Source organism: Micromys minutus, assembly GCF_963924665.1.
Source record: "Micromys minutus genome assembly, contig: SCAFFOLD_576, whole genome shotgun sequence".
Lineage (NCBI taxonomy): Eukaryota > Metazoa > Chordata > Mammalia > Rodentia > Muridae > Micromys > Micromys minutus.
The window spans coordinates 35,001-94,849 of NW_027667793.1; the positions used below are offsets into that span (position 1 = coordinate 35,001).

The following is a 59,849-nucleotide window of genomic DNA, read 5'->3' on the forward strand; positions in this document are numbered from 1 at the left end:
ATCCAGTCACAGCTACTGTCCCCAGTTCATTTCTGAATCTTTTTGGGTTTTGTTTTGTATTTTGAGTTAGGGTTTCTCTAGGTACGCTTGGCTGCTCTGGAACTGAGATTCTCCTGCCTCTGCCTCCGGAGTTCTGGGATTAAAGGTGCACGAGACCACTACCCCTCTTCTTTATAGTCTTTTTATTTATGTAAACATTGACCTAGGTATTTTTGCTTTCGTTTATTTTCAAATTGCAATTAATTAAGCAATTACGTTTGAGACAGGTCTTGCTTTGTAGCTCTGATTGGCCTAGAACTCAGTGGATAGACCAGACTAGCCTCAACTTTTGGCAATCCTCCTGCCTCTTAACTACTAAAATTATAGGGGTGTACCCTTATCCCCAGATCGTATGAGCTATTTTGTGTCATAGGTTTTAGTTGTTTAAATTTTCTTTGTTTTCAGATGCCATCTCATAAAACCCAGACCGGCCTTGACCTGGAGTGGCCAAGGGTCATCTTGAACTTCGGATCCTCTTGCCTCCATCTCCTGGTGGCTTAATCAGTGCGAAAGAATGAGCCCAGGATGTCATGCCAACTGAGCTACAAACCTAGCCCCACGTGTTCTATGTTGTCAGTTAATGCTTCATGAACATCCCCCATGTCCCCCCATGTCCCCCCATGTCCCCCATGTCCCCCCATGTCTCCCTAGGTCCTGAATGTTCGTTACTGTATCTGTTTATCGCCACATAACAATGAAAAGACAGTATCTGTGGCTCCATGAAGCTGATGGCCTACCCAGTGGTATAGACATGAAGCAAATCCTTTCACACAGTAGCTTTTCACTTGTCAAAGTTCTGGGAGAGTTTTAGATTGTAAAATGAAGAGACTCTGCTAGGTGGTGGCAGTACACACCTGCTATTTATTATGTGTGTGTGTGATTTGCCTCCATGGGTGTCTCTATCAAATGTATGTCTGGTGGCCATAGAAGAGGGCATTGGATCCCCTGGGACTAGAGTTACAGACCATTGTGAGCCACCATGGAGGTACTCTGCCAAAGCAGCAGGTGTTTTTAAACACTAAACAGCTCTATCTCTCCCTAAGACTTTTTTTTTAAACTGGCTAGCCTGAAACTCTCAGATGTCCCCCTGCCTCAGCCTCCTGACTACTAGAATTAAAGACATGTGCCATTATATCCAGCTGCCTTAAGACTTTTAAAGAGTGCTTTTCTAAGGCTGGGAGATAGCCCAATGAGTAAAGCACTTGCCACACAAGCCTGACAACCTGAGTTTGATACCTGTAACTTGCATGGTGGGGGGAAAGGACCAACTCCTGAAAGTTGAGCCCCCACCCCAGTGATAAGTGGGATAGAAAGGTAAGAATCTTTTTTTAAATACTAGCCAGGTGTAGTCTTAGCACACTGAAGAGATAGAGTTAGAAAGATCATGGGTTCTTGTATGCCTGGGCCATATAAGATGGTCCTGTCTCAAGCAAAGCAACAGAGAATTTGCATTTGTGTGATATTTTCTCACATGAAAATGCATGTTGTGCCTTTGTGCGAAGGGTGCCACAGATGTGACCTGCTCTTCTTGGTATATTGTATCCAGCACTCATGATGTCACTATGTCCAATCACTGGTGATGTTTATCTTGGTCACATGGCTTCAAGTTTCTCCACTCTAAAGTTACAATATCATTTCTTTGTAATAATATATATATATATATATATATATATAATATTTATGTGTATGTATACACACACACACACACACACACACACATATACACACACATGGACTGGGCTTGGTGGCAAACTCATTTAATCCCAGAACTCAGGCAACAGAGGCAGGCGGATCTTCATGAGTTCTACCTGGACAACATAGTAAGTTCTAAGCCAGCCTGAGAAACATTGTGAGATGCTGTCTTTAAAAATACATATTTGGGGGTAGGGAGAAGTATGCAATGAGGCACAGGCACATGCATCTTTGTGGAAGTGAGAACAAAGGAACTCAGAGTATTCTGCTCTAACTTGTTCGCCACCTTGTTCACTTGGGGAGGGTCTCTCACTGAACCTAGAAATCGTGGTTCTCAATCTGTGGGACACAGAGGCTGCATACCAGATACCTTGCATATCAGATACTTACATTATAATTCATAACTGTGGCAAAATTACAGATAGGAAGTAGCAATGAAATAATTTTATGGCTGGGGTCACCACAGCATGAGGAACTGTATTAAAAGGTCTCAGCATTAAGAAGGTTAAGAACCTTTGAGCCTCAGCTAGGCTGGTGGCTAGTGAACCCCAGAGACCCCTCTAACTTCACATGCCTACAGCTTCTCCACAATTCCAAGGTCATAGCGTACCTTTTCCTGGGTTCTGGGATCGAACTTAGGTCTTTATGCTTGTTCAGCAAACCCTTTTACCCACCAAGTCATCTCTCTAGCCAGGGAAGATTATTTCTAGACTACGTGAATACTACTGTTCAGCAAGCTTTTCGTTGATCGGATTTGATGTCCAGGGGTGACACTGGTCCTAGAGATCTGCTTCTGACAGTGACTTTGGATTTTCCACATTCCACTGCCTTCATTAAGTGGAATACCTCAGCTAGGGAGAGTTGTCACAAATGCTCTCCTAAATGGCACTAATGGAGTTTTACAGGGATACAATGAAAACATAAAACAGGGTGACCTAACTCAGTGTGGGGCAGTCAAAAATCCTTCCCTACAGGGATAACAGTAATGCTAAATCCTAAGGGGTCAGAAGAACTTAGCAGTGCAGAGGGCTAGGAGAGGGGTGGGGAGAATTTTTCAGATACAGGGAATAGCATCTATAGAAGGTCTACACCCAGTGATGATACTGAACATGGTAAGTGACCATGGGGAGGCAGAGAACTTGGCCTGGACCAGCTTCCTCACGTGGAGGCAGTGGCTTCTTCCTGTTGGTGTTCTCTCTGTATCTCTCTCTGCCTCTCTCTCTCTCTCTCTCTCTCTCTGTCACTCTCTGTGTCTCTCTCTCTCTATGTACACACACACACACATATGCAAGAAACTAAATGTACCTTTAAAAGACAGACAACAGACCTGTGAGCCACCACCAGCTTTGCCTGTGCATGGTTTTACCATAATTTCTTCATCTGTCCCCTGTGCTTAGACTGTGGTGTTATTTTCAGTTGTTCACTGTCACAATCAATGCTGGAATAAACATTCTGAAATGGGCAGCCTCTACACTTTCTCTAGCTACGAAAGTTTGCCAGGGCTTGAGAGATGGCACCATGCTTACAAACCACTGTTCTTACAGAGGACCTGAGTTCTGTTTTTAGCACCTACATCATGCTGTTCATAAAAATCTATCACTCCAGTTCTGAGACATCTGACATCTTCTTCTGGCCTTCCAGGGTACTCACACATACATAAGTAATAAGAAAAATCTTTTAAGAGGAAGAAAGAAGGTTTGCTCAGAACAGCCTGTTGTGGTCTCTCTACTCTTCAGTCCTGTGTCTTTTACTGTCCCTAGGCTTTCAAAGTCCCCTAAGTTTCTCATTTTCTATTTGTTCAATTCCCTCAAGGTCATAGCTACCTTTTGCTGGGACTATGATGAAATCATCATTAATAAAGGCTCTGTGAGGTGATGGGAATTTGGTTCTCCAAAAAGCACTCAGGTCTCACCCAAGAGGAGGCACAGCTGGTCCTGGCTTGAGGGGACATTACCAGTCAACGTCTGGCCTTGTTGGCTCTGCTCATCCTCGGAGGGGAAGGCAGAGGCCAATCCTTTAAGCAGAGCAGTTAACATTCCTGGTGGACTCATTGCCAAACTTGTAGAAGACACAGTGCCTAGAGCACTAAAACCAGAACCCAAAGAATTCACGTTGCACAGGGACAGAACCTGGAGTCCACTGTAGAGTTGGCAGGCAGGGCTTTGGCCCCAGCTGTCTCTGGCACTCTTCTGTGCCTTTGTGTTGTAACTGCAATATTACTATGAGAGTCAAAGGGCAGCTTGAAATGATGGGGACAAAGGGTGGAGAGGCAGAGTGGCTTCCCCTGTCCCTAAGGGAGACGATGGAAAACTTTTTTACCCACTTGTCCAAAATATACAGTTTCGTATGTCCAGTGGAAGATAAAGGGGAGCCCTTCTGGCTGCTCCCTGGCATGCCAGCTGCTTTGTGGGAGGTCTCACATAACCCAGGCTGGCAACAAACTTGCTACATAGCTGAAAATGACTGTGAACTTGCCTTCCTACCTTTACTTACCTTCCAGTGCTAACATCATAGACTCCAGCCACCACACCAAGTTTAGATGGGAAAGTTATCAATAAAATGTAGCTGCAAGAGAGTCTACTAGGCTTTCTTCTAGAATAATGGTAGGGGAGAAAAAGTCAAATAGTAATAATGACAACATCTCCATGGACATTTACTCTATCCCAGATGTCATGATAAGGAATCTTCATATATTCCCCCACTGGCCCCTCCAGTAAGGTCCCAGAATTCATCCAACTTATTAGAGGGGCTCAGGGAGCCTGTCTCCCTATCATAAACTTTTTAAAATTGCACTTATTTTTTTGTGTGTGTGTGTATGTGTGTGAAAAGTTTAAGGAGCCCTGGCCTAGAGGGATTTACTGCTTCCCTGTAGCTTCAGTTCCCACATCTATCATCTGTAAGCAAGAAAAGTCAAAAGAAAAGCCTGGCTGTGTACCAGCAGAACGCCCAGCACAACATATAGCAGACAGTACCCAGCTAGGTCAGATCCTCTTGTTCCTTCATACTGCAGCCCCTCCTAAGCTGCCTTCTGGACCCAGTGTCAACACCCAGTGGTGTTGTGAAACACATTTCCCAGCCCCAATGCACCAGACACCAACTAACCAAACTCTGGCTTGTCTGCAACACCTGGGTTTTTCCCAAATCTTTTCCAGTAGACTTTAGGTCCCAGCATGTGGGCTGGCTATGGTGACCTACTTGTCAAGAATGTGTATGGCTGTCTGCTCCTGGTGTTGAGTCAGGACCCAGGAGTTCTGAGGTTATTGCTGTCTAACCTGCCCCTGCCTTGCTTTGTGCTCCCTGCAGCTGGTAGAGAGGGGATGAGGTTGCTTGCTGCCTGCTCCTTCAGAGCTATGCTGGGGGTATGACCTGACTGATATATGGACTTCATCTCACCCACAAGCTTGCCACTCACCAAAAATGCTGCTGGCATTTGCTCAGTGTACAAATGAGTCTGTAGTTTCGGGGCTCGTGTGCATGTCTCTTTTGATGCAGATGCAAGTTCATAAGAACATGCATATGAGGGCTAGAGAGATGTCTGTCATACGGAGCATGGCTTCTCTTGCAGAGGATCCTGGTTTGGTTGTAGGTAACCACATGGAAACTTGCAGCTGTCTCCATTTATGAGAGCTGACCTTTCCCCTTTCTTCTGCCCTCTGAGGGTAATGCACAATTGTGGTACACACACACACACACACACACACACACACACACACAAGACCACAAGACACACCCATAAGATTTGCTTTAAAAAGAATATGAATGTACGAGTGTCAACAAAGGGGCATGAGGACTGGGGTTCGACCCTGAATGCCACCAAAGGAGCACCATAGAATACTTCTATAGTTCCAGCACTTCAGAGGTGGCAGTGAGAAGGTCAAAAGCTAAAGGTCACTCCCTTGACAACAGCTAGTTTGAAGCTGGCCCAGAAGCAACCCATTCCCCTCCATGACCCTTGATTTCAGGGGTTCTGTTTTCAGAGAGGCAGGGCAAAAGGAGCTTGACGCCTGGGGATTACAGGATGATCTCAAAAGCCAGTTTACCTGACAACTTGATACCTTTATCTTAATCTGAGTTTGGGACCTTAGTACCAGGAGATAAACCTGAGAAAGAGCATTTGTACCCACTCCACTTCTGGCTTGCATCTGGAGGGATCCCAGGGCTGGCAGAGCCAGCGAGAAATGGCTCCAGGCAAGAGGAGCTTTCTTAGGGGTGGAGAACCTGCTGTTCCCACGGCTGTACTGGCTTAGGCTCGCACGGCTGTCAGTGCCTGGGCTTGACTCAAGGGCCAGCCATCCTGTGTGGCCAGTTCTGGGCTCACACACCCACAGTTGTCTGTCTGTTCATGCACTCTTTATGGCTCAGCCCAGGCCCTGGGGCTCACTCAGCTTTTCCTCCTTCGACCTGGAGGACTCCACCCATAAAGTCCCTGTCATCCTCTCACCTCCAGGGAATGATGGGGGTCTGGTCAATGGGGAGGGACTTGGGACTTCTGGCCAAAATATCCCCAGGGACTACTGTATCTGGATCTCGCTCAGGGCCACACCTGACTGCCGTGCAGACTGGGAGCATACCTCTGCCCTGTTGTGCCATCTCACCTGAGGCTCCTTCTCAACCAAGCAGAGCCCTAAAGAAATGTCCCCCTGACAAGAGGCCCCTCAGCCTGAGAATGTGGCTCTTTTCTGTCTTCTGCTCATGTGGGACCACAAAAGAAGAGAGGAAGGAGACAGTAGATATTGCCAGCAGGAGATGATATTCCTGGGGAGAGCATCCTAGGCACGGAATGACTTTCGAGATGCTTGGAGCTGAACCCACCAAGTATTATTTAGATGTTAGAGGTGTGTAGGGCTTTGATGTCTGATCAAATCTGGAGCCAGAGAAACAGATGTGGAACAGAGCCTGTCTAGACCACTCATTCACACACTTCTGAACAACCCTGAGCTTGGCTTCCGGAGAGCATACACCGATCGAACAGACAGTTGGGACATAAAAGTGTTTGGAAACAGAATTCTGTTTACATTGATTGTTCTGCCTCAGTAAACATGTTATTGAATGACTGATTGACTGACTGACTGACTGAATGAATAAATCAGTGAAGGAAGAAAGGAAGAGACACTAGAGCCACTTTAGAGACACAGGATGGAGAAAAGAGAAGTCAGTCACACAAAAGCAGAGAGCTCACACGAATGTGAGAATCTGAGTTTGGATTCCTAGACCTCCATGGGAAGAGATGGGCACGGCCATGGTGAGCCTGTAACCTCAGTTTTATGGGAGCAGAGACAGGGGGATTGGTGGATCATGCTGGCAGGCAGCCTAGCTCCAGGTTCTGTGAGATACCCTGTCTCAAGAGAATGAGACATTGATAAAGCAAGAGACACAACATCCTCCTCTGGCCTCTTCACATGGGCACATGCACCTGTACACACACACACACACACACACACACATGCGCATAAAAACAAAGGTTTCCACAGTTCTCAGGGCAAGCTTTGGTAGAGGCTTGTACAGCTGCTGCTATGCCTCAGAGAGGCTTGCATGCTTGCTGCTGATGCAATCTGTTGTGAGGATTGCCACAGTACACTGTGTTGAGCAAGCAGAAGCTGCAGAGGAGGGTCTGGACAGGAGCATCCTGCAGTTAGAAATGTCATTGTCATGGGCCAGACAGATTCAAGAAGGTTCAGTCCTGTCAGGGAAATGACCATGAGGTTGCCTAATATACCTGGAATGTGTTCTTAGGAGTGTTTGGACTTGCAAAAGACACCTATCTGAGGACAAATTATGACATTGGCCTTACTCTAAATCCAAAACTGGTAGACCATTGGAGTAGAGGCGTATCATGTCCCCTCAACAATATAGTAGCTACTGTCAGATGGGCCCTACCTGTTGTTGCTGTTGTTGCTGCTGCTGCTAGGGACTGAAGGTTTGCTTTTTGGCACAAAGGAAGCCCAAGACATAGATCAGACATAGATTCAGGTCTTGCTAGGCTGGCCAATCTTTCTGGGCTTTCCAGACCACTAGTGCCATAGATCTTAATTTTCTCCATCCAAGTCCCGCCTAGAAGAGACAAAGGTAAGCCTTAACCATAGGCTACCTAAAACATTTCCTAAAACATCATCACTTTGGGCAGGCATGATGCCCAATGTCCCTAAGTAGAGTTAATGTTAAGTTAGTAATGAAGCCTTAACATGTCCCTTAAAAAAACAAAAACAAACAAACAAACAAACAAAACCAGACTCAACCTTTGGCACCATTTTTCTTAGAAATCCAATTAAATACGATTCGGGCTTTTAAAAAACGGCAACTCTCTGTAGAGCCAATACTCACTGGCCCATTTGGGAATAACTCATGCCACATAGTGGGCTTGGGATTCATGATGGAAGGCTCTAGGGGTAGCGGACTCCAACTTAGAGCAGACTTCTGCAGCCTGGTGGAAGAGGGTTCCAAAGCTGCTAGGTCTAGGATGTAGGGAGGAATCCTGTCAGCTAGAGAAAGTTCAAGAAGTCATCCTGGGAATGAACAGACCATGTGGGAAGTGGATCAGCTAACCCATGCTTGACTAGTGGCTTAAAGTAATCTCTGTGGCATACGATGCAAAGGAAGTGTGCATTCCATGAAGTCTACCCATTTCCAAGGATGCTGAACATCCTTGTTGCTCTGGTACTCTGCATGGGTTAGACCCAGATATATCATTCCAAAAAGGCATTGCTGCCCTGAGGTTTCTGGACTTCCTCCAGCAGGCTTGGTCTCCCAACAAGGTCTATGAAGACACTAAGTGTCTGCGAGATCCTCACTAGGGCTAAGAGATAAGGTGGCAACTTGAGAAACAAGTTTCCTGTCTAGCTGGGGTTTCTGGGGGACCCATGGGGAGGCTTTGGTTATCTGTTGGTTTGTATCTGTTCACTGTCACTATTTTGGCTCGTTAGCAAGCTCTTTGATCCTGGCACATGTTTATGCCAAGGAAGAGTTAATAATTAACCAGAAGGTGAGGCGGGTGAGGAGGAGAGAAGTCAGGCCAGTAGCTCACATACAGCTCCTGGATCAGTATGCCCCCCCACCCCCCCACCCCCTGGGCTACATAGCCAACCCTATTTAGTCATCCTAGATGGGGGCAAGACAGGAAGGTTGGGGCTCAGATTAATTTGTCCTCTCTTACCAACTTGGTTTCCAAAGGGCCTAGCAGAGCCACCCAGGTTCTAGCACAGGTCCCGCCCCTTTGCAGGTGTCTGGACACCTGAGGCAAATACCTTTCTCCTCAGATCCTCCATCTCACCACCAGCTGCAGCTTCTGTTTCCAGGGCTCAGCTAGGGAGGGTTGCAGGGTGTGCTGAATAACCTGTTTAGTTTCTTCCTGAGTTACAAGGGAGTCACGGGGTCATGGAGGAACATAAAACAGAAAACCTTGGTGCTCCTACACCTTCCTCTACGGGACACATGTGCAGATGTATACACACATACATACAGATATTCTGGGCACATCAGGATTTATTTATTCCTTCTTTTGGTCTACCGGAGATATAAAGGTGTCTATTTATGGACTAAGTCACAGAGAAGGCAGACAGCAAAGTCCATAGTCACTTGCAGGATTGCTGGGGAAAAGTTTGTGTGCTCTGAATTCTACCCATCTGTTCAATCCCATTCCTATGAAAAGTTGGGCAAGACACCCTAGTGAGAACACCAGCTTGGTCATTCTTCAAGATGGCTGCAGAGTCCCCACACTTGCCCTGAAGGCTCCTCACCCATGGTTACAGGTTCACTTGCTCTCATGGGCCCTTATGGTCCATCTGGTGGTCTGCTGCCTCCTGGTCATCCCTATGCCCACCTGCATCCTGAATGGATTCAATGCCAAGACTAAGGGAGTAGTTTTCCTTTCCTTGAGTTGGAGAAATATACTTTGTGAACTTTAGGAAGGGTGGTTATGGTACCACAAAAGGCTAAAAACAGGTGCCCAAGAATTTATCACTCTCTGTACACGGGTCAGGTTGGAGAGGCCACATAATACCTGGATCCTTTAAGGTTGTGTGCACGGAATGAAAGGGTCGAGTGGGTAATATGCTGGTACCTTTATATAGCGACCCAAATCAAAATTGGTTATCCTTTCTCCTCTCAGATGATCTGTGTCACCGTAGGCTGAAGTGTGGTGGCAGGGGCAGCCATGTCATTTAAACTGTCCTTAATACCACTTCACACAATCTCTGGACTAGTTGGACATGGCACTGTGTCCTTGGAGGGGGTAGACATGGGTGACCCCTCAAAACCTTCATGTTTTTTCTTTCTTTATCCTTGCACATAACCAGTCTTGTTGGAGGTGGTGGCACACAGCTGTTAAGTCCACTATTAAGGGAGGCCTTAGTGGGAGAAATTCTAGTGTGAGGGCAACGTAGACAGTGTCTCAACCAATAAATAAACAAACAGATAAACATTTCCTTATAAGAATGTTCCTTTTTTTTTTTTTTATTAAAATACTGTCATACCTGGTGGAATGCTGCAGCAATCCTGGTACAGAGTGGCGTAACAAAACGGCCATGTTTACACTTTAAATATTCATGATAACTTAAACACACAGACACATGTCATGGTCTTTGGCAGAAAAACGTTCACAGCACAAAAAAAAATACTTTAAAAGAAATACCAAATATTAATCCAAAATATATTAAGTTGTTTTTTTTTTCCTTTCACAATATTTTTTTGCCTTTTTTTTCCTTCCTTTTTTTTTTTTAAACTTTTATCTCTGTAAACAATGCACGTGAACCAGATGTATTTCTCAGCTTTACAGGGGGGGTGGGAGGGAAATTTTAAAAAAATACGCAATTGCCCAGCAAATGCAAATGTTTAAAAAAGAAACAGGGAGAACCATGGGAATGGAAGGACAGACAGAACCTCAAACAGTGAGAGAAAAACAAACAAAACAACCAGAGGAGAAAACACAAAAGATCTGAAATCCACCAATCGCTTTTTGAGCTGAATGGGGGTTGCTTTTAAGACCAGAAGTCAAAGTCACTGCTGCTGGTAGGCTGCCTTATGAGGGTACTTCTCCTAATTCCAAATAGCTGGCCCTGCTTCAGGGCTGGGGCACCAAAGCTTGAGGAGCCAGCCTCTTGGGTGCCATTCTGTGATGAAGGCACCTACTGAGGACTTTTAAGTTCACCGATCACTTTTTAACAGCATAGCTCCTTCTCCCAGTCCCTGCTGGTGGGAACAAACACATGTATGAGAACAACTTCCCTCAGTTTCTTCAAGGAGAACCTGGTGCCGGGCATGACAGATGTCCACTTGTGGTGCTCATCACATCTGGCTCAGTTTATAACCAAACTGACAGGATGTCCCAGGAATAGGAGCTGTGGAGCCATTCACAAAGGCTGGTGCTAAGAATCCCGTGGGCATTGAACACAGGGATTTAAAACAGAGGAAAGGCAACCGGTATCAAAATCCACAGCCAAGAACTAGAGGCAGAGGAACATCTGGTAGACCTGTCAGATATTTCAAGAACTGTGGCAGCAGGGGCAAGCAGAACAGCCTTGGAAGGAGAAGCTGGACCAGCATGCTTAAGCCTTCTGTTCCCAAGGAAAGAGCATTATGTACAAAACACACTGTTCTGCGGGCCTCTCGAATGGCCTCTAACCTACTCCAAAGCAAGGGGACATGTTGGTGGCTCCTGAAAGACTCATACTCCCAACAGTTCCCCAAAAGATTCAAGTCTTAGTGATCTGAAGAAGTCAGCGAGGAACTGAGGAGCAGACAGGGTTGGCTGGGGCCATGCTTAGCCACAGAACACCATGGCTGGCCTGATTATCCCTGCAGACCGTTAAACTGGTGCCCAACCATTCTTGGGAATCAGAATCTGCTCTCTCTTCCCTTCATGCCCGAATACAAACTGGCAGGACGGAGGGGGCTCAACTCCTTTCTGCTACAATAGACCTCGGGCTGCAGGTGATGTCTGCTTCTTCCTTCCTCATTGTCGTGGGAGAAATATAAGGAAAAAAACAAAAAACAAAAAACAAAACCAAACCAGTCTTCTGGGGGTGCAGTCTTTGCTAGCTCTCCTGGAATGCTCCTCTCTGAGCTCCGTGCACCAAAACCATCACTGGTTGGAGGAAATGAGGCACAGCATTTGAAGACAACAGCTGGAATGCCATGGGGGGGTGGCAGGTTTCAGGACCCCCCCCAAGGCACTGCCTCCTTCCTTCAGATCAGTATTTCCACCATGTCTGACAGATCCTGGACTCTGGTTGCAGCTACAGAGTCTGGAGAAAGACAAGAACACAAGTCTGTACTGCGTGTATTAACCACTTGCTCTCCTTAGCTCCCAACACAGGACCTTTCAACAGATTCCCTCCCCTAAGTTGCCTCAGTCCTCGGGTTCCTCTTCCCTTGCTCAACTAAGCACAAGGCTGTGCTTCCTCCCCTCAGCTGAGGAAGGATGCCTAGACTCTGAACTAGCTGGGGTGCTCGGTGGAGGGGGTGCCCCCAGGGTTAGAAGCAGGCTGCAGCATTCCTGGCATGCCTGTGGTTTTTCTGAGATCATGGGGCACACACAGGCAGCTCTGCAAGGGCAAATGCGAAATCAGAGTAGAACGAGAAAAGGCTTCCTCTAAAGTTTCTCCCTTCTGGGCTCTTCCAAATAGCTTCCCAACCCAAGATCACTGGCAGGCTCACTTGCCAACCTCCTTCATCTTAGATATTTGAACTATCAGAAGGATGTGAGGGCAACCGTGTCTTTCTCTCGAGTAGTTTTCTTTCTGAAATGGCTCAGTGACTGTCCCCCATTGAAACAACTTCCAACAACCCAACTGTGGGGCCTTTCCCACAGTGGATGAGTTTGAGGGAATTTGGGGGGAAAAAACTGGGCCCACGCTTTCCAGTTCACACCTCCAGCATGTTCTCAACCCCCATCTAACCAAGTGGGGTGCTCACCCAGAGAGGCTGTCCTCTGGCTACTGTTGCACCCCAGGAGGCTGTCGGCTTCTGAGGCCAAGGAGGCAGAGGCGCTGTCTGCAGGGCCATCGGTCTGGGTGCTTCCGTCTCTGCTCCCGTGTTTGGTGTGGGTAGGGAGAGGGGCTGTGGCCCGGGGCTCCTCAGCTGGTACACCGTCTGTAAGGAAAAACAGGCATCCATAAATACAGCGTAGAGGAGACAAGGTCCTGATGAAGGACCTCCCAAGCAAACTCGGTGGACTGCAAGATGTCTAATCGAAAGAAAAGACCCCTCTTTTGAAACGGGAATAAGTGGGGTCAGGTTGGGCACCAATGCTGTGCCCCTTCATAAGAGCCAAAGACTAAGCCAGGTACCCTAGAGGAGGGCTCAGGAAGCCCTGGTCTCAGCGGGCATCTATTCTGAGAGTCTGGTAATACGCATTCAAAATTTCCCATACTTTTCCATCCCGCTGCAAGCCTCCTCGTACCTACTGCCTGCCGGGAAGGTGCATCAGTTTGCCGCTCACTGGATGAGAGTCCTTGCCAGCCCTGAGTACCCACTGCAGCGGCAAAGATGGACGGCACTGACTTGGCGGGCCGTAGGGTGCCCTGGGTGGCCTTGCTGGGGTCTTTCCTGGAACGCTGTTGAAGAACCTTGATCACTGCATCTTTCTCTAAGATCTGGGCGTGGAGCACCTTCAACCTGTTGGGGAGGAGGTCACACTGTCAGACCCACAGGCTCAGCTCCTCCATCCCACCCACCTCACAGAAGTTGCAAAGAAACCCAGACATCCCTCACTGAGGCAGGTAGGACCTCTTGGCCTGGTAAGCCCACCTTATTATTCCAAGACTGGGATAAAGATCCCTTACAGTGGAGTAGTGGCCAGAGTTTGGGGAGATACCCACCCTCATCCAGCCCCTGCATACCAGGGATTCACTTGGGGAAACAATTGTTTATCATTTCTGGAATGTCAAGCATTTTAAGCTGCTCTGGGTGGGGCATGTTTACCAGGGACAAAGGACTGGGCAGAGCCTGCATAGCACCGTTCCATCCCTGATCAGAGACCCCAGCCTGACCCTAGAGAGTACCTGCTCTCCATCTCCTGGTGCCTGTGGTTGCCCGCCAGCAGGCCCTCGTTGAAACTGCTGCTGGGCGAAGGCTGGGGGGAATGCCTGATGAGAGTGGTGTCTCGCTGGGCAGCCGCGGTGGCGGCTGCGTCCATGGCAAACTGCCTCATGGCCCGTTCCTCCAAATACTTTTGTTCCCACTTGGTCATGTCCGCCTCTAGAGCCAGGATCTGTTCCTCCTTCTCCCGAAGCTGTTCTGACAGCCGCAGGGCACTGAGCTCGGTGGACCCACCATGGCTGCCGCCGCTGCCACCTGTGAGGGTGCCTGTCTGCCTCTGTAGAGCAAGGAATAACATGGCCAAGGGTCAAGACAAGCCTGAGGTGGGGCTTTGTTCCTCAGGCTCACATGAAGACTCTCACACATGCCCGCACCCCTTGCTACTTCCACCCTGGGGTATAGGAAATAAGCACAGGTCCTCACGTCCTCTCCTAATTTTGGTGGCCAGAAACATAGGGGCACATAGGACTAAAAAAGCAATCCTCTGATGGGAGTTGGACCGTGAGTGGAAATCACATTGAGACAACCAAGTTTTGGTCCCCCTACTTCTATGAAGTTGGGTGTGGAGACAGAACTCTATCTGGTTTGTAAACACAAGAGATGTTTATGTCCAAGCACAAACTCAGGGCACCTTCCTTCCTATTTTGGGAAGATGAGTCAGAGTGGTCCAGTCTTCTGCAGAAACATCATTACTGAGTGGTACTAAGGTACCAAATTTCTGTTATTGCCACGGTAGGGTTTGTGGTAGATCCTTTGCTATACAAGGGGCCTGAGTGGGGGGAGGGACACGGTGCAATTGTCTTTCCATGGGGACAAAGACTAGGGACCCCTTGGATTCTGCCGGATGCTGCCGGCTGCACTGGTCTTCTGGGCTTACCTGCTGCGCACGCAAGGCTTTGAGTTCCTGCTCCAGGCGCGTGCGCAGGCGCAGCTCCAGCTGCTCCCGCTTTTCACAGGCAGCCTGCAACTGTCCCAGGGCCTGCTGCAGCCGCTCCACTTTCTCCACATAGGCCTGCTTCTTGCGCAGTTCCTCCTCAGCCCGGGCAGCGCGGCTTTGTGCATTGCCCAGAGCCTGCTCCAGCAGTTCAGCACGTCGCCGCTGGTCTTCCATGGCACCACGCAGCAGTACCATCTCCCGCTCCAGCTTCTCTTGTTCCTGTTGCTGCTCATAGCCTGTCCGGGACGGAGACGTTCAAGGAGTGAGTCAGTGATGGCGGCCACCTTTACCCACTTATGGGCTCTGTACCAACAACTGCCTCTCACCCTCTGGACGCCCCCGCGAGTTACATTTCAGAGAGATATAGATTAAGGTAAGACTAAATGGCAGAGGCCGACCCCGTGACCCTTGCTGGAACAACCAAGCTAAAGTGGCCTTTCTGCTGCTCGAATTGTGCCAGGCATGGCCATCACCGACGCATATTTTCCTTAAGCTTCACGATAACTAGACTGCTCAGGCAGAAAAACGGTGCCAACCTTTTATAGATTAGGGGACTTTAACAAGGTCTTTCATTGTTTAAGCAGGAAGGGCGCTTTCTGACCTTATCACACTCAATCTAGGTAGAAACTGAGGCTCCTGCTTTATAGAGGAAGAAACACAAGAACCAAATGGCTGATGGAGATGCTTTGGCTATAATGGCTGGGCATGCAGTCCTTCCCCCTAGCTAAAAAACGAACTCTATGTGCACCCTGCAGGTGGTAGTTTCTGTTCAGTAACACTTCCGTTGCATGGTCTGGGGATCCACGTGAAGGCTCATAAGAGGATCCAAACCATGAAGTAGGAGGCTAGCCCAAAGATTTGTGTCCAAGATCTCAGCTGTCCCTGACCACTTTGCTAACTGACCGGAGGAGTCCCTGCTAAGAGAGCCTCTCCATCAAGCTGAGCCAAGGCAAGAACACGGTTGCTGTAAGCCTACAATCCACCTGGAAGGACCTGCCCTTTGGGAGTCCTGGGCTGGACCAAGAATGGCTGCCTATTTCTCTGGAGGGCTCGTAAGGGGCAGGGTTGTGGAACAAAACTTTCTTTGGTGTGAAGGAAAATACGGGGTTATTCAATGATACTTTAATACGATTGCTTATACCCTGCTGGCTTGCCAACTGGTAAGTGGGGTGGAAGGAAGAAGCCAGGTTTGGATTTAGAAACAGCATCCCCTTTCATCCACTAGCCCTATAGCTTAAGGCCTAAATAAGGTCCAGCCCCACTCCAGCTCTAGCAGTACTAGGAGGCAGATACTTCCTATCCCATTCCAGTCCAAGGTAACACCTGCCCAAAGGGTTAGGGCAGGACCAGAGTCAGGCCTCAGAGTCAGCCCCTGAAGGCCCAAAACAGACAATACAGGCAAAGCTGGGGGCTGCTGATATGACTCATAGAAGGGAAAGCCAGTGGCTTATTGGGGAATTCTATCCTCCAGGGAAAAAAGGATCAGCCTCAGCCCTTTAGGAACAGCGGTTACACAGCCAAAAATGAAAAAGCCCTGCTAATGCAAGGGTTTCTCTTAGTTTCTCGGGCTGTGGATCTAGTTTGTTTGTTTGTCTGTTTGTCTGCAGATTCCTTGTACAATTTCTAAGATACCCTGGTTGGGGGTGGGAGGCTGAGCCTGCTTAGCAGGCTCCCCACATTCAGGTCCCAGCCTCCCTTTGTGTTCATGGTCTCTCGGCCCAAAGCTAGGCTGGGCGCCGCCGGGGACCACTGTCAGGCGCACAGGGGGAGGGAACGGAGGGGGACGGGCTGGGAGCGGAACAGCCCAGCGGCTCTGGAATGCCAGGCATCCAGGTCACCCGCGGCTGCGAGATTAATGGCTCCAGCAAGAAGCCAAGAACAGCCTGGCGCTAGCTCGCTCCCTGGGGAGCGGAAACGCCTCCCGGCTGCTTCTGTCACCCTCCCAAAGACTTCCTTTCTTTGCCAGTGCCTGGGTCCAAAACCCACCCCTCCCACCAAAGCACCCCTAATCTCTTTTCCCCTAGCAAGGTAGACTCCCAAGGACAAACCCCTAGGCGACACACCTCTTTCTCCTTCACCTCCGTTCCAGAGACCTTTAACCACCCCATTTTGAAAGGTAGTAGTGGATAGCTCAGGTCTTGCCCAATCTGAGCCCATTTCCTGCCAAAGGCTTATTAGCAAGCACTCTAAGTCCCTGAAGGAAGGGGGTGGGGGCGGGCTGCTGTCCAGAAGCCCCACTCTCTAGAGTCTTCCCCTCTCTGGACACCCTAACAAAGTACTCTCACATACCCACCCTTCTTACCTACAAGTCTGCCATTTCCCCTCAATGTCCCATGCCCCCATGTTTCTGCTGTTCCCACAGATTTCCTCAGGTCACCAGGGGCTTCCTAGTCACCAAGCTTCAGCTCATGAACACTTTTCCCCTCGAATCTGTGGGAACCTGCTCCACCCTAAGGTCATCTCCCTTCCCTGCCATTTTCTGGTGAAATTCTCACCCTCTGCCCAACACCGGCCATGTGCTTATTAGCTTGGCTCCACTTATGAAGGACCAAATCGGTTAGTCTATAAAGCTTCCAGGATGCCTGAACCTCCCTGTATTTCTTTTTACTCCTCCTCCTTATTTTATTTTATTTTTGGACCTCCCTCCCTGTATTAAAGAGAAACTTTCTGAATGCTTCTTTTAGACCTGTTGACTAAACCCATTTGTGGCTATCCCAGGATGCTCTACCGGTTCCATCATCCCATGCAGCCTTCAGCCTTTCTGCTGCCTGGCATTCCTAGGAAACTCTGAAAAACCCTCACTCCCCCCCCCCCCCCCATTTAACTATTGCCAGGACTGTCATGGCCTCCCTACAGGAGGAACTAATAATGCTGCACTGAGTCCATACTGCATGGCTGAACCAGTTACTACTCCCTAGTCCCTACTCATCTTCGGAAACCACCCCCTTCCCACAGCAGCCATTCAGTGAATCTGGTCCCTAAGTACCACTCTGCAAGGAATTGGATTAAACCTCAAGGGGAAGGGAGTGGTGGTGGGAGTGGGGATCACATCATAGTGACCTCACTGCCTGTACGCCCACCCAGGTTTCTCAGCTGGTCCCCTACTCACTCTGAGCAAGCAGCTTAGCCACCATGTCCTGACTGCCCGCCTGGGCTTCCTGTGTCTTGCTTGCCAGGTGGCGGTTTGCAGATTCCAATCTCTCTGTTTCAAATAAGGAGAAAAGACGTTTTAACATCAAGGGATGCCGTTAGCCTGGGCTTTACTCTCCAGTCCTAACTGGAAGCTTGCACCCTCTAAGCGGGGAGCTGGGAGTATAAGGAGGTCCCAGATCACATCAGGCCCCACAGAACAGATTCTGAATCCCTCCCCGTCAAAAGTCTGACGGATACGTCCTCCCAACACCCCAAACCCACATGCCTGGTTCTCACCTCTGAGGTCTCGGTTGAAGTCCTGCAACCGTCTCATCTCACTGTCCATCTTGTTCCGCATGGTCTTCTCCAGAGCCTCACGCTTGGAAGAGGTCCTCATCAGGCTCTCGTGGGCCTCAGAGAGCCGCTGAATCTCATTTTCCAGCTGTAAGAGACAGACAGTAAGTTCACTGTCAGGAAAGGTCCTACAGAGAGGCCAGTGGCTCTCATGAGATAACCACAGGGCTGCAACCTCTGAGGTAGGCCAGACTGCTGTGACAGACAGCTGTTCCTAAGGAAGGACTGGATGTTGCCTGGACCCCTGAGCTAGATGCTCTTCAAGGGGGCTACCATCAGCCCGCCCCATGCCTCCAGAGGACTTTCCTTGGATGAGCACAGGTAGTTCAGCCTATCCAGAACAGTAAATGGAAGGCCTGAGGCGATTGCTAAAGTCGAACCTTAGTACACAATTGGTCAGGCTTCACTATGAGGAAGTGGGGGTGCCAGACCCCAGCCTGAGCTGCCTCTGCCCAGAGCATGTGGCTGCCCCTCCCACTTGGAAGCCACAGGTCTTCCACGTGCTCCTAGCCTGCTTGCTTTGCCAACACGTTGCTTTTTCTTTTCCCTAAGAGGAGGGGCTTTCTCTTTGGCCGGGGCTGGCCTGGAACAGACTGGCTGTTGTGTGGGTGCACAAAGGGCTCTCTGTGGGAGGTGTCCACAGGAGGGGCTGCGCAGGGCGAGGGTACAAGTGTGCAGGGAGCTAGTGAATGAGTTCTTTCTAACCACCACTGGCCAGCAACTGCTCATGCATCAGGGCAGGCCTCTTGGCTTTTCCTCAGCTGTCTGGAGTCAGCTTGGGGTGTGTGTGTGTGTGTGTGTGTGTGTGTGTGTGTGTGTGTGTGTGTGAGAGAGAGAGAGAGAGAGAGAGAGAGAGAGAGAGAGAGAGAGAGAATGAATGTGGTACAGAAGACAGTCTCATAGGCCTTCCTGCTCCTCTGCCTTCCTCTGCACCGCCCACCCCCGGGAGTGCCCTGGGAGTCCCTACCTTCTCTATGCGGCTGGCCTTCTCGGAAGTGCTCTCCAACTCTCTCTGCAACCGCTCGTTGTCCCTCTGCAGCCTGGCGTTCTCCCTCAGTACAGTTTCCATCTGGGCCAGGTGGGCACTGCCCGAGGTGGCCTGGGCACTGGGTGGTCCCTCCACTGCAGGTGGGCTGAAGGAGCTTGGGGCACCATGGCCTAGAGCGGCCGGGTGGAGCGGTGAGGAGTGCTCCTGGGGTTGCTGCAGGTACTGGTACTGCTGCTGCTGCTGCTGGAGGAACACTGGGGATACCTGGGCCTGCAGGATCCTAGAAAGAGGAGGTGAAGGAAGCTCAGAGACCAGCAAACAGACACAGACACACACTCACTCACTGGTTATTATCGCCTACGGTTGAGCCTCCCCAGCATTAGGCAGCCACCATAAGGAGGGGCTGTGCCACAGCTATGTGCCTAAGAGTCAGAGAGCAGGACCAGTGTGGGGCAGGCACTGCATCCAAATGCTCCATTCTGTCCACAGCTGCCTTAGGGATCAGCCCGAGCAACCCTGGTCGTCCTAAGCAAATACAGCTTAAATATTATCTTTCAAAACGCACCCTTGACCTTTTGAATTGGTAGAGAGTGCTAATGGCTGCCAAGTGTCACCTGTGTCTGCTAAATTACAAGGCCGGTGACAGCAGGTTCACTCGTGACTGTCTAGCCTCCATCTCTCTTGGTGAGCACCTCAGTTTATAAAGAACAAGGGACCACCTCTGAATCAGCTTAACAGCGGATCTTAGGACCGTGTTCTACTTGCCCTCGGCCGTGAGTGTAACACATCCTCCAGTCCTAGGTCTAGAGAACAGAGTGAGGCACAGGTTGTCAGAGGGGCTTTCTGGGGTCTTGTGACCAAGTGTCACAACTGCCTTCTCAGTGGTACTAAGAATTTTCTAGAAGCCTCTTGGAAGTTGGGTTTCCCTTCTGGGTTTATCATCCCCCCCCCACCCCTAGTGTTCAAAATCACCCCTCTAGCCTATGGCTCTCCTGTTCTTTGAGCCCCCCGACTCAATTCCTAAAATATTCCTCATCTGGTCAGCCAAGGATAAGCCTGCATGTGCTTTTCCCTCCTATCAGCTCCAGGGAGAGCAGGGTAGAGGGCGGGCGCTGACCTGACTAAACTGTCCCTTGCTGCCATGTGTGGCCACTCTCAAGGCAGTCTCAGAAATTGTTGCCCCCCCACCCCCCAGGCCAGGCAGACACAGCTGACATTCTTTGAGAATGATTTAGCTCCAGGTTAGAATGGTGACTCCTTCCCATTCACGCTTGCTTCTGGTTCTTCCATTTCCCACTGCCCTCCTCCCTGTCTTTTTGTTCTCCTGCAAACAACCCACTTCCTTGCCTGGATATTATCTTTTCCTGGCAGGGTTCAATAGGGCTGGTCCAAAAGAAGAAACTCTTCCTGGCTGGGAGGTGGGGATCTGGGCGTTTGGAGGCTGGAGTAAACCCACCAGGCTCCATCCTCTGGCTCCCCAAGCCCAGGGCCACCACTGTCTTCCAGAGTGAATAAAACCAATGGGTGAAAAACGGATTCAGCCAGGGTGAAGTGAGCCAGACGTTGAACCCAGAGGATCCCCAGTTAGGTTTCCCAACCTCTCCGGACCCCAAGGGAGATACAACAATGGTGCCTGCTTCTCTGGAAATGGTGCAGGGACCAGCTAAGGTGACTAAAGCAACCCCTCATTTCGAGGAACCTGGGCTCCTGCAATGATCTGGCTTCCTGCTTGCGCTCACTGGGCTCCCAGCGCTATGACCCATTCTCTAAGGCTGGTATTGATATCTCTTTGTCAATCATACCACACGTCCTTGCACGCACGCACCAAGATTTCACACTTGGTCAAGCCAAGTCACTACCCTGGTCTCTGTCTGATCATGACAAGCACAAGGGAAAACCTAATAAGTAATTAACCGGCAGCCGTTCAGAAGTGGCTTAGCAAGCCACCTAGTTTTTTCAGCCTTATTAGCAACACCTCCCAACTGACTGAGGACAACAAAAACCGGCCACTTTTTCTTAAACAACCTCCAGGAAGTTCCACCTTTGTCCTACTTAACTCGGGAGCAGTTCGGTAAGGATTCCTATTGTCTTTAATTAGTTCTTTCTAAAAAGAAAAATAAAATTCTCACCTTTGAACCCCATTCACATCCCCTGGGAGCCCTCCTTATTTGAATGCTATAAACAATGCCTGTCTATATTCTGAGTTAAAACAATGATGTCAGTTTTTTTTTTTGTTTTAGACAGTCTTTGCTAAGTAGCCCAGGATGGTGGTCTCGACTTGTGATCTTCCTGCCTTGCCTAAACATGTGCTTACTATGTTACAGGCATGTGCTACCATGACAGGAGCGGCTAAGTCCTCCTGTCCTCCAGCCCCCAGCTCTCTGTTCTCAGGACAGGAGAGAGTAGTTCTAGAGCAGACAGCCCCAGGAGCTGGTGGGGGTGCCCTGGGATTGGGATCGGGACAGTTGAGATCCATAATATATAACTTTAGGGTTCTCCTCTTGGGAGACTGAACTAGAAGAAATCCAAGGTTACCTGACTTCAGCATGCTGGAAATGTGGGCTGCTTCGCGGACGGTATCTCGGGTCAGCGACAGCTGCCGTCTCCTGAGCCATTACAGCGTGCGGGTACTGAGGTGGTGGCCCACGGGGCTCTGGGCCCTCAGCTGGGGGTCCTCGGGGTTGGGGACCTTGCTGGCTTCGGGCCAGCTGGGGGAAGCTGTGGGACGAGCTCATGTGGTTAGGGACCCGAGCACCATTTCTTTCCAAGGACAGCTGCATAAGCCGTTCACTCAAGGAGCGCACGTGGCCGTGCCTCAGCTCTCGAAGAGCCTCATCCTGTCGCCGGCTGCCTCCTGATGCCCCTCTAGGATCCCGGTCCCCGGCATGTAGCCGGGACCCTGCCTGCTGCGCTGCGTAGTACTGTGAATGGGCTTTGGCCTCCTCATAGGTGGGCAGCTCTTCGCCCTTGCTGGGCTGTGGGCAGAGCCGGTACAGCCTGTTCTCTGCCAGGTGGGTCTCTCCACCCTGATGCTCCTGGCCCTGGGGCTCCTGCCTGGTGGCCTGCTGTAGCACCTGACTGTCTTCGGGTGCTCCGATCTCCAGGGAGGCCTGGGGGCTCCCTGTGCCCCCAGCTCCGGCCCCACCCCGCAGGGCCTGCTGCTGGATAGCCAGCAGAGTTCGAGTCTCGGTCAGGTTGCCGTAGCGCAGCTGCTCCTGGATGAGGCGGTGCAGGACTGTCCCTGAGGAGTCTTCCAGTGTCCTCATGCTTCTCTGACTTGCACACACCTGCCTAGACAATGGCCAGCAGGCACCTGGTCTCAGAGCACCTAAGAGAAAGAATAGCAATCAATGGACGCACATACAAAGGAGGGAGGGGCACTTGCCCTAGCACTCTGGATAAAGGAGGTTAGGCAGGTAGGTGGTTTTACACAGGCCCAGATGCAAGCGGCAATATGTCCATCTATTGATTAAGTTTAGTTACTGAGCTTTCTGATCCCTAGTTTATCATTAATATGTGTGTGCCTCATGGGAGCTGAAATGTAAGAGGTTGAGCGCCTGGTATGCTATAAATTCTTGGCTAATGCTTATTACTGTAATGACATTTATGGAGACTTAACTGATCCTACAGAAATACACAGAAAACCAGAAGGTTATCTAATATCACAGTTCCCCCCCTGCAGTCAGCCATTACCTCCAATCTCACGAGTGACTCTAGGACAGGCCATCAGCCCACTCAGCAGCAGGACCCCAGTTTACTGGCTGATGATAAAGAATGTGACCCAGCAGGAAGAAGCCCTAAGCAAATATGATCTCCACTGACTCTTTAGAATGAAGACGCTTGAGCCACGGGGTAGGGTAGTCCACCATCCTCACCAGACCCTGGGCTCCAAGGCTGAAGATAAAATAAGCCCGAGTCTCCTTGTCACAGATGACCTTAGCAACCACCCCGCAAGGTGAGCGTCACGAGCATGGGGAATGGTGAAGGCAGCTGTGCTTTGCAGTAACTGAGCCAGCAAAACATTTTTGATGAGCATCCTTTCTTGGCGAACACGTTTGTTACTCAGAGAAGCCCCTACTTGTACCCTAGAAGTACACAGGGGATGGTCCCCCTGTATCTCTGTTGCTATTAGTAACAATCACCTATGCCAGTTGATGGGGTAATGAGGTGAAGGTGAAGACGAAGGAAGGGGTTGGGGGATGTGGCCCCTTTCTGTGCCATACTGCTAGCCCCCACCGTCCTACCTCAGTTTGGGTATGGTATGTTGGCAGAGCTGGGGGAAGGTAATAAGCCCAGAGGACACCCAAGTCGGCAACTAATGCCCCCGCCCCCACCCCAACTGCACCCTACAATGTGTAAGACTTGAGGCGTTTGTTCGCACGCAGCTTTTCCTACGCGGCATTTCCTAAGTTAATCACTGTCTGGGCTGACTCCCGCTAAGGAAGATCCGGGAGCGGCTAGAAGGAATGCAGAGCCTTCCCGACAGATTCCAGGCGCGCCAACTACGAGCCAGGCTCCCGGAGCACAAAACATTTCCGTGGCCTTTCATCGCATTCACGTCCCAATCTAATCCCCTAGATACACAATCTTTCAAATACTTATGGTTGAGCAGTTACTAAAAATCCGTACGCGGATGTTGCACCAGGACTGCTCTGGGGCCCTGCACTCGGAAAACCAGCCAACCTTTCTAAGCAAACATGAGTCTCTGGCCTTGGCCTGGGCTTCCTCCAGTAAAAGGAACCAACGCTAGCCAGCCAGGCTAGGGTTCCCGCGTTACCCACCTCAACAGAGGTGGACCATTAGCACTGGTGGCCGCCCCACTGCCCCGGGCGAGCAAAACCCACAACCGCGAGAGGTCTTTAAGCATCGTGGGTCCGCCTCGCTCCCTAACCCTCTTTGTTTTCCAAATACTTCAGCGCTGACGTCACCGGACTGGACAGCAGGCTGCATTCTTTCTAAGTGAGAGCCAGTTCGTGGCTCAGGAGAGGATTTTCCAAGGAAGACAAAGAGGAATTCTTGAGCTAGCTGAGGGTAAAAGCCACCTGTATCCCCAATCTAGGCAAAGCAGACACGGCGACCCTGTATTCGGCAAGATAAGTCTACAGCAGCTTTTCACTTGCCCCGTACGCGAGACGCACACTCCCAAATACTGGTCCTCTGTCCTTCCCCCAGTCCCAGTGGGTCGGGGAATCGTGTCCTCACCCCCCAGAAGAGCGCGAGCAGTCTGGGCTAGACAGTCACCCAGGATCGACCCTCGAAAGGGTGCACAATCTTTCCAACCCGCTCCCGGGGAGGCTCCTCCACTCCAGCTCCGATCTCCAGAAAGAGTCGGGCTGATCGCGGTGTCGGGGTGCCGCTGGGAAGCGTCCCCGCAGGCCCCGCTCACAGCCCGGAGCGCCGGGCACTTTGCTTACCGCTGCGGCCCGCCCGCTGCCGGCGCACGCAGACCCGGTTCGGCTTAGGTACGGTCGGCAACGGAGATACGCACTCGTCGGTGGCGCCGACGATCTGCTCGCTCGCGCCCCAGTGCGCAGCCTCTAGGTCAGCCCGCGCTGGAGGCGGCTGCTATGCCAGGAATGTGAGAGTTTCAGGTTCCCCCTCGGGATCAAAGCGAACCACAAATAACCTCTCAGCGCACCGCCCTCCTCCGCTCTCCGCCTCCCCCCCCCCCCCCCGCACTCCGCCTCCCGGCTCAGCCCCCGCCTTCCTCCCGGGAGGAGGCGCTGCGGCTGGCCGCTGGGCTGGCTTCAGCCTTGTCCCCTTGCCACCCTGGTCTCTGGGGCCGTACAGCATTCTCTGCCTCCTGCTGTTGGGGTTATCTTAACCTACTCGTCCCAAGATCGCCCCACCACTGTCCGCACCGGGTCCTCACCCGTCATGCCTACATGCACCGAGGAAGGGCTTCCAGGGATAAGCCTCGCACGCCTCTATAGTGGCTGCAAGAGGGGTCTGTGGCTTTTCGGAGATGGCGGGAGCACGGCAAAACTGCTTATATCCGCCCAGCTTTGACCGTGTCGCAGGCGAACCGACCCTTCAGCCCGCAGCGGCCCAACCTCTTTTCTAACCCCTACTATTTCACCCCCCAGCGGCAAACTTTGAATTGCACTTTTATTGTTTACAAACACCTTCCCCAGCTCTTTCAGATCCTGCCTCAACAGGAAGTGTGTGAATCTGTTGAACATCTGGTGGATTAAACCCACTACCCAAATGAATCAAGCCACTCGCTGGGCACTCGGTCCAACTCCGCTCCGCTTTAAGCCAAGCACGTGGCGGGCCACCACTTGCTTTTTACTCGGCCATAGGATTCTAGTCACACCCCCCCCCCCACACACACACACAAGAGTGCTCTCATTATCTCTGTAATAAATAAGAAACCAAGGCTCAGAGAGTTTAAGCAACTTACCTAGGGTCACACAGAGAGTAGCTGATGAAGCCAGGTCTCTTTTCTTGGTCCTCGGAACCCAGAGAGTCTCTGCTTCCGCCTACCTATCCCCACTTCCAGTATCTTTTCCAGTTCGTTTACACCTAGCCAAGCCTCGTTGTCTTCCGCCTCTCTGGCTTCTGGTGTTCTACTTTGGTGTGGAATCGACTTTGTCTGTCATTTGGACCCTTCTACTGCCCCCAGAAGGCTCCTCAAGCTTAGCTGCTCCGGGTCCCCTCCTCCTCCCTCCTCTGGTTAGAGCTCCCTGTGCGGGGGGGGGGGGGGGGTCCTTAGGAGTTGACCACCCCTGCTGCCTTTTGGTCCCAGCACCCACCTGGTGGTTCAAAGTATTTATACATGTAAGATAAATTAAATAAGAGTCTAAAAACAAAACAAAGAAATTGTGTATATGTTTTACTTGAGATCCAGACGTTGCATTTTAGATCCTGATTGTGTCTGAGACAGATTAGAAAATAAATGTGCCCACTGAAGGCTATCTTACAAAGAGAAACGGTGGCTTGAACACCAATGTCCCCACTAGCTGCAGTAGGTAGGAGCCTTATGACAAAGACTTAGAGAAGAGGTTCCCAGGTGTCCCCACTTCATGGGCAGCATTCTTGGAAACCCTTGGTAGTGACACTTAGGAGAGTAGGTTCAGGCACACATGCTCTGAGTTACAAAATCAGGGGAAAGGCCATATGGCGCAGTCCTGGAGTTCACTGGTGCTTGAAGGGACACTAACAAACAAACATTCCTGAGATAGTTGGAGAAAGGGGCCTGTTAAAGCAGCTACAATCCAAAGGTTCAGACCAAGACAGGCCCCATGTCAGTTTATGTACATAGCTCAAAGGGACACAGTAGGGAGGAGTCTCCAATGGAATGTATACACATTTTTTTTTTTGTCTCCTCTTTGCAAGAAGGATAAAGGGCGGGGCCTCTCAGGCAGGGTCAGACTTGGGGCCTTAATGGAATCTGCCTGAGCTGGCGGCCCCACCTGGCTCTGCAGGGTGCTAGAGAGCATGGCCTCATCTCAAATGTGCCAGGGGATCATATACACAGGTGGGCCCCGGGGTGGCCAGCCTGGTAGCACAGGGAGGAAGAGACTCAAGTAGGGAGACAGAGGCTTCCTAACTCACCTCGGTCTCTCTCCCTGATTCTCCCTGCCCCCTGCAGGTAATGATTCTTCCCAGAAGACTCTGGGACTTGCTGCTGGGTTTGGAATCTTGCCCGGAGAAAACTGCAAAGCTGACCCAGTTCTCAGAGAAAGCCATTGCTTTGGAGAGCTCTGCTCACAGGGGTGTGGCTGCATCAGAGATGTGTTCTGGGCTTAGCAAATTGTTCAAATACCCATACCATACCCTTCTCTCTCCTTATCCTGATTAGGCAGCTGCTGTACCTCCTAGCTCCCTGCTGGAATGTGAGGGCAGGTCCTCGGCAGAGCCCCCTGCCACGAGCTACCGGGAAGAGATGGGTCTTGGTTGATTGGTGGAGGAGGGACTCTGGGCTCCAGGGACAACATCAAAGGAAACCAGCTAGTTGTGAAATTCCCCTTGCCACCTTCTCTTGACACTCTCCTTGACAGGTTATGGGAACAGGAAGCCTACTAGAGTCCAGGGCCAGAAACCAAGCACTGATGATGCCTTGGAGATGCAACCCTTCCATCACTGTCTCCATGGTAGAAGAGCCAAGCAAGAGCCTTCTGTGTTTTTCCACACACTCTCTGCTCATCCTCATGGCCCGTGCCACTACTTTTAGAGTATATCTCCGAAGCCCAGCCTTCCATCACTTCCATCCTCCTTTTCTTCCCAGACCTCAGACCAGCAGACTTCACATAGAGGTGCTGGAAAGGGGCTGTGTCCTCCGGGTTAAGTCTTCAAAAGATGGAGCACCTGTGAATTAAGGGCCCGCATCCATGAAGGTATAGAGGGGCTTTCCTAAAACCGAAGGAGCCAGACTTTCCAGGTTACGACTGCTCCTTGAGCCCCCGTGGGTCTTCTGTCTGGTGATGCTGCAGGGGTGGGATTACTCATGGAAATGGTAAAGACAAGGGGGCTTTGTCCACTTCTCCATTACCTTCCCTATTCTCTGGAGTCCACAAGTGGCCAGACCAATCATGAACCTAGTTCTGTAGGGAAGACATGTCGAAGGGATGTTGGCATATAAGAAGAAACTTCAGAAGGATACCCTTTAGTTTATTCTCCTCAAGACAGCTGTCACATAGAGGATGGGGAAGGGAATCCAGAACTGCTATCTTCAGGCCAGTGAACTAAGATTAATTTAGCCCCTGACACCTCCCAAACTAAGAATGGTGTTATATGCTGACTTAGTGGATGAGCCATTGATGCTTGGAAAGACCTTCTAGTTCTGCATCCAACATGGGGGAGTTTCTGGGTTTTCAGTCTTTCTAGAAAAGGGCCTTTGCTTTTTTTCCCAGAGGAGGGGGAAGGACAGGGACACTAATGGAAGAGCGCCCCCTAGTGTTGGGCATCTTTGCTGTTGGGGTAAATGCTAGGAGGTTGGTCGCAGAGTAGGTATTGGTGTTTGGACAAGGTTTTATTCAGGGGTAGACATCTCCCAGGGCTTTTTTCTTTTTTCTTTTTTTTAAAGACAGTCTCCCTGTGTAGCTCCAGCTGGCTGGCTTGGAATTTACCACATAACCAAGCTGGCCTTGAATTTACAGAGATCTTAGCTGCTTCTGCCTTGAGTGCTGACTACTGGGATTAAATGTGTGACACCATTCCCAGCACCCAGATCTTTTATGGACCTTTTCCTTCCATCTCAGTCTCTCCTGGGCTTTCTGTGGTCTTCGAAGGGACACAGCCTTCCACTCACCTGTCCACCCTCCACGGCATCTGCTCTGTCACAAATCTCATATATATGTTCAAATATTTCCTGGGCACTCATTGAGAGACCCTGTGTGAACTAAAGGAATTTCCAACTCTGGTGGTTTGAATGTGGATGGACCCCAGAGACTCTGTGTTTAAGTATTTAGGTCCCAGTTGGTGCTGTTTAGGCACATTTAGGAAGTATGGCCTTATGGGAGGAAGCATGTCACTCTGGGCAGGCTTTGAGGCTTCAGAGCTTCGATGCTTCCAAGTCAGGCCTGCTCGAGCTTGGTGGTCCACTCCCAGGAGACCATAGACAGTGGTTCCAGCCAGGGGGACTCTTGGCATTCACCCTTCATTATTATTTCAGTGGGTCCCCTTAATTTACTTCTCTTTGGTCCTGAGTTTCTTGGACTCTTTGTCATCATCTTTCTGGGTTTGTTGTCTCGTAGCTTCCCTAAAAATCGACTTGCAGATAGCAAACTTTAAAGAAGCTGTTCTTGACTCAGAGGACCTTTAAACATAAACACACACGCGCAGGCACACACACACACACACACACACACACACACACACACACACTTATGTATTATTTTATTTGTATAATTGTTGTGGTTTGAATAAGAATGCCCCCCACAGACATGCATTTGAATGCATTAGAAGGTATGGCCTTGCTGGAGGAAGTATGACTGGAGAGGTTACTTGGCAGTTAAAATCACTTGACTGCTATTCATGAAGACTAGGATTCTATTTCCCACACCCACATGGCAGCTCATAACCATGTGGGTCCAACTCCAGGAAACCTAATGCCCTCTTCTGACCTCTTCAGGGACCAGGCTCACATGTAGACTTACACGCAGGCAAAACAACTGTCTTAGGGTTTCTATTGCTGTGAAGAGACGCCGTGACTGTGGCAACTCTTAAAAACAAAAACATTTAATTGGGGCTGGTTTATAGTTCAGGGGTTTAGTCCATTTATTGTCATGGTAGGAAGCATGGAGGCATGCCGACGGTCATGATACTGGAGAAAGAGCTGAGAGTTCTACATCTGGATCCACAGACAGCAGGAGAGAGCCAGCCTTGGACCTGGCTTGGGCATTTGAAACCCCAAAGCCAGCTGGATGGTCATAGTGGCAGTGTGGGTGCTGGCATCTAATCCCAGCACTCGGGAGGCAGAGACAGGCAGATCTCTGTGAGTTCCAGGCTAGCCTGGTCTGCAGAAATGAGTTCCAGAACAGTGAAGGGTACACAGAGAAACAACATCTCAAAAAACAAAACTAAACCCAAAGCCCACCCCTATCAAGGCAGAAAGGGGCACTGGATCTCCCGGAACTGGAGATTCAGGCAGATTGTGAGCTGCTTCATGTGTTCTGAATTCAGGTCCTCTGTTCAAGTTCAGCAAGTGCTCTGAATTGCTGCGCCACCTCTTCTATCCGCTCACAATTGTCCCAGCTGAGGCTTGGCCGGGTAGAGAAGAAGTCCAGGTTGGAAATCATCTTCCCTTCCTGTTTAGAAAAAGCACTTCACTGTCTTCCTTCTGTTTCTGCTGCTGAGAAAAACACGAGCCTGGCTGCAGATCCCTGTGTGTATAACTTGTTCTCTCCTTCCCTGAAGCTTTTGGGATTTCTCTACACATCTGGCGCCCTGGAATATGCATGGCATGCCTTCCAATGCTTTTATTCTTTGCTCTGGTCTTTAATTGGTCCCTTTCATCTGGTACTTCATGTCCCTAAACTCTGTGGGATTGTCTCATACAGGTTTTTTCTTCTTCTTCTTCCTCCTCCTCCTCCTCCTCCTCTTCTTCCCCCTCTTCTTTCTTTTCAATTCTCTCTCTCTCTCTCTCTGTGTGTGTGTGTGTGTGTGTGTGTTTGTGTGTTAGGCAGGGTCTCACATAGCTGGCCTGAAACTTGGTAGGCAGACCAGGCTGGCTTTGAACTCAGAGCTCCTCCTACGTCTTCCTCCCTAGTGATAGGATTATGGGGTCTATGTAGGTACAAACTGCCACATATGGTTGGTTGCTTTGCTTCCTTTTCTCTTCTAGGCATTCTGTCATTTGAATGTCAGAACTTCCAAAAATGATTGCCTAACTTTTAAGTCTTTTTTTCCCCCTAACCTGGTATCTTTCTCTTCTTAGAAGTTTTCTCTTACTGCAAGCTTTCTGTATCTCGCTCTCACTTTAAACTTTTAGCATATTTCTTGTTCGATCCCCCTTTTCTAACATCGTCTTCTTGTTTTGTAACTCATCTTCTTTAGTCCTCTGGGAGTCGAAAGTCCAGTAAAAGTCTTCATTCTTCCTGGCCTCCACATTGCCTCTGTCTCCTTGGAGTTCACTTGTTTCTGTTTGTTTGGCTCTCTCTCTTTCATGGTTACAGTTTCCCTCAAATATGATTCTTGGCTGCTGATCCACTTTAAGAGGGAGGCATTTCGGGCCTGGGAGATAGTTTAGGAGCTAAAGTCTCGACACATTATTGCTTGAGTTTAGCAACCTATGCAAAAGCCTGAAGAGGCAACTATACGCACACACGCACGCACGCACGCACGCACGCACGCACACACACATGCACTCGAGTGCACACACACAAAAGCATGACGGCTTTAGCAGTAATGGAAGCCTTGTGTCAGAGCAGTAGTAATGAGTCTCTCAGGGAGAAAAAGCAGCATAAATGGCTGTGCTTCAGGACACGGAGGAGAACACTTAGGTCATTTCTTATCGGTGTTTGATGATGGGAGTGAGCTTTGAATCTACTGGAAACTGAATGGACAGATGTAGGAACTCGCCTAACAGATGAGGGAGCAAGCCAGAGGAAAGCCAAAGCAGGAGTCGGGTTGCTGGGCAGGGCAGCCTTCAGCACCTCGGTGTCTCTGGAGTGAGATGGCTGAACCGCGCGTCTGCATCTTTACATCGGAAGGAAGGCACCTTGGAGAGCTTGATCATCGGCCTTCCTGTTTGCAGCCTCCCTTCACCCCTTCCCCCTTCCTAGCACCGGGCGCCTCCAGTTCCTGAGATTGTCTGAGGCTTTGCTGAGTTAGGACCTTGTCCTCACCAGGGACACCCGATAGTGGAGAGAAAGTGGGAGCCTCTTTTATCCGCTTCCTGCTTTCCAGGATGTTCTGGTCCAGAGAGGCCTTTAGGCCCTCTTTAGCCGAGGACAGGGTTTGTTTCTCCTGTTCTCTGCTTTGGGTGAAGGCGCTGCTCCGCTCTGTCCTCCCAGGCAGCCTCCTTTTGGCTTTGCCCATTGTGCTAGCTCCTTCCAGGCCTTGTCAGAACAGAAAGCTGGCAAGCTCAGAGTGGTTGGGCTGGTTTTACTGCCCCAGAGCTTGCTTTCCATGTGTGAAATGGCTCCTACCATCTGCCAAGGACAGACCTGGGAATGAGGCATGTCTGTAGAGTTGGGACCAGAGGTATGGGAGACAAGATAAGGCCTAGCTTTGTACGAAGTTTCTCCTGGTGTGTCGTGTGGGTGCTGGTGGAATATGCCAGGGAGACTCCACAGTTAGCATGCCTTCCTGACAGAGTCAGAGAAACAGTTTCTGAGAAACACTCTTCTCAGTGAAAAGACCGCAGGTCCCTGCAGGAAAGGAGCCACATGTGTGAGAATATGTGGAAAGAAATGAGTCTGACTTTAAAAAGAAATTAGGGAATAGATGAATTGGGGTAAAGGAGTTACTGTTGCTGGACAGTGGTGGCACACTTTAATCCCAGCACTCAGGAGGCTCTGAGTTCAAGGCCAGCCTGGTCTACAAAGTAAGTTCCATGACAGGTAGGACTACACAGAGAAACCTGGTCTCAAACAAGCAAGCAAGCAAATGTATCATCTTAGGAGAGAATTCAAGATGTTTCCAGAGAGGGGCTAGACCTTGGAGTCTAGACCTTGGGTAGTTCTGTGCAGAAGACATAATGGGACCTAGCTCCCCAGCCTGTATATTCAAACCCTTTGGCCGTGTACTTGACACAAGCTGGCGTTATCACAGAGAAAGGAACCTAAAAATACCTTTGAGTGTATGTGTGTGGATGGGTGCATGTGTATGTATCTCTGTGTGTGCACATGCATGCACATATGTGATTTTGCATACATGTATACATCTGTGTGGAGGGTAGAGGTCAACTCAACCTGGAACTTACCAATTTGGCTAGACTGAAAGGCTGGAAAACCCCAGGACTCATCCAACTCCCCACTTTCTCTTGTGATTCCCTCCCCACCCCTATAGGAAGATCCAAGTTGTTCTGTGATTGGTGGCTGCCTGAAGGAAGCCAGAAATCTCACTAAGTTGTTTCTAGAATATACAGGGATGTCCTTCTAGGGAGGAGAAGTAGTTGTTTCAGATATTAGACACATGACATGGGTCTAAACCTATTAAACTTCTTTGAGGTGACAGGTCCTATGGTCATTGTTGGCTTCATGTGGTACACAACCTTGTAGTTTTAACTAAGTCAAAATTAGTACCATTTGCACTGTCTTCTGACCACAGATCTGTCATTTTCACTGTCTTCTTTATCCTAGGAACATGATTCTAGGTACAGTGGGTTTTCAAGGGGAGAGAGGGGTGTGCAAGATAAAAACCAGAAGTGAGGTCTCCTGGGAGCCATGTTAGAAGCTGCCGGCCACGTTTGACTTTCTATTGCTGTTAGTGAGTGAGTGAGTGAGTGAATGAGAGAATGACTGAGTGGATGTCTAAGTGAGTGTGTGAGTGAATGAGTCAGTTAGTGTGTCAATGAGGGAGTGTTGTGAATGAATGCTAAGTGTGTCAATGAGGGAGTGTATGTGAGTGGGAAACTGAGTGAATGAATGAGTGCATATGATTGTGTGCATGTGTGAGTGTGTATGAGTATTGTGTGAGTGTGTGTGTGTGAGTGAGTGTGTGAGTATATGTGTGAGAGTGATTGGATATGTGAGTGATCATATAAATGAGTGAATTGTGTGAGTGTGTGACTGTGCAAGTAAGTGTGTGAGCATGTGAGTGTGTGAGTATGTACGTGTATATTGTGTGAGTGTATGTGTGAGAGTAAGTGAATGAGTGTGTGTGTGTGTGTATATCTGAGTATGTATGTGAGTGTGTGAGAGAGTGAGTGAATAAGTGAATGAGTGAGTGTGTGTGTGTATGTATGTGTGAGTGTAAGTGTGTGTGACAATGTGAGAGTGAGTGTGTGTGTATGTATATATGAGTATGTATGTGAGTGTATGTGTGTGTTAGTGAGTGTGTGTATGTGTGTGTGTGTGTGTGTGTGTGTGTGTGAGGGTGTGTGTGTGTCAGTGAGTGAATAAGTGAATGGAATATGTGTGTGAGTGTATGAATGAGTGAGTGTGTAAAGGTGTGAGTAAGTGAGTGTGAGTATATATGTGTGAGTGAGTGTGTGAATTCGGATAGACATTAAGGAAGAATAGATACAGGAAAGACATGAAAGCTTCCTTTGTAAAACCAGTAAGCCAGGAGCACGGGCACAGGGCTTCATATGTCTCCTTCACAGAGCTTCGTTTTCCAGGCCGCTTAGCTTCCGCTCTGACTCGGTTTTTCCCCTTCACCTGTGAGCACACGCTCAGGGAGTTGTGAACTGCTTTCGGAGGAAAACCTGAGAAATTTTTAATGTTTGAAAAACATATTTCTTCCCACTCACATGGCTGAAATTAGGCTGAACGCTCCCGTGCTGGAATTTTCCAACCGCTTTCCATTTCGCAAGCGTAGAGGTGGCGGTGTGGACAAAGCAGGGGTTTGTTCCTCGGGGAGGAAGAAGCCGGGTCTGTGGCACACCTTTTGTGTGTCCAAGCATGAGCTGGCCAGAAGAAACAAAAACAGGAGATACTCTCCCCAAGATGGCTGCAGGGACCCCAGCAGCCTTCGGAGAGTCCAGTGGAACATGGACACCTTGGCTTCAAAGCATTGTGGGGTACATAGGCTGTGCCAATACCAGACTAAGAAAAGGGAATTCCTGGTTCTTTATGGGCAGAGAGAGGTTCCAGGAGAGGTGGGCCAGAGCTTCACCTGTGAGCCCGAGCCATGTTAGATTGACATGGAGCTTTGTAGATGGAAATTGGTGTGAAGGGAATCTAGTAATCAGGGGGGACATAGGATTAAGCTACAACCGGTGCTTTGGAAACAGACCCCAATAAATAGAGGTGCATGTTGACTGCTCAAAAAACACTGCAGCCTGACATAGGATCCCTCCCCGCCCTGAAGTTTAGGGACCATGGTTCTAGGAGGGAACCTGAGGAAAGCATGCTCTTCTGAGGGGTAGATCAGCTCACACACCCTCCTCTTGGCAAAGCTCAGGAGCTGCAGCCTCAAAGGGCCTTGGTGGTGGGGGCGGGGAGGGTGTGTGAGCTGATCAGACCTCCTCTGGACCAGGAAGGCTGTTGAGTATACGCAGGAGCCTTGGACATGGCCACTTGGGAGATGACAGAACTCACCATGATTCTTGGTCTTCCTTAGGATCAGGTGGACACTCATCAGAGGGGACAAAGCACACAGAGTCACTCCAACCTTGACCCCTCCCACCTCTGCTCACTTCCCTTCTCTGCTCCAGCTTCCCAGTCTCTACTCCATTTCTTTCCACACTTACTGCTCTTGGACCCGATGCAGTCCGTTTATTTGTCCCATGTCCAGTTTATGTCCACACTAGAATGTAAGGTCAAGCTTCCTAGAGATTACAAGATTATCTGGCATTCAGTAGACACCCGTTATTCACTGTGGGAAAGGAGTCGATAACATGGCTAAGACCTGGTTTCAAATTGGCAGTCTCTGCTCCTTGCTCGTACAGTTTGTTTGGATAAGGAGAACAGTGGTACTGGCTTAGTCCCTTGTGCACGACCAGGGCACCTAGCTGTATGTGTATGCGTTGCAGCAGGGAGGCAGTGACTGGGAAAACCGAGCTTTCTCTTCCTGGGATCCAGGAAAAAACTGATAGGTGATGGACTCCCGCAGAAACTCCCCACTGTGAGAGCACTGTGTTAGATTGCTTGCCCCATCTTTGCATGCCAATAAGTTCTCTATTTCCCCTGAGCCATGCTCTACCATCCTCAGTGGGCGCGGTGTCCACCTCAACCTGAGGCTCTTGCAGCAATGGTAGGAAGAACTGGTGTTTCCCCTTCCAACAAACCACCCCCCCCATCCCTACCAAGCACCAAGGAATGTGAAATGTTCTTCACTTTGCTCAGAAAGGGGGGCATGTTCCCTCTTTCCTATTTTCATGTGGTGTCCAGAAACCCTGGATTTCCTGGAATTTATAAGAAGAATTCCAGCTGCTCCAGCATAATTGTCATATTCAAAGTTCCTTCCAGTGGGGACTTGCCATCTGGAAGGCAGTTTCTGGGGTAGAGAAAGATTGGGTTCCTGAGATCTGGAGAACTGGTAAGGTCCTGACTTCCCCATTTGAACTCTTGGCCAAATGTGAGAACCTAAGTTTGATCTCTCTCTCTCTCTCTCTCTCTCTCTCTCTCTCTCACACACACACACACACACACACACACACGCTGAGTGTGGTGACTTGAGTACAAACACGTCTATACACACAACACCTCATATATTACACACATATGCACACACACAAGAACATACATATACATGCACACACATATATGTACACACACATGCATATACATACATAATTTGCACCATACCTTACTAACTTCAGATGTGTTCTGCTTCAAGTGATAGACAATTTGGTAGTGGTTCCTTAAAGGAATAGGTGCCTAATCCAATTATTTAGCAAAAAGAATGGCAGTTGCTGGTGGTTTTAGTTTATCTAATTAACAACGCACCCATAATTGCAAAACGCTTCTCTCTCCAGTCCTCTAGTTTTAGTCAGATGGCTTTTACTCTTCAGCTTGCTTTTTCATAGTTACAAGTTGGCTGCTACTGCTCCAGACAACACACCACTGTAAGGCAGGAAGACAGATATGCATGGAGCAGAAGCTTTCTTAGAATACCCCAGCATCACCAACAGACTGTTTTTAAATCACATCATCCATAAAAGGATGATATAACCACACCTAGCTGCAAGGGAGTCTGATTAATCAACCCAAGCTGGACACATTCTCCTACAGAAAACCAGATCCTATTATCAAAGAATCCATGGAGAATGGGTATCATGACACACACTGGAAAGAGAAAGAATGCTAAGATTCTTGTGAAGATCAAATGGGATGAAGTATAAATGGTGCTTAAGACTGCCAGGCCCAGATAGATGCTGAAAAGATACAATACATTGTTTTTTTTTTCAATCAGTGTCTTCCTTGACAAGGTTCAAGGAAATGGCTCCATTGTCTATAAAGCCTGTGCAATGCACAGGAAAATTAGTTCCCCCTACTTAGGCACTGGACCTTCCCCAGTCCCTTTGCTCCTTTCCTACCCCATGCACACAAGATATCCCTCAGCTTATACTCAAGAGCACACCTTGCATTCTAGGCAGTATTGTTGAATTGAGAACAAGGCCACAAGTGATAACCAAATAAACAGGAAGAGAGACAGTTAAGGTCAGTGACCAGCACCATGCAGGAATCGAATGGGCTGAAAGGCTGCAGCACTTCATGAAAGCCTCTTTGGTAGAGTGGCCTTGGGAGGTCTTGATGAAGTGACCCTCTTGGGACTGAGTTTTATAGGAGGAATTGGAGCCTCGCAGGAAAGCCAAGTAAAAACAACAACAGCAAAAGACTAGAGGGCTGGAGTGAGCAGGTGGCCAGAGGCTAGCGGAGGTCATGCCTTGCAGAGCTCAGTGAGCTAGACAGGAAGGTCTGGGAGGGACCAGAAGTGGCAGCCTCCAGAGGCAGAGGCAGGCTCCAAAGGCGGAGGCTAGAAGCCTGGATTTTGGTTTCAGTAAGACGTGGAGCCACTCATCAATTTTAAAAGAAAGAAAGGAAAGAAGGAAGGAAGGAAGAAAGAAAGACAAGATTGATTTAGTTTTTTAATTTTATTTCTGAGACAGGGTTTTATTATTAGCCCTTTGACTGGCCTGGGATAGACAAGGCCAGCTTCAAACTCAGAGATCTGCTTGCCTCTATCTAAAGTCAGGTTTATTTGAGCACGTGCATGTATGCATGCATGCATGTATGTGTGTGTTGTTTGCGGGTTTGTGTATGGGAGGGAGGTGAGTTCCTTGGAGCTGGAGTTTTATTAGTTTTGAGCAGCCTTGCGTAGGCACTGAGAACCAAACTTAAGCCCTCTGGATGAGCAGCAGTTTGTATTTTAACTGCTGAGCCATTTCTCAAGACATCCAACGCTGATTTTACCAAAAAACTAATATGATCAGAATTAATTTTTAAATGATAACTAATTGTCCATTGTGGGTTTGTTTGAAAGGTTAAAGTTGGAAACGTGAGAGGTTGAGTTCGGTCAAAGTCCCGAGGACAGGTAACTGTCAACCGGCAGGTGCTTTCTGAACTCCTGATTGCAAATCCACTTTGCCTGGATGCACCACAATGGGGCAGATGTACAAGGCTCTAGGCAAGCCCCAAACCCCACTTCCACAGGAGAGAGTGATGTAGACTCTAGCCAAATCAGCCACTCCCTAAATCCCTCCCCTGCACACACACACACACACACACACACACACACACACACACACACACACACACGTAGCATTAGAAAAACAACGATACCAATCTTAGAGGCAAACATACGGGAATCTGGTGTTTGTATTCGGGTCTGTTTAAAAGAGGGATGTACGTTGAAACCTCCTCGGTCCTGGCTCCTTTGTGGTCCTGACTCCTTCGTCCTCCGTGAACGCTTTATCCCAGAGCCTTATCGCAGGCTCCGCACTTTTCTAACAGGCAGGCAGGGGTTTATGGCCCTGGCCAACAGGGCTTATAATCTGAGCACCCGGGTGAGTTTTGGCTCTCCAGAGTTCACAGGCCTGGCGGCATCCCGCTGGGATTTGTTCCCACGCCTCCCAGCCTAAACTCCTCTGGGCCAGGCAGAGCACACACCAGAAGCAGCCTTCCCTGGGACCTGCAGTGTGAGGAGCTACCTTCCCCCGGAGGAGCAGAGCAGAACCCCCGCCCCCCCCCCCCGCCTCCCAGACCATTAAGTACAACAGTCCATTTATCCATCCATCCATCTCCATCCATCCATCCATCCACTCATCCACCTATCCATCAATTCATTTATTCATTCATTTTCTATTTACTGGGCACCATCACTGCACTAAGGCACTAGGGGTAAATATAGAGGAATGTACACATCACAGGCTCATCTACCAGCCTCATTTTGCAGGTAATTGCCTTGGTGAGACCACCCCGTAAGGACGGCTGTTATGCATGGTGCAAGCACACATTAGCCTCACTAAATGTAGAAAACGAGCAAATCAAACTGTGACAGTTTGTATATGCTCAGCCCAGGGAGTGGCACTATTAGAAGGTGTGGCCTTGTTGGACTAGGTGTGTCACTGTGGATATGGGCTTTAAGACCCTCATCCTAGCAGCCTTCAGATGAAGATGTAGAACTCTTAGCTCTGTTTGCATCACGCCTGCCTGGATGCTGCCGTGTTCCCTCCTTGCTGATAATAGACTGAACCTCTGAACCTGTAAGGCAGCCCCAACAAATGCTGTCATTTATAAGACTTGCATTTGGTCATGGTGTCTGTTTACAGCAGTAAAACCCTAACTAAGACACAAACTAAAAACCATTTCAGATATCTGATGGTAAGAAGAAAGGGGGGATGCAGGTTTGGGTTAGATTAAACTTTGGCATCTCTGGAAAACTCTGAGAGAGTGAGATAAGGCATTGCACATGTGTGGAGAAGAGCTAGCTCTCCAGGGAGCAAGCCCAGTTCATGCAAAGGCCCTGACAACAGCCCATTATCCCCACAATTTGCAGATGTCAGTATAAAGTGCAGTTTTCACCACAAAGGGAACAAAAGGAAGTATATTCTGAGCCAAATGTGAATGGCTGTGACCTGGCAACACAGGTCCCATGAAAAACATGTGCCAACATGTAAGTAGTAATATCTTAGTTTTTAGGGTTTCCATTGCTGTGAAGAGACACCGTGACCAAGGCAACTCTTTTTTTATTTATTTATTTATTTTTTTTAAACTGGGTATTTTTTGAGCTGAGGATTTTATTTTTACACTTCACAATGTAAGTAAAAACTGTCACTTCTCTCTCCTGGAACATTCTGTTAGGAAGGAAGTTCCTTGTCCTGCATCTACTAAACCCTCAGGCTCAGCACCAAGAACTCCTAGTGAAACAACAAGAACAACAAAATAATAAAGAGCGCCTCTGCTCTTATCTGTCTGGCCGGGTCATGCCAGGCCGTGTGGGCACCATCATAGGGAGGGTGGGAGGTCTCATCATTGGAGGCCTGGGCATCATGGGCATATGGCCTCCCATGGGTGGTCTCATCCCAGGAACTGGTCCCACAGGCATCATCCCAGGAGGAGGAGGGCCCATCATTGGCATCATGGAAGGGCCTCCCATGTGGGGTGCAGGCATCATGCCAGGCCGAGGAGGACCCGGGAGACTGGGGGGAGGTGGGATCATGGCCCCTGCAGGCGGAGGAGCAGAGAATGGAGCTGGAGGGATCTTTCCTTGTTGAAACGCAGCCGTTGTTTTGTCAGTCAGGCTCTGGGCCTGCTCTTCCATCCATTTCTGGTAATGTCTTTCACATTCTCTTTGTGTTTCCGACCACTGCAGTGTGTCTTCCTCACAGATGGAGAATCGTGGGTAAGATATGTATCACAGTAGTCACAATAAAACTTGGGCATGTTTCTCTACAGGCCGTTGGCTACCCCGGTCCCCCCTCCCACAAGAACTGACCTTTTTTTTTGTCTTTCAACAGGATTTCAACATTTTAATTTAAAATTAACTAATAAATCACAATTCTATATTGCTTTAAAGATTATTTTGTTTAAAAATGACACATCTCAAAATTAACCATTACTATTAGCTATTCCAGGTTAGTTTATCCAGGTCAGGAGAGAATAAACCAGTGCAGCTGCCTTAACCTTGGAGTCAGGTTTGAACGACAAAGTCCGTTGCCAGCAATGGACATGCAAATAACCATCCAAGAAATTGTAAGTCCAAACCCCAGACTGCTTCTGTTGCATAAAAGCCCTCGGAGAGTCACAGCATAAGGAGAGCAGTGGCATGTGTCCCCTGTGTTGTCTATGACTTAGGATGGAGCACCTTCTGGAGCAGTCCCAAGACAAGTAGTCCCACCAGGTAGCTAGCTGGCTTTCTACTATGCTGGCAGCATTGTCATCATGATCCTTTTTTTTTTTTTTTTTAAGATTTTATTTTATTTGTATGAGTATGCTGTAGCTGTCCTCAGAGATACCAGAAGAGGACATCATATTCTATTACAGATGGTTGTGAGTCACCATGTGGTTGCTGGGAATTGAACTCAGGACCTCTGGAAGAGCAGTCAGTGCTCTTAACCACTGAGCCATCTCTCCAGCCCAAGGAAACTCTTATAAAGGACATTTAATTGGGCTGGTTTACAGATTCAGTCCATTGACATCAAGGTAGGAAGCATTGCAGGCCCAGGCAGATGTGGTGTTAGAGGAGCTAAAAGTTCTACATCTTATTCCAAAGGGAACCAGGAGAAGACTGTCTCATGGGACAGCTAGGAGAGGGGTCTCAAAGCCCACCCCCACAGTGACACACTTCCTCCAACAAAGCCATACATCCTAATAGTGTCACTCCCTGGGCCAATCATATTCAAACCACAAGTGACATGAAGTTACGGTCAGAGAACAGAAGAAAGCCACAAATCAAAGTATTTACCAAACACACTGATAGGGAGAACCATATTACAAAGCACAGATCCTTAGCTCTATGTCTCAGATGCTGTTTCAGAATAGACCACAGACTTCACCCAGGGTTACTACAAGCTTGTGGCCTGCTAGGTTGATTTATTCCAAAGGCTTTTCCTAATAGTTGAAGTAACGTTGGTTGGATTCAAATGGGGAGGCACTAAATGGTAGTGATGGCTTGAGTGAGAAATGTTCCCCTTGGGTCCCCAGTTGGAGGTGCTGTTTGAGGAGTTGTGGAACCTTTGGGAGGAGCTACACTGAGGGAAGTAGATCACTGAGGGGATGGGCTTAGAGCGTCCATTGTCCTGCCCCACTTCCAGCTCACTTTTTCTGCTTCCTGCTTGCATTTAAAGCTGTGACTTCTCCGCTTCCTGCCTCTGCTGTCATGCTTGCTGCCATGTTCCCCCGGCAAGATAGACTCTGACTCCTCTGGAACAGTAAAATCAAATAGTCTTCCCTCTGTAAGTTGACTCATTCACAGGTTTTGTTTTGATCACAGTAACAGCAAAGTGACACATGCAGTGGGTTACTAAGGAGGGCTAAGGATAGCCCCAAGTGGCTTTGGTTCCAGTGCTGCTTCTTTAACACAGGTGTAGCTTTTTTTTTTTCTGGGAAATTCAGTTCACACAGCACAGCACAGCAGGGAGGGCACTGTGGCTGGAACAATCTGAGGGCCAAGCAGCAGGGAATGAGAGGTGTGTAGCTTCTTGGTGAGCACTATCTGGAGTTTCACTTTTCTCTGAAATGAGGCTCACACAGGGGGGTCCCATAATCTGACCTTTAGCTCATGCTCTCACTGTGTGGAGAAAAGACAGAAGGAATGCAGTAGGGCTATAAAAATACAGCAGTTATGGGGGAAGAGATCCTTGGGGCTTAGTCGAGGGAGAATCTCCAAGGAGGGGTGTCTAAGACATTCAAGTGGAGACACTGTGGGAGGGAGGAAGGAGGAATTGTAGGGTGTTGCGGGGATACTTGGAGCACAGACTGGAATGTTAACTTAGGAAATCTTCAGTGAATACATGCGTTAGTCATCCTACCATGACTGTAATGAAACATCTGCGCTAATGAAGGTATAAAGAGGAAAGGTTTATGTTGGCTCATGGTTTTAGAGGGTCCAGTCCATGGTTATGCAGACAGACCCACCGCTTTCCGGCTTTGACCCGACAGGAGTGTGTGGTGGAGCAAAACTGCTCAGTTCATTGCCAGAAAGCAAAATGGGAGCATGAGGGCATGTAGGCTTAGATTTTTCAAAACCTACTTAAATAAGGTTTCTCAAACGCGTTGAGCCCCCTTCTAGCCCATCACCAAAAGGTAGAGGGGAAGAGATGGTAAATAGAACAAGGGGATGTCGACCTGTTAAGAAGTAGTTCTTTGGGGCGATTCCAATCTCCAATTGTCAGGATCCCTGCGGTCCAGTTCAGTAATGTCAGGATACCAACAATATCCAGTTCAAAAGTTTTACCAAATATGAATCAGCAATGGCGGCATGATCCAGCAGAAGTCCCAATAGGCAGGAGTCAGCGGGAGTAACTAGGACCAGCCGGAATGCTAGGAGTTTTCTCCTGTTCCTCTCTCAACGAAATGATGATCAGCTGAGATGTAAGACCAACTAGGAAGTGCACATCTAGCTATGAGAGTGTCTGTCACTGTTCGTTGAATCTTACATATACTCTCTCCAAACATCACGTGTCTTCTCTGGTCTTTGCCTCAGTAAAACATCACATTTCTGCATCACATGACACAACCAGAAATTTCCACTTCATGGAGGCACTAGTGTTCCACAATCTACTTCAAGGATATACCTCCAGTGGCCCAAGGACCTCTCACTAGGCTTCTCCTCTGAAGGGTCCCACCACCTTCTGATAGCACCACTCTGGGGACAAAGCCTTTAACACTAGGGCCTTTGGTGGGTCAAGATTTTGGTCAAGATTCAAAGTATCTAGGACTAGTGTAGGTTTATGTTAAGGTGATACATAATTGGGCAGTAGAGAGGAAGATGGAGAAAGTTTTAGAAGGAACAATGATGGAGGAAGCAGATGTTTATGTTTCTCTTGGCGCATCTCTTCATAAATAAGGTTGTTATGAATGTTTTATGGGGGATGGAATTGTACAAGATCATTTGACTTATAAGGGTTAGCAAATTATATTATACCTATTGGATCAGAGTAGTTTGGTGTGTTCTTTGATGTGACTACTTGAGTTCAAAGGGTGTAGTGGCGGAACGCATAAAGCCCGCCACAGAGTTGGGATGTGTGTGTCTAAGGCTTGGCGACAACATGCCAAGGGGAAGTGAGTGAAAACAACATGCTGGGGTGGTTGTATCCACCCAGGACAGAAACAACAGGGAGGGGGGGTGGAGTGAACCATGTCAGAGTTCTTAGAGGTGGCCTGGAGTGCCTAGTCATGTGGGGACCACATGGAATGTGTTCGGCTCCTCAGTAGATCGGCATCCGTGGAGTGAGACCTGAGGGGCCAATAAAAGGTTAAGCCTTAATTTAATTTTTACCACAACAGGCTAGGGCAGTAGCTCAGTTGCTAGAGAGCTTGCCTTGCATATAGGAAGTTCAATTTCCTAGCACTGAATAAACCAGGTGTGGTGAATCTCACTTGTGATGTCAGCATTCCAAGGCAGAAGCAGGAAGATGTGAGGTTTAAGGGCATCCAAGGCTCCACCATGAGTTTGAGGCCAAACTACATCATACTATTTAGGGTCCAGGGATGGGTGTCGTCATCTCAGAAGAGGATGCAGAGAAGACACAGAAATACTGGTTCTTTGCTTCCTGGGAGGGTTCATCTTACCATTGTTTCTTGGCCGGTGGAGTGAACAGTACCCCACTGACTTTGGGTTGGACTATGTGGAGGTCACCTTTCATCACGTGACAAACACAGCGAGAACAATCTAAACGTGTTTGCCTCAGGGTTTCATAGGGCTTATTCAGTTGGCAGGTCCTGTTGCTTTTGACAAGAGGGTAAGTGAACATTGTAACAGCTAAACCAAGAAACAGACAAAGAGATGGGGCTAGGGACAGTTTCCTCCACCAACCCCTACACCTGCCCATAATAAACCCCTTGTGATCTACTTCCTTGGACTAGGCCATGCCCCTTAACTGCAAGGTCAAGTTTGGAACCTATCAGAGAATTAACCCTTTGCTTACATCCAAGTCCTATAGTCCGTCCAGTCAGTACTCCAGAACAACTGTCAGTCAGGCCCTCAACACACAACTCTTTGGTCAGAGCATTTTCAGATGTAAACCAGTATGTAAACTAGCCATGTGATTTATGTAAACTAGCCATGTGATTTATCTGAGCAGCTAACGCTAGCAGATTTTGCGCCTGTGTGAGTTTAGCAATCTCATGCTTCTGCTAGAAGAACATCCTCAAGGGAGTTGGGCCTTCTTCCAGGGACCAGATACAGGGACCAGAAGTGCCCCAGCTGTCTCACAAATCCCCAGTCTCAGGCAGCAGCAGCTGGCCTGAAATGCAGAACAAGAAAGAAGCCTTTAGTCAGGTGTGGCACTCAAGCCTGTAATCCCTCCATTTGGAAAGCTAATGCAGTGGGGAATCCAAAGCCAGCTGGGGGTTAACCAGAGAGTCTGTCTCAAAAACAAAACAAAATAAGAAATGGCAGGAAGATGGGAAATGGAAAGAAAAAGAAAAACGCCTTGTGTTGTTCATGGTGGACCGTTAACCCTCCCCCCTCAGATCTCACTAGACAAGGTGGGGAACTGGGTCTTGCCTTCAGCAGGCGACTCAGGAACGGTCCGTGCTTACCAGGCCTGGCATCTTCTCATCTGCTCCTGAGTCTTTCTGGAGTAAGTACTGTCACTGCTGTTTTCCTGAGGATGAAGACCAGATTTAGAGAGGCAGTGAGTCTGAGTTGAAAGTGTTACCCTTCTTGGGGGGCCAAGCAGTAAAGAGAGCAAACACTGCCATCTGGAACCGGTGGCAGGGAGACTTGGTTTTTTTTTTCACCAATCACGTGGTTTGTGTTTTTTTTTTCCACTCCACACCCGGTATACCTGTTATCTGCACACACATTTGAGGCACAGGTGTGCATGTGACACAACCTGGGGAGGCGGTGTGGGCACTGTGCTTGCAGAGAGAACACCCATCTGTGAAAGAGATTCAGTTCTGTCCGAGTGAAAAGTCAGTCTGACACCAGGCTTCTGCATTCCCAATATTTCCCTCCAGTCTGATTCCATGCCCTTCCCCGGCACCCTGTTTTTCAGGGAGAATTGTTGATGGATATTCTAGAAGAGGATTTAGAGTCAAAGAAGGCCAAAAAGATGAAAGCAAAGGTTTCCTACCTTTAAACCAGTAATCAAGTCTCTCTCAGAATAGCCTGAAGCACCTCACCCCCAAACTTGCCTCAGGTAGGACAAAGGGCGGCATAAAATAACCCCCTTCTTATCTATGCAAATACTAACCCCACACAAATGGCTCTCAGACTAAAACTGGGTGAGATTCTCCTTGTCAAAGGGGCCCATTCGCTCTTCACTCTTGTCGGCCACAACTCCCTCGGAGAACTTGGCAGCTGTGATTCTATTTCCCATAGTGTATACTATTTATTAAAACTTTTATATGCGTTCTGGTCTGGTAAATATTTTACCTCTGAGCTGGGGGCAGGGTCTTTCCAGGGTCCCAGCCTAACAGAGGGGGGGGCAGTTTGCTACTGTGGAGACAGCTGGAGCCCTGCAAGTGGTTCTCCAGGGGGACCGGACACTCAGGAATGCATACTCTCCCTTCTTGGTGCAGAGTAGAGACGCCCCCCACACCAAGAAGGGAGTTGTGTAGTAATTCCCATTAAGGTGTCCCCTTGATCCCCAACGTTCCCTCTGCACTAAGTGATGGCTACTAATAGCGATCCAAATTGAGCACTGAGCACCATGGGTCTTTTGTGCAAAGAGGTGAAAGTTCACATCTGTCCACACTATCGCCTGTCTTTGGAGCTTTGTTTTCCTGTCTAGGGAAATAGTTGATGGACTGGATGGGAGTGAGAAAAGTGTGTGTGTGTGTGTGTGTGTGTGTGTGTGTGTTCTGTAAGGTCCCTACGCCGGCATGGGGAGGCGCCTAGGTGTGAGCACAGAGGTTTAGAAAGGTGAGCTCACCAAGACTTCAGTGTCCGCAACTTTGGTTTGCTTGCGATTGTTTTCCTTTTAGTCGGGATACAGGGAAGTGTCTGACATTTCCTCTAAGGGTAACGCAGAATGGAAGGTAGTAAACAAACATGGGTTGAAGTACAGCGAGGCGAGCAGCAGGCGACCAGCGGGACTAGAAAGGGCTGCACCTGTGATGGCAGAAAAAAACAGGCTCTTGTTTCAACTGGGCAGCAGAGGCTGCGACCACAATTGGGATAAACCGGAGGGTCAAACTTGCAGGCAGACAAAGCGAACATCTGCATTTGAAATGGGTTCCCACCCGGGGGGCTCCTTAAGGAGGCTCGCTGCGAGACCCGCCAGCTGAGTGGCTCCTCGCAGAGAGAAAAGCTTCTCCGAATGCCCAGTTGTGTACCCTCAACCCCCAGGTCCAGGAGAGGCCCCCAACAAAACCCCTTGGAAAAGCCAGCAGACGGGAGAACAGGACCCCCACCCCCACTCCCAGCTCAGACTTGTCTATTTTGCTCAAGGTCACTTCCAAGCGGGACTGGAATAAACCCTCCTTGTTTGCTTCTGTCCCGGCCTTAAGCCCTGGGTCCCCTTGGGTGTTGTCCAGGACGCCAGGCGTGGCTGCTGACAATGGCGTTCAGACGACAGATGGCGGGCGGGAGGGCGGGGGCGCAGGGCAGGTGCGCGGGGAGCAGCGGAGCGCGGGACGCCCGGCTGCCAGGGTGAAAAGATCTCCAGTCGTTGGGGGGGGGGGCTGCTGAGTCTGGGAACAATGAGACAATTCTCCACCGCGACCGAAAGACCCCCCCGGGGGGGGGTACTCGGGCCACGCGCCAGCTGAGAGCCGATTACTGTGTGGCGTTGGTCCCCCGGCGCGCCCTGCGTGCCCCCGCCCCCCTCCAGGAGCTCTGGGCTCCTGGGCACATTGGTGCACACGCTCAGCACACTCCGGGGGGCCCGAGAGGAGGGCACTGATAGAGCAGACTCTTGTAGAAGGCTGTGTTGTTTTGTTTTTATGGCGCTGAGTACTATACCCTGCTCCCCCGCCCCCAACCTCGCAACCATTTGGATTTGGGCGAAATGTTCAGCCAGCATCTTAAGCCTCCAGAGACTGTCTAGGGCAGGGAAAAAAACAGAGAACCCTGAATTCGATTGAGAAGGGTTAGGCTCCGCCATGGCTCTGCCATTTGAGGGAGGGGAAGGATGTATGCTAGATTGGTTGGTTGGCTTCAGTACCAATCATTTTATAAAGCTTACCCCCTCTGCTCTGTGCTTTTTAAATCCCAAACTGACACGGGAGGTAGCAGAAGGCAGCACCCTCTGACCATCCCCTGAGACTGAGACTTTCATAGGTGTTAGCATTTCCTCTAGGCTCTGCCAGCAATTACCTAGCAAGGCAGGAGTCTGGCTCACAGATGAAAGGATTCTCCATCTCTGTGTGTCAGCCTGTCTGTCTCTCCTTCCTTCCTTCCTTCCATCCCTCCCCTAATCCCTCCCCATCTTTCTCTCTTTCCACCTGTTCCCCAGAGACCTCTTCCCTCTTTCTCTCCTCTCTCTGTCATTCCCTGTCCTCTTTCTTTCTCCGCCTCTACTTGTAATAGAATCGCGGCTCGCATCCAGACAAATCGCATCAGGCCAACACAGTTCCACGTGAAAGACGTTTATTGAGGACGATGGAGACAAAGGTGGGAGAGAGAGAGAGAGAGAAAGAAGGAAAAAGAGGAGGGGGCAGGTAGGGTCTGCCTTTTATTTAAACTGTGATGTAACCGCTCACAGGTAAAGGTGGGGGCTAAACCAAATGGATGCTGGGAGTGTATGGCCGTTGCTATGGCAACAAATGTACGGTCCCTGTTGCTGTTACCGCTGGGTTTGGAGCCAAAAGCCAGTCCCTGATACCAACACTACTCCCTTCCCAGAACCCCTTTCCACATCCCAAATAAACTTCCTTTCATACTACATATGGTATTTGGTGTGTGTGTGTGTGTGGTACCTCAGCATGGGCCTGCTAAGGCACCCCCCTATCCTGTCATATCATAGCACATTTTATAAAACATATCAATCACTAGAAAGGCCTTTTTATGAGCCAGCTCTCCTGAATGGAGTGCTTTGAGGATATTGAACTATGGGTCAGGTCCTTTGCACCTTCAGGAAGGACAGGACTCGGTTGTTGGTGAAGCCTTAAAGGCAGTACCTAGGGTTGGGTCTTTGAAGTACACTGTGTTGGCTGTGTCCTTAGGGAAACTCCACAACAAACAAAAGCACACTCCCAATTTGGCTCTTTTTATCGGATTATTGATGACAATAGTTAGATCTGAGGCACAGGTTGTCATCACCAAGTTCAATAACATGGTTTCCTTTTCCTATGCTTTCAAGTCAATTGTTGCTACTCTTGAGAAAAACAGCTTTAGGGGAAGCAGGTAGGGCCAACTGTTCACCCAAGGGTTCCCTCAATACTGGTAAGGCTTAAGCAAGCTCTGGGAAGTGGGATTGTCTTAAGTGAGGATTTCTATTGCTGTGATAAATGCCATGACCAAAAGCAACCTGGGGAGGAAAGGGTTTGAAGGTTGGAGGAAAGTCAAGTCGGAGACCCAGAGCCGGGAACTGAGGTAAGAACCGAGGCAGAGACCACACTGAAGCAGAAGACACAGAAGAACCTCACTTGCTGGCTAGCTTCTTACGGCTCTGCAGTTAGTTTGTTGTGGTTCATACAGCTCAGGACCACCTGCCCACAGTGAGCTGGGCCATTCCATATTAATCAAGAGAACACCTACAGGCCAGTCTGATGGGACATTTTCTCAAGGGAGGTTCCCCTTCTCAAATGACTCTAGTCCTGTCAAGTTGACAAAACAAAGAAACAAACAAAACACTAATCAGAAGGGGACCTCAGAGAGAGCTTGCTTTAGAACTGTGGAGAAACCTGGGACCCAAGGACAAGGCTGCCATTGCATTCCATGAAGACATCTATCTAGCCACTGTGTCCCATCCCGGAACTGAGAAGGTGTTAGGCAATGGACTAAGTTTTCTTGCCATTGAGGTTGGGAGAGTCTTCAGAGGCCAGGCCAGGGGAGCATTTTCCAGATGCTTCTGAGGGAAATGGGCAGCCTGCCAGCCTCTACCGTACAGTCTTGCATGCTTGCAGCTGCTACAGTCAGGGCAGAGACTACCGCTTTCACCACTGGTAGGACAGGCATTCTTTAGAGGGACTTGTGTGCTCAGACGCCTCAGTGAGCTTAGAGAGTAAAAGGGTATTGGGTGGGATGGGGGCAAAGAGCCCCCAGTGATAGAAAGCTTCTCAAAGAGGCAGATGACAAATTAACCTATGGTAGGGGGCACACCTGTAGGTATTTATATAGAGTAAGAATATTGAACTACAACAGTGATTTTTTTTTTTTCCAATTATACAGATCATCAGATGAATTGGAAGAGAAAACAGCCATTGTTACTCTATTCAGTAGCAAAGATGAGCTGGACTGGCAGTCAAGTTACCCTGAAAGTACAACACCAAACTAATGACAGAGACCAAAGAGACATTCAGTGTAGAAGGTGGAACTAGGTCACCAGCCTGGGAATAAGAGTTACAGAAGGAGGGCCATGGTTGAAGCCTACTAGAACCTGCAGTGTCCTATTGTTGTTCAAGTCCTGCAAGGGAATTACCAAATACGAAGTACAGTGTGTACTGAGTGGCTACTGCTTTCAGTCAGAATTAAATCAAGGGACTGATCCATTCATTTAGTTATGACTTTAACGATCTAATCACATCTGGAAATATCACATATGTAACTACAGGTGTATTTCACCAATCTCCTGGGCATTTCTTAACACAACCAAAGTGCTAATCGATTTGAGTGATCACATGGGTCAAAGGTTTTCAGGTCAGCTCTGGGTTGGTTGGGTTTAGTTCCATTGGCTGAAGGATATGGGATGGGGGTTGTTCTATTTTACACATGCCGTGGTTTGGATCTTGACTGTCGTATTTGTTTGTTGGTTGGTTTTCAAGACAGGGTTCCTTTGTACAGCTGTCCAGGGACTTCCTTTGTAAATCATTCTGGCCTTGAATTCAAAGAGCCCTATTTGCCTCTATTACCTGCCCCACCTTTAGATTAAAGGTGTGGAGATAATATTTTGTACTGAATGGAAGCATCACCTGTCAATAAAAGGCTGATTGGTCAGTGAGCTGAGGCAGAATTAGAAGGCGGGTCATCCAGCAGAGAGAGAAGATTCTGGGATTGAGTTGGGGGAAAAATTGGCCCCCCAATACAGAAGATGGTCCATGAAACTGAAGAGCAGGTAACCAGCCACATGACAGAGCTTAGAATAGAATAAATGGGTTATTAAGTTATCAGCTCTTCAGGGAATGATCCAAGGCTTTTGGCCTAAGAATTTATTCATATGTAAAAATTCTCAGAGTCGTTATTTTGGGGAACAAAGAGGCTAGGTAAAAACCCCCACAAGATTACAGATGTCTTTAACAAAAGACATGTCACAACTGCCCAGTAGGTGGAATGTTCTTTAAAGGGCTTCATGTGAAGGGATTGTTCCCCAACTCATTTTATAATTGGAAGGTGATTGAACCTTCTAGAAGTAGAGCCTTGTGGAAGATCATTTAATGGATCAAGTTCTAAAAGGGGATCTTGAAAGCCTGAGTGTTGTTAAAAGATGATGTCCTGGGTTTCGGCACCAATGTTAGGAAAAAGATGAAGAAGGGGGGTATGCCCCATGGAGGTGCAGTGAGGCATGGGGGCAGAGGAATGCTCCTGGGGGATCCATGTTGGGAATCCCTTCCCACTGAGGAACCACTACACGGCGGTACAGTACAGAATAGAGTTTATTCAGGTCATGGGAGAAGTTAAGAGGGTAGTAGAGGCTGAGAGAGAGAAGAGGAAAGGAGAGAAGTAGAGGCCGACCATGAACATGTGGAGAGAAAGGAAAGAGGAGAATAAGGAAATGAAAGGCGCTCGGGGGGCGGGGGGGCTAGCAAGACTGAGAGAGCAAAGAGCAGGAACCCAAGATAGCAGGAGAGAGTAAGAGAGAACAAGAGAGCAATTCCCAGCAACCACATAGTGGCTCACAACTGTCTGTAACTCCAGTTCTAGAGGATCTAAGGATACATAGGAGGATCTATGTATACCTTCACACAGATACACATACAGACAGAACACCAATACCTATAATAAATAAACAAATAATATCTGGCACAGCTCTTGTACTAAAACAGCGAATCCACATCTGATGCTTCTAGCTCAGCGAGCAGATGGAGCTGCTGTCTTTGAGGTTCTGCGACATGGCTAGCTGGCAGTTAGGGCAACAGGACTGCCTGTCCACACTCCTCCAGTGCTGGGGTTACAGCCACATGCTGCTGCATCTGGTTTTGCTGTGGGTGCTGGGGATCTGGGTGTTCCTGCTTGCAGAGTAAGCACAGCCTGCTGAACATCTCCCCAGTCTCCCACGTGCCAGTCTGAAGAAGTAGCACAAGGCCCTCATGGAACCAAACAATTTCTGGTGTGTGCTCTTGGATTTCCCAGCCTCCAGAACCAAAAAATAAAAGCGGCTTTTTGTGTGTGTCATAAATGACCAGGTATAGCATAACAAAACAGGCTTAAACACAGATCCTACAAAAACTTGTTAAAATTTAATAACTACTAAAAAAAATATTCCACAATAAAATAAAAATAGAAAAAAAAAAACTACTTAAAAACTTAAAAAGACTATTTTGCCAATAGGAAAAGTTATTCTAAAATGTGGAACATTAAAATAAATTTAAATTCAATTAAAAATTAGCAAACTGCTAGGATTCCTGTTGTCACCACAGCTTCATACTGGGGGCCCCTGCTTTGTTGTTGTTGTTTATTGTTTTGTTTTTTGAGATAGGGTCTCAGGATGTAACTGGCTTTGAACTTGCTATGCATTTGAGGACAGCCATGATCCTAATCTTCCTCTTCTCCCTCTTAAGTGCTGAGGCTGCAGGTGTGTGCCGCCATGCTGGGTTGGAGGGTACAGCTAATGCATTAACACAGCCTTGTTATAGTTCACCCGAAATAGCCAGAAGATTTTAGGATTGCTGAGATTAAGAACATAGTTTGGAGCCAGCTGTGGGGGCAGAAGCCTTTAGTTCCAGCACTCAGAGAACAGATGCAGGTGGATCTCTGTGAGTTCAAGGCCAGCCTACTCTACAAAGTGAGTCCCAGGTTAGACAGGCTACAGAGAAACCCTGTCTTGAAAAGAAAAGAAAAAAGAAAAAAAAAACCCAGAAACCAAAACAAAGAAACAAACGACAAAACCCAACCAACTAAAACAAAACATAGTTTAGCAAGCAGCGTGACAGATGATAAGTGTATCTAAATAATCTTATTTTGGCAATAAGCACCCAGAAAGGAAAGCAGAAAAACCCTTTCTTTATAAGCTAGCAAAAATTACACAGTGCCTAGAATAAATTTAGCACCACGAAATACACTCTTGGTAGAGAGCTGTGACATCATTTTGAAAGAAATATTCTTTTTGGGGAATACAATATCATAAACAACAATTTGTTTCCAAACTAATATGTACAGGTGGTGGATTATATGTCCATAGGAATATTTAGTAAATATTATATTTGGTGGCCATAAGTCCAAGGAATAATAAATATCCCCCAAATTTAGATGACATTAAAAAAAAAAAAAAAAAAGGTCAGGTGTGGTGGTACTCACCTTTAATCCTAGCACTAGGGAGACAGAGGCAAGTGGATCTCTGTGAGTTCAAGACCAGCCTGGTCTATGCAGACCTTAGAGAGTTCCAGAGCAGTTATGGCTATTAAGAACCTGTCTGAAAAGGGAAGACTAGGTGAAGAATAACAGGAATCTGTCTTCCACAGATATCAAAACAAATTCACTGAAATCAAGTCATTATGATACTGGCACAGGCAGAGACAGAAAATTGTAAACAGATCAGATAATCTGTAAATAGATATCAGATCCTATGAGCGCTCATTATGATTAAATAGGCTTATCATTAATCCAGTGGAGTATGGGATATGTTATTGCTAGCACAGGCCACGCACCAGGAAATCTGATACAGCCTCTTATACGATACAAAATAAATTTAGGGGAGCTGGAGAAATGGTTCAGTGGTGAGGGGTAAGTGTTGCTCTTGCAGAGACTGGAGTTCAGTCCTCAGCACCTGTGTCAGGTGGCTCACAAGGTCCGGTAACTCCAGTTCCATGAGACCCAACACCTCAGGCCTCTGTTGGCAACCAGAGCTCATGTATGTCCTCGAACCCTTACCCCCACCCCCAAACTAAAAGGAAAATAAATCTTTAAATAAATTTGTTTAAAGAAAAACAAATTTAGATCTACCAAAGATAACCATAGAGAACAAAGCAAGGCAGACAGGGAAGATACCTCAGCTAGTGAAGTGTGCGCAACACGGAAGCATAAGGACCTGGGGTAGTAGCCAACATAATGCAAATACTCAGACATGGTGGTGGGTATTTGTAATCCCAGCATGGGGAGGCAGAAACAGGACAATTCCTAGGGCTCGCTGGTTATGCTGAATAAGTGAGCCTCAGAGTCTCTGAATTCAAGGTGAACAATAGCTCCAAAGGAACGATTTTATCCTCTGGGTTTCACACGTGTGTACCAAGCCCACAGCATGAACCTGCATACACCCACACACACAAAAGTAATAAAACAAGAACATTTGGCAAGAAAATCTAGAATATCCTTTATACAAAGTATGGCAGGTTTTTTGGTTTTATTTATTGATTATTCAAAAAAAACTTTTATCCAGATAGGTCTCTCTGTGTAGCTTTGGCTGTCCTTGAACTTACTTTGTAGAGCACGGTGGCCTTGAACTCACAGAGATCTGCCTGCCTTTGCCTTCCTTCCAAGTGCTAGGATTAAAGGCATGAGCCACCACCATTCAGCAGGACAGTTTTTTTAAACAGGAAAAGGTAAAAATGATAGATTTATTTTTAAAAACCCATTTATTTTAATTTTCATTATTCTTTCTGTCTTTCTCTCTCTGTGAGTGTGTGTGTGTATGTGTGTGTGTGTGTGTGTGTGTGTGTATGCGTGAGTGCACATGTACACGAGAAGGTCAGAGGGATATCAGATCACAGGGAGTTAACCAGCAATTGTGAGCTGCCTACGGTAGGTGATGGGAATTGAACTCAGGTCCTCTGCAAAAAGAATATGTGTTCTTAACCACTGAGTCATGTCTCCAGCCCATTTTCTTTTTCTTCTTTTAATTTTATGTGCACAGTGACTTGGATGCCAGAGAGAGTGTTGAATCCTTTGGGAATGAAGTTACAGGTGGTTGTGAGTAGATGTGGGTACTGGAAATTAGACCTGGGTCCTTTGGAAGATCACCCAGTACTCTTAACTTCAGAGCTATTTCTTTAGCTCCAAAGATAGACATATTTACTATTTAAAAAAAAAAAGCATGAAGACTGTCTTAGTCAGGGTTTCTATTCCTGCACAAACATCATGACCAAGAAGCAAGTTGGGAGGAAAGAGTTTATTCAGCTTATACTTCCATATCGCTGTTCATCACCAAAGTAAGTCAGGACTGGGATCTAAGCAGGTCAAGAAGCAGGGACTGATACAGAAGCCATGGAGGGATGCTGCTTACTGGCTTGCTTCCCCTGGCTTGCTCATCCTGCTTTCCTAGAAAACCCAGGTCTACCAGCCCAGGGATGGCACCACCCACAATGGGCTGGGCCCTCCTCCCTTGATCACTAGTTGAGAAAATACCTTACAGCTGAATCTCATGGAGGCATTTCCTCAACGGAGGTTCCTTTCTCTGTGACAACTCCAGCTGTGTCATGTTGACACAAAAGTAGCCAGTACAAAGACTTAAAGTGGGTAAATACACTCCAAATAACAGATCATACCATTATATGCATAAAAATCCTCTAAAATATTATCATGTGTTTACCAAAGAATTATCATGTACAATATACAAATATGCTAAATTGGTAAGTAAGGATGGCTCATTAGTGAGCATGGTGACCCAGGCCTGCAATCTCAGCACTTGGGAGGGACAGGCAGGAACATTAAGGGGTCAAGGTCTGGGGCTGGAGAGATAGCTATTCTTCCAAAGGACCTGGATTCCCAGGACTCACAGGTGACTCACAACTGTCTGTAATCCAGTTTCAGGGGGTTCAACGTCCTCTTCTGGCCTCGATGAGAATCAGGTATGCAAGTGATATGCGTGGCAGAACCCATATACACATACAATAAAAAAACTTTAAAATTAAAAGTTAAAAAGGACTTCAAGGTCATTCTCAACTCTATAGCTAGTTGGAGGCCAGCCTGAGCAAGACACTGTCCTTGATGAGTGAGTGAATGGATACATAAATACATAAATAAATAAGGAAGAGGAGGGGGAGGAGGAGGGAGACGGAGGAGGAGGACTCCAAAGCCAAAAGACTGACAAGCTGAGTTCCATTCCCAGAACCAAGTGAGAGCTGGTCCCAGTTTGCACTCTGCCCTCCCCACTGGTGCCTCAGCACACGCCCTCACGCTCGTCACGTACACACGCATGCGCAAAAGCAAATAAACGCTAAACAAGGAAAGGGACAGTGGTGGACTTAGAAGGGCTTCTCAGAAGTATTTTGGAAATGAATAAAGGAAAATTCAGGGTAGCGGGTACAGAAACTGACACCGGTTTTTGTGGGGTAAACAGTCCTAGAGCCCATGTATGTATGTAACTGCTTTTCAAAAGGGAATAAGTCCGTCAACGTTTCTCAAGTAAACAGGAGCAGAAATGACCATATGAGTGTGGTCTGTTCCAACTTGTATCCGGATGGATAACAAAGCAGCTTGTTCGGCCATTTACCAAACACACGCCCAAGTCCACTGCTACCCAGAAGCCTTTGCAGGTATCTGCGGGTTTCTACATACCTGGGAATGTTAGTCAGATGGGCTCTTCCTCCCCTAGTTCCAATGTAAGAAAGAAAACATAGAAACTAGCAGAACAAGAACAGGAAAACAAAACCCCTATTTTCACCATAAATAGAAAATGAATTATACAGGAAATAACTAGAAAGTAGAAAAAAGTTTTAATGGGCTGGTGAGTCGGATCAGTCGATAAAGGGGCTTTCTGTGAAGCCCAGCAACCTGCATTTGATGTCTGGGCCTTACATGGGAGAAGGAGAGAATCAACTACTGCAAGTTGTCATCTGACTTCCACATGTACATGTACACATCCAATTCACCCACAATAAACGTAATTTTAAAATGTTTTCAATCCTCCTTGGCCTGGTATGAAAGTTCTTTCACCCTTTATGGTTTTAAGGACCAAGATGTGTTTGCAGAGGGAATAGCTGTTTCGTTGGCTTCTGCAAGGCTGGTTGATGCTCTATAAGGTGCCATCTTCCAACAGCCTCAGCACCGAGTCAGATGATGATTCTGCCTAAATCTAATTTCTCCATCTGGTACACCAGCTCCAGGGAAGGTGTGGTCCCTCCTGGCAGTCAGTGATGCTGTGTTCCTTAAACTACCACTCTAGGCTGGCTCCTCTGGGTCAGGAGATGACATTCGGGTCTATTCTTGACTGGAAAACAACTCTGCTCCCTTCCTTTCCTCACTTAGAAGAATGATCTCATGTGTGGAGGAGCTAAAGTAGATGTTGAAAAGACAGCTCCAGGTAGGGAAAGGTCCTTGGAGGGGAAAAGGGCTCATCAGGAGGCCATTTAAAGCATCTTATCCTGTTTCTCCAGGTTGGGAAGGATCTTAAGAATAGAACCGGAAGAAGCTAGCTTCCAAAGGGAAGAGTGGTGGCAGGTAATTATAAAGTGATGGTTATCTGTGGTTCCCTCAGGAAGTATGCAAATTACAGAGTATAAGTTCCGCCAGAGATCGGCCAGAGAAAAACAGTAGCAGCGTTTAACACTCTGACACACCTGGGCTCCCCTATCTTAGGCTTTATCTGGGAGTCTCTCCTTCTGGAGACCCCAATTGTCTACTGAGAGGTCCAAGTTAGTCACCTATCCTTCCTTCCCTGACCCCTCTTTGGTGAAGTAGGCTGTTCACCCGTCCCACTCTGCCTTCTCTGTGGCTCCTGAGAGATGAAATGGCAAGAAAGTCAACACAGATGAGGTCATGGAAAGCAGATGCTGGGCCCGCGCTCGCTGTCCACACAAGGCAGCTTTTCATTTCTTTGGAAAATCCCACCTCAGGGCCCCCATGGAGAAATGGTCGCCCCCCAGGACTCCTGTTTACTTAGGCCCTGGGCTGGGAGGCCTGGGCTGGCTGACACAAGCACCACCCTTTTTAAAGCCACACTGACCTCAAGTTGGCAGAGTACAGAAGTAAGAGTTTGTGCGAGGGGCTCCTCCAGGGGAAGTCTGTGGAATTTTCCGGCAGCCATTTTGACTGCACGGGGCGCAGCTGTTTGGCTTACAGATGTTTTGATGTGGAGGCACTGTGACTCAACCCAAACCCAACTGTAAACTTCAACCTTAAAAAAAAAAAGTAAGAGCTCAGATAACTTTATCCCATTCTCGAGCCTCACCCTTAATGACCTTCAGGTTTAAATAATATCCCATAATAATATGCTACAATTTCTTTGTTCATCCACAGGCCATCATGAATAGTGTCACAATGTATTCAGAAACCTCTAAAGTAAGGATCTGACTTGGATCATCCCAGTTATGGCATAGTTGGATTATGTAGCTTTTCTCTTTTTTCTTTCCTTTCTTTCTTTCTTTCTTTCTTTCTTTCTTTCTTTCTTTCTTTCTTTCTTTCTTTCTTTCTTTTCCCTAGGAACCCTATACTGGTTCCCACAGTGAATGGATCAATTCACTTTTCAACCAGCACCTTCTTTTTAAAAAAGTGTTCCTTTTTATTTTATTTTATGTATATGAACAAACTGTCGCTGTCTTTAGACACACCAAAAGAGAGCATCAGATCCCATATAGATGGTTATGAGCCACCATATGGTTGCTAGGATTTGAACTCAGGACCTCTGGAAGAGCAGCCAGTGCTCTTAACCACTGAGCCATCTCTCCAGCCCATATACAAACTTCTTTACCCCTTTAGTCTCATCAGCATCCCACACCTTTGATAGCAGCCATTCTGACAGACAAAGCTTTGATGTGCATTTCTCTGATAATTAAATATATAGATTTTCCCACGTGTTTATTGGCTATTTTGTTTCCTTTGGTAAGTGCTCAGTTTATTTTTATACATGTTTGGGTTACTTGTTTTTTTTTTTTTTTTTTTTTTTTGTTGTTGTTATTGTGGTTGTTTTGTTTTTTAAAGATTTATTTATTCTGCAGATACACCAGAAGAGGACATCAGATCTCATTACAGATGGTTGTGAGCCACCATGTGGTTGCTGGGAATTGAACTCAGGATCTCTGGAAGAGCAGCCAGTGCTCTTAACCACTGAGACATCTCTTCAGCCCTACTTGTTCTTTTGTTGTTCAAGTTTAGTTCTTTTGTTTTATCTCATTATTAATATTCTAAATAGTAATCCCTTGGAGGATGAGCAGCTGATAAAGATTATATTGCTCAAACTGTCCTTGAGCTTTTGACAGAGTTTATGAAAGCTTTGGGTGTTCTGTCTTCAGGCCTCAGCTTCCTGAGTGCCAGGGTTACAGACATGAATTACCACACCTACCTCTATTTTCTCAATATAGATATAATCAGCCCAGGGATGGAGAGATGGCTCAGTAGTTAAGAGCACTGACTGCTCTTCCAGAGATCCTGAGTTCAAATCCCAGCAACCACATGGTGACTCACAACCATCTGTAATGGGATCTGATGCCTTCTTCTGGTGTGTTTGAAGACAGCAACAGTGTACTCATATACATAAAATAAATAAATCTTTATTAAAAAGTTATTCATGAAGAAATATACTACAAATATATAAATATATACATAGTATAATATATATGCAATATATACAGTTCATAGCTAAAGCTTCCTTAAGAATGGCTTTTGCCTAACCCATTACTTCTGATAGGCTATAATTTTGTTTTAATTTGATCTACGGATCTTTAAATTTCCCCTCTGCTTTCACAAGGCACATCACCATGGTTCAGTCCCCACGCACTTGGCTGGCTTATGTTGCTCTTATTTCTAGTGACTTATGATGATCTAATAAGATGTACTGTGTAAGTTCATTCTTGGTACTGTTTAAGTCTCATACTGTGCCTTAAAATAGAATCTGCTGTGGGGAGAATTACATGTTCTGCTGAGAAGAATGTGCAGTTGTTGATCAGAAGCGCTACATGTTCTGTAGACAGTTGTCTGTTAAATCCATTCGGTCTGTAGGGTCATTTACTGTTACTCTGAAATGTCTCTGTTGATTTCGGAAGGGGGAGAGTTCAGAGCTCTATATATTCATGTTGATATGATACTGACGTCATCTGTCATTACCCAGTACTGGGGCATAGATGTTCTTTTCTATTCCATAGTGTTTATTTTGTATACTCAGTGTGTGCAGTTTTACAGCCAGTTCATCTTCTGGATGGGCTGTTGTTCTGATTATTAGTATGTGGTGACCTTTCTAACTACTGATCTTAGCTTACTTTCTTTGGCTCTGTCATATCTCAGCAAAGCTGTCCCTTCCTGCTTCGTGATGACACTTGCTCG

At 48.0% G+C, this 59,849-nt stretch overlaps 1 protein-coding gene and 1 pseudogene across 2 annotated transcripts; both read right to left on the reverse strand.

Annotated features, from left to right (window-relative positions):
• Window positions 1–10,158: 10,158 nt before the first annotated feature.
• On the reverse strand, window positions 10,159–24,717 carry AMOTL2 (angiomotin like 2). Its single transcript, XM_080942596.1, has 10 exons — window positions 24,590–24,717; window positions 21,711–22,503; window positions 19,155–19,455; window positions 18,131–18,275; window positions 17,811–17,903; window positions 14,642–14,937; window positions 13,728–14,041; window positions 13,127–13,341; window positions 12,640–12,816; window positions 10,159–11,969 (listed from the first exon to the last, which is right to left on the reverse strand). The coding sequence occupies exons 2-10, from the start codon at window positions 22,439–22,441 to the stop codon at window positions 11,911–11,913; spliced, it is 2,331 nt and encodes a 776-aa protein (XP_080798722.1). The 5' UTR covers window positions 22,442–22,503; window positions 24,590–24,717; the 3' UTR covers window positions 10,159–11,910.
• Window positions 24,718–39,629: 14,912 nt separating this feature from the next.
• On the reverse strand, window positions 39,630–40,114 carry LOC308416120 (U1 small nuclear ribonucleoprotein C-like; annotated as a pseudogene). The gene has a single exon. The product of its transcript is annotated as a U1 small nuclear ribonucleoprotein C-like (transcript).
• Window positions 40,115–59,849: the final 19,735 nt, after the last annotated feature.

What these genes read in the sequence shown, in the direction of transcription:
- AMOTL2 (XM_080942596.1), bottom strand. Translation starts at nt 22,441, where the DNA reads ATGAGGACACTGGAAGACTCCTCAGGGACAGTCCTGCACCGCCTCATC. An exon ending in CTTCAACCGAGACCTCAGAG is followed by an intron (nt 17,904 to 18,130) that starts GTGAGAACCAGG and finishes TATTTGAAACAG; the next exon opens with AGAGATTGGAATCTGCAAAC. An exon ending in GGCTAAGCTGCTTGCTCAGA is followed by an intron (nt 14,938 to 17,810) that starts GTGAGTAGGGGA and finishes CGTCCCGGACAG; the next exon opens with GCTATGAGCAGCAACAGGAA.